Raw genomic sequence first — 72,089 nt, 5'->3', positions numbered from 1 at the left:
CGGACAACCTCGACGCTTTGCAATTCGCCTACCGGAGCAACAGGTCAATGGCAGATGCCATATCTCTGGCCCTACATTCCTCCTTAGAACACCTGGAGAATAAAGACGCATACGTAAGGCTCCTTTTCATTGACTACAGCTCTGCCTTTAATACCATCATTCCAAATAAACTGATTCCTAAGCTCCGGAACCTGGGCCTTAGCAGTCAGATCTGCAGCTGGATCTTCAACTTCCTCACAGACGGGACCCAGGCTGTAAAAATAGGGGATAAACTCTCCTCTACAATCACTCTGAGCACCGGTGCACCACAAGGCTGTGTACTCAGCCCCCTGCTGTACTCACTGTACACCCATGATTGTGTAGCCAAGTTTCCATCAAACTCAATATATAAGTTTGCTGATGACACAACAATTGTAGGCCGTATCTTGGGTTATGATGAGTTTGAGTACAGAGAGGAAATTAAGAACCTGGTGGCATGGTGCAAAGACAATAACCTATCCCTCAACGTCAGCAAGACGAAGGAATTGGTTGTTGACTTCAGAAGGAGTAGCGGGCCGCACGACCCAAATTACATCAGTGATGCGCAAGTGGAACAGGTCAAAGGCTTTAAGTTCCTTGGGGTCAATATCACAAATGACCTGACTTGGTCCAACCAAGCAGAGTTCACTGCCAAGAAGGCCCACCAGTGCCTTTACTTCCTGAGAAAACTAAAGAAATTTGGCCTGACCCCTAAAACCCTCACTAATTTTTATAGATGCACCGTAGAAAGCATTCTTCTAGGGTGCATCACAACCTGGTATGGAAGTTGTCCTGTCCAAGACAGAAAGAAGCTGCAGAAGATCGTGAACACGGCGCAGCACATTACACAAACCAATCTTCCGTCCTTGGACTCACTTTACACTGCACACTGTCGGAGCAGTGCTGCCAGGATAATCAAGGACACGACCCACCCAGCCAACACACTTTTCGTCCCTCTTTCCTCCGGGAGGAGGCTCAGGAGCTTGAAGACTCGTACAGCTTCTTTCCAACTGTGATAAGACTGCTGAACGGATCCTGACCAAGATCTGGGCCGTACCCTCCAAATATCTGGACCTGCCTCTCGGTTTTTTTGCACTACCTTACTTCCTATTTTTCTATTTTCTATTTATGATTTATAATTTAAATTTTTAATATTTACTAATTTTAACTATTTTTAATATCTTTAATATTTAATATTTGTAATCCAGGGAGTGTGAAGCGCAGAATCAAATATCGCTGTGATGATTGTACGTTCTAGTAGCAATTGTTTGGCGACAATAAAGTATGAAGTAAAGTATATCCATGTTTTTTTCTTACATCACTTTCCTCCTGCTCCTAATAATCTTGACCATTGCCATCAAATTATGTGGAAATGTAACAGTGTTTGAGTGGGGATTTTAAGGACTTAGCTCTTCCAGGCTTCAGCAAGGAGAGGCTTGTGTAAGAGCCTGTAGGTAGATTTTTCCCCTGGTTTATTTATTGTTTGCCTTCTTTATGTTTGCTCAGTTAGGACAGTAGGGATGCCAGGCAGGAGAGTGGAATGCTCCTCTAGCAGGATGTGGGAAGGCAGGGAGACCTCCAGTGTCCCTGACGACTACAACTGCGAGAAGTGCATCTAGCTTCAGCTTCTAACAATCCACGTTAAGGAGTTGGAGCTGGAACTGGATGCGCTCTGGAGCATTTGGGAGGCTGAGGAATTGATAGGACATACGTTTAGAGGTAGTTACACCCAAGGTACAGGACACAGGAGACTGGGTGACAGTCAGGAAGTGGAAAGGGGTTAAAGAGCCAGTGCAGAGTATCCCTGTGGCCATCCCCCTCAACAACAGGTTTATCACTTTGGATACTCTTGGGGGGATGGTGTTGACTTAACAGAGGAAAGTCACGGTGGTTAGGTCTCTGGCACAGAGTCTGCCTTTGTGACTCAGAAGGGAAGTGAGGAGTAGAGGCATCCTGCAGTGATTTGTTAGTTAGGAGAACAGACAGGAAGTTCTGTGGGTGAGGACGAGATTCCCAGATGGTATTTTGCCTCCTGGGCCTGGGACATCTTGGTTTGAGTCCTCAGCATTCTTAAGTGGGAGGGTGAGCAGCCAGAGGTCGTTGTCCATGTAGGTACCAATGACATGGGTAGGAAGAGTGATGAGGTTCTGCAAAGGGAATTCAGGGAGTTAGGTGCTGAGTTAAAGGACAGGACCTCCTGAGTTGTGATCTCAGGACTGCTACCTGTGCCATGTGCTAGTGAGGCCAGAAATAGAAGATCGTACAGTTTAACTCATGGCAAAAGAGTTGGTGTAGGAGGGAGGGCGTCAGGTTTTCGGATCATTTGGCTCTCTTGCAGGGAAAATGGGACCTGTACAGAAGAGATGGTTTGCACCTGAATTGGAAGGAGACTAATATTCCAGCGGGAATGTTTGCTAGTGCTGCACTGGATGTGGGGGGAGGTTTAAACTAGAGTTGGAGGGGGATGGGAACCAGAATGCCAGAACAGATAGTGGAGAGGTTCTGGAGATAGATATTGTTAAAAACTCAGACAAAGTCAGGAGTCAAAAGGTTGATCATGGTGTGACAAGGGTCCTGAGCTACATGTATTTCAATGCAAGTATCATTGGAAAGGCTGATGAGCTCAGGACATGGATCAACACCTGGAATTATGACATTATAGCTGTAGTGTCCTGGTTAAGATTTTTGCTGCTGTGCTGTAAGGTATGTTATTTTTGCAGTTTTTGTAAAAGCAGTGTATCCTGTTAGTAATAGTGTTTTGGCTTTGGCTAAAGATAAGGAGCAATGTTTTCCAACTTAGGAATGTTGTGTTAGCCAATGGTAACTTTCTTCCCAGTGGAAGATTTGGCAGAGGTGGGCATGAAGAGATTTCTGAAGGACAGTAGTCTAGTTTGGCGTCTTTTTGGCGGGAGCTGCTGAGCAAGGCACAAGGGAAGAAGCCGCAGAATGTCATTGAAAGGGGAGACCCAGTTGTAAGAAGTGTTTTGTGCCGATTAATGGCTTCAAGGAGGACGTGCCAATACTCCTGAGAGAACCAATCATTCAAGATGGTCTTTGGGGGAAGTCTGGACTGTGGCAGGTGCTTCTGCGCAAATCATGGATCCAGCGTGTGAGTAAAGCAATGCTCTCAACTAATCTAGAAATGAGCTCCAAAGTTTTTGTGCACATGTAGACTGGTTTAACTGTAATGGCCTTCCTAATTTTCTTTTCTTTTTCTGTAACTATTTGTTAAAGTTGAAAATTTGGTAAATATATTTCTTCTGTAATTTTATGGTGGAGTACGATCTGTTAATTTCCCGATGAACAGCAACTTTGCATGGAGAATCCACGACGATCTATGTTCCCAAATTCGAACATTGTTACTGTCCTGGTTGGTTGTACCCATGTGTTGTTTATGAGAGGCGGCCTCCTCACTGCTGAGTCAGCCGACGAGCCGAGTTTGTGTACGAGCCCCGGTGAGGGGGCTGCGTAGCCATCAGTGGGATTTAATTGCTGGAGGGGCAGGACTGGCAGCTCAATATTCCAGGGTTCTGTTGTTTTAGATGCGACAGAGCAGGAGGGATTAAAGGGGAAGGGGTCGTGTTACTGGTCAGGTAAAATGTCACTGCAGTGCTCAGTCAGGACAGACTGGAGAACTCGACTAGTGAGGCATTATGGATGGAACTGAGGAATAAGAAAGGTATGACCACATTAATTGGGCTATATCATAGACCATTAAACAGTTTACAGGATTTAGAGGAACAAATTTGTGGAGAGATCACAGACTGTTACAAAAGACATAAGGTTGTTACAGTAGGTGATTTTAAATTTTTGCATATTGACTGGGACTCCCATAAAGGACTAGGTGGGATAGAGTTTGTCAAATGTGTTCAGGAAAGTTTCCTTAACAGGTACATAGAAGTCCCAATGAGAGAATGTGCGATACTTGATCTGCTATTACAGAATGAGACAGGGCGGGTGATAAAAGTTTGTGTAGGTGAACACTTTGCATCCAGTGATCATGATGCCATTAGTTTCAAGGTGTAATTATGCAAAAGGATAGACCTGGTCCATGGATTGAGATTCTAAATTGGAGAAAGGCCAATTTTGATGGTATCAGAAAAGAACTTTTAAGAGTTTGAAGCTTGTATGTGCCTGGGATAAAAGGTAAAGATATCAGGTATAGGGAACCTTGGTTTTCAAGAGATATTAAGGCCCTGGTTAAGAATAAAAAGGCGGTGCATTGCAGGTATAGGCAGGTAGGAATAAAGGAGGTACTTGAGGAGTATAAGAAATGCAAGCGAATACGTAAGAAAGAAATCAGGAGGCTACAAGAAGGCATGATGTCCTCACCTCCCATTACAACCATATCATTTCCCTTTAGCATGTTAGGCGTGTCCTCCATCATGAAAACCGACACAAAATAGTCATTCAAAGCTCGGCTATTTCCTCATTACCCAATATCAATTCCTCTTTCTCATCCACTGCTCTATATAATTATGAAACTTTTACTATCCCTTTTTACATTTTGTGTTAGTTTATATTCATAATCTATCTTGCCTTTCTTTATTGCTCACTGAATGGTTCTTGTTGTTTTTTAAAGTTTTCCCAATCTTCCAGTTTCCCACTACTCTTGGCGACTTTGTATGCATGAGCTTTTAGTTTGATTCCTTCCTTTATTTCCTTCCTTAGTTATCCAAGGCTGGCTCTCCCCACCCTTGTTGTCCTTACTTTTAGTTGGAATATACTTTGTTGAGCACCGTGAAAAATCTCTTTGAAAGTCTTCCATGGTTCCTCAACTGTCCAACCATATAGCCTGTGTTTCCAGTCTACCCTGTCCATCTCCTGTTGTCTCCCTTGTTTAAACACAATACACTGCTTTTAGATCAAACTATTGCACCCTCCATTTGATGAGAAACTCAATCATCCCAAGTCCCTCTGCATCTCAGATTCCTGGTTTTTCTCCCCATTTAGAAAATAGTCCGCACATTGAGATGAAAAGTCCTTGATAGTGAGTCCATTGGTTATGGGAATAGTTCAAAGATGGGGCAAGTGAAGTTGAGTGAAGTTATTCCCCTTTGTTCTAGAGCCTGATGGTTGAGGGGCAGTAATTATCCTTGAACCTGGTGCTGCAAGTCCTGAGGCTCTCGTACCTTTTACCTGATGGGCAGTAGCAAGAAGAGAGCATGACCTGGGTCTGATGTGATGACATAATTACCTGAATTTTTTTTTACAACACTTTGTGTTCAGAGTTTGGAGTACAATAAACGAGTTGCTATGGTATTTCTTAAACTTAAAATGCATCACACCATTTTATTTGGGAAAACCCACATTGGTGACCCTGATCGATGAGGACAATTCCAGAGTTATTGAACATGTCGGCCAATGTAGTTGCTTTGAAACTGCCAGAGTTTTGGGAGCAAAATGCCGCTGCTTGGTTTGTACAGGCCGAGGCCCAATTTGCTTCATTCTTCACTCTTCATTCAGCAAATGCCTGATCAGGTTCACATAGCCCTCACTAATGAAGGACTGCAGTGAGCTTGCTAAAATGGCTGACAGTCTACACTCAGCTGGGCAGAGGTGCACCATTCCTCCTCTCTCCCCTGCCTCGATAAGCCCGGTCAGCAAGGCCCCCAATGTGAGGATGCCCACGGCTGCCAGATGACACCAGGCCTGTGATTTTACCACAGTGGTACGAACATTGGGAACTTTGGCAGTGCCAATGCTTTGGGACATCAGAGGTCTGTGAACACCATGGGTTCCAGCTACCAGATTGTCTACTGTTCACTACAGACACCCTTTCAGGACGACGTTTCCTGGGTGTCACAGGTGCTCAAGAGGGTGTGCTCCCAGCATCGCCTATTGATGAGAGGCAAAAGGCGACAGAACCTCGCTGCAGGCCACCAATGGCAGCAGGAATCCAGATTTACGGGACAGGATGGGTGACGCTCTGCTTTAGTGGGTGATGTTACACAGGGGACCTCATCCTGGCTAAAGTGGCTAGACCTCTGCTCAATGCAGATTTCCTGTGTGTCCAAGGACTGTCAATCAATCTGAAGAACTGACGGCTTGTGGATGTCAAGGTCTTTGGGTCATTACCCTGCTCCCCCCCGTAAGTTCCCCACAACGACTCTGTCAAGCGCAGGCACCACCACGTGAGTTTACTCGACTGCTGGGCGAATTCCCAGACCTCACCAAGCCCACATTCTCCACTACAGTCACGAAACATCGGGGTCGAGCACTACATTCCAGAACTGGCCCGCCAGCCCGTGCCTATGCACATAGACGGGACCCAGAGAAGCTGGCAACCGCAAGGGCAGAGTTTGCCAACGTGGAAAGACTTGGCATTGTACGCTGGTGGAATAGTTCCTGGGCTTCACCCCTCAATCCAATGGTGGCAAGACTTGCAGGGAAGAAGTCTAAATGGGAATGTAGAAATGAATCTTTAGTGACATGTTGCACTTCATGGTTTTGTACGCTTGAAGCATGTTGTCAACCAGCTGCACAGAGTTTGGTGCTCTGCAGATGCCAAGAAAATCTTCAACAACATCCTTGAATGCCTTCCATGCGACTTTCTCTGGTCCCACTATAAATCCTTTGAATTTCCTGTCATTAAAGACCTGCTTGTGAACCTACAAAAATGGCATCAGTTATTCTGACTTGAATTATGATTGAAATAACAAATATTGGTGATTTAAAATGGTGCCTGATAGAGAAATTTCATGGTGATTTTCATAATCAGCAGCTCAAAGTCCATAAGATGCACCCAAAAGTATCCAGGAAGCAAAATCTTTGTTGTCTAGTGCAGTTAGTTTCAGAGTTGAAAGGTAAAGTGGAGCCAAGTTTTAAACTCAGCTTCAGTGAGCAATTACTAGCACCTCAGGTACAAAGCAACTTTTTGGAGTAGAGAGACACAAAATTTGGAAAATGCTGGAATCTGGAGGCAAACAAATGAGCAGCTGGAAGAACTCAGTGGACTGAGCGGCATTTGTGGAGGGAAGCAAACACTCGGCTCAAGACTGTTCCTCAAGAGGCTGAGTGTGCCGAAATAGAGGTGACATTTGCTACTTGCATGGGGGGAAAGAGAGGTTGTAACGATGTGACTTCTGGTGGCTTGGTGGATGGAATTCATAGATGCAAATGCCAATTTGGGATGAATGGCACCTCTGATGTATCACTTTTGGGTGAGACATTACGCTGACATCCTTTTCAGTTGCACAGGGGATGAGAAAAATATCACGAAAGAGCAGGGCTGATTTCCTTAATGCTAATATTTATCCCTGAGCCATGATCACGATAAACAGCTTTTTCTAGTTATTGTACATTTTGGGGCTTGACAGATAGTTGCAGGAATGATGTTTCTCCTGGCTGGGGTGTCTAGAAACCAGGTGCCTTGAAATAGGTCGCCTATTCAGCACAGGGTCAAGGAGGGGTTAGTGGTGAATCTATGGAATTGTTTGCCTGAGGAAGCTGTGGAGACTCAGCTATTCAATATTGTGAGATCGAGTTTTAGATATTAAGGGATATGGGATTTATACAGGAAAGTAGGGTGAGGAACAAAATCAACCGTGTGAAGTCAGTATACTGCGTTTTGGACTGAAACCAGACTCTGGAGCATATGTGCTGGCATTGATCTCTCAGACCACCAACTCCCACTGGCCCTTCATTTCATCACATGAATTTATTTGTCTCTGGTGCGTGTTTGACCTCTCTCCATGAGTCTGCCTTTTCCACCAGGATCTCAAGTTCAGCTTGCAGTGAAATGCCATTGGTGGAAAGGTACATCATTCACAACCACTGACATTGAGCTGGGTTTCACCTTAACAGGCTGGTCTGATGAAATAGCATAACTAGATAAAGGTTTTTTTAGCACGCTTTGAATTCAGTTTTTTGGGTGGTCAATAAATGAGTTGCTACGGCTTTTCAGAAAAATAAAACGCCTCGGGTTTTTTATTTGCAAAACCTACATTGGTAACCCTGATGCTCTAGGACAATTTCAGAATTATTGGACATGTCGGCCATTGCAGTTGCTTTGAAATTGCCGGAGTTTTGAGAGCAAAATGCCATCGATTGGTTCATGCAAGCGGAGGCTCAGTTCACTCTGTGAGAAGTCACTGCGACAACACCAAATATTTCTATGTAGTAGTGTCACTTGTCAACTTCACGGCTGCACGAGTGGTGCGTCTGCTAGAACATGAGCCTGAGCATGATAAATACTGATCACTGAAAACTCATCTTTTACAGTCTTTCGTACTATTGGAGTCTGAGTGTGCCAAACAGTCGCTCTCTTTGTCTGGCCTCAGCGATGGTAAACCTTCAGAGCTAATGTCTCTCCTGTGAAATCACCATCCTTGTTTTATTTTTAAAGAATTCTTCATGCAGCAAATGCCCGATTAAGTTTGCATAGCCCTCACTCAAGCACCATTAAGGACTATAAGGAGCTTGCTAATAGTCTACACTCAGCCTGGCAGTGGTGCATCATTCCTCCTCTTTTCCCTGCCTCTACCTCAATAAGCCCGGTCAGCAGGATCCCCAACATAAGGACACCTGTGCCTGCAAAACAGCTGAGGCCGGGCCTGTGCTTTTACCACACTGGCTTTGGTAGGAACGCTAGGAAGTGCTGACTACCTTACAGCTTCGACAGTGCCAGCGCATCGGGACATCAGAGGTCGCTGAACAACGTGGGTTCCAGCTGCCAGGGACGCCTACTGTTCACTACAGACACCCTTTCAGGACGACGTTTCCTGGGTGTCACAGGTGCTCAAGAGGGTGTGCTCCCAGCATCGCCTATTGATGAGAGGCAAAAGGCGACAGAACCTCGCTGCAGGCCGCCAATGGCAGCAGGAGTCCAGACTTATGGGACAGGATGGGTGACGCTTTGCTTTAGTGGGTGATGTTACACAGGGGACCTCATCCTGGCTAAAGTGGCTAGACCTCTGCTCGATGCAGATTTCCTGTGTGCCCGAGGACTGTCAGTCGATCTGAAGAACTGACGGCTTGTGGATGTCAAGGTCTTTGGGTCATTACCCTGCTCCCTCCCGTAAGTTCCCCACAACGACTCTGTCAAGCGCAGGCACCACCACGTGAGTTTACTCGACTGCTGGGCGAATTCCCAGACCTCACCAAGCCCACATTCTCCACTACAGTCACGAAACATCGGGGTCGAGCACTACATTCCACAACTGGCCCGCCAGCCCGTGCCTACGCAAATAGACGGGACCCAGAAAAGCTGGCAACTGCAAGGGCAGAGTTTGCCAACGTGGAAAGACTTGGCATTGTACGCTGGTGGAGTAGTTCCTGGGCTTCACCCCTCAATCCGATGGTGGTTGCCACCCATGTGGCGATTACCAATGCCTTAACAAGGTCACCACCCCCGATCGTTACCCAGTCCCACACATCCAAGACTTTTTGGCATGTTTAGCTGGAAAATTAATGTTTTCCAAAGTTGATTTAGTTAGGGGTTACCATCAGGTACCTGTGTGCTCAGAGGACATTCCCAAAACAGCTGTGATAACCCTATTTGGCCTCTTTGAGTTTCAGTGTATGCCATTTGTGCTGAAAAATGCAGCACAGACATGCCAACGGCTAATGGACTCTGCATTAAGAGAATTAGATTTCCTTTTTGGATGGCATACTTGTCGCCTGTGCATCCAAATCCGAACAAGTATCTCTTCTCTGCATACTTTTCAAGCGCTTAAGCCAAAATGGGTTCATTATTAACCCTGATAAGTGCTAGCTTTGGTTGTCAACCATTGATGTCTCGGCCATCGCTGTTTTATTTGTGAAAACCTACATTAGGAGCTTAACTGACATTGTACACTGTTTCTTACCATTTCTCTTATTCCACTTTCTGAATTCATCAAAGAGAATCATAATGTCTCATGGTAAAAGGATTTTCGTGAACTGCACATTGTTGGGATGTGGGACAAAAGTGGAGTACCCAGAGAAAATGGACGTGGTCACGGAGAGGGCACACAGACAATGCTGGAGGTTAAGACTGAGCTGGGGTTCTGGAGCTGGTGGAAACTTAGTCCCAGCTTTGATTTGTTTCAAGGATAGACATGTGTTTTAATCCTGTATTGATTGTTTCAGAAATAGTTTCTTCATGGAGCTTCAGTGACTTGATGACTTAAAACGTGTCTGCCTCTCTTTCTAATGCCAAATTAACCATTTCACCATATGCTGTCAAGTAAGTGTGCATATCTGAAACCCATACTTCAGTACCAATTCTTAGACACTTGTTTTCTCCGTCACAGACAATTACATTTACAAGTGCGCTGTGGTATCACACTATCCAGCCATACATATCTTCCATTTGATAGCTTTCAGGTGTTCCTCTGAGTCATGACTTCACTGCCAGATCTCCCTCTAGTTACATCATCAAGTTCGCCGATGGTACTACAGTGGTTGTCCTTGTCAGGAACAATGATGAGCCAGCATACGGAGAGGAGGTAGGGAGCCTTGTCAAATGGTGTGAGAACGACAACCTGAGTCTCAACATGGACAAGACAAAAGAGATGATTGTGGATTTCTGGAAAGCACAAGTCCACCACTCTCAATTGCACATCAATGGTTCTGCCGTCAAGAGAGTGAAGAGCACAGAGTTCCTTGGTGTCTACATAACGGACAATCTAATCTGGAGCCACAACACCTCTTCATCAGTCAAGAAGGCACAGCAGCATCTCCGCTTTCTGAGGAGTTTGAAGCATGCAAGGCTCCCCGCCCCCATCCTAACAACGTTCTACGAGAACACCAGTGAGAGGGTCCTGTCTGGCTGCATCATTGTGTGGTGTGGAAGCTGCAGAACATCAGACCACAAGAACCTGCAGCAGACAGTAAAAACTACCAAGAGAATCACCGGGTCTGCCTCACCACTATCTGTGACATTTACCAGGAGTGTTGTATATGAAGGGCCCAAAGCATCCCACAATCTCTTTGACCCACTGGCATCAGGAAGGAGGTACAGGAGCACCAGGACAAGAACTGTCAGAACGAGTAACAGCTTTTTTCCCCGGGCTGCAAGGTTAATGAATACCCTCTCACCACCAAGGCCTCTTAACATGCATTTTATATTATATTCTATCAAGTTATTTGTGGTGCTATGTATTGTGACTGCACAGTTTTATTTGGTTGTACAGTATATATGTACAGACAGGTGACAATAAACTTTTGAACTTGAACTTGATTTTCGAAAGAACAAAGGTTTAGGAGCAGGAATATTAACTCTCTGTTTATCATTATCTGAGGTAGGAGTCAGATTATCAATGGCAGTTCATAAATTCAGTTTTTGTTTATTGTCATTTAGTAATGCATGCATTAAAAAATGATACAATGTTCCTCCAGAATGATATCACAAGAAAACACAGGACAAACCAAGACTAAAACTGACAAAACCACATAATTATAACATACAGTTACAACAGTGCAAAGCAATACCATAATTTGATAAAGAGCAGACCATGGGCACGGTAAAAAAAAATCTCAAAGTCTCGATAGCCTCATCATCTCACACAGGCGGCAGAAGGGAGGAACTCTCAATGCCATGAACCTCCAAGCGCCACCAACTTGCCGATGCAGCACCATTGGAAGCACCTGAACGCAGCACACTCTGAGTCTGTCCAAAAACTTCCAGCCTCCGGCCAGCCCTCCGACACAGCCTCTCCGAGCGCCATCCTCTGCCAAGCGCTTTGACCCTGCCCCGGCCGCCGAGCAACAAGCAAAGCCGAGGACTTGGGGCCTTCTCCTCCAGAGGTTCTGGACCATACAGTAGCAGCAGCAGTGAAGCAGGCATTTCAGAAGTTTCACCAGATGTTCCTCCGTGCTCTCATGTCCGTCTCCATCAAATCAGGATTGTGCATGGCACCCTACTTGACAAATAACAGACATCACCACCGGAGTGGCCGCTGCGAGCTGCGTCGTGCCACCATCTTCCCATCACCATCAGGACACAAATACAAGAGAAAGTAATTAATCAACTGACTTCCTGACTTAAGCTTAATATCAGACAATTATGTGTTGATGAATTGCATCCAAGTAACTTAGTGCAGTTCAAAAATACTTGTAAATCCAAAAGCACTTGTGTCAGCTGATACTGTAAGTCATTTGATGAACCCAAATGAATTCTTAAAATTGTCAGAATTTTTAAGTAACTTTTTTAAACAAATGATAAATCTTGGATTACTGTATGACTTGACAGGGCAGATATGCAAGTGGTTTCTGGAACTAGGAGTTATAATCTCAAAATAAGAGGTCAGCCATTCAAGGCGGAGAGAAGAAATGTCTTCACCCAGACAGTGGTTAGTCTTTGGAGTTCTCTACCTCCATATCACAGAACAGTGCACAGATTATGAATATCTGAATTTTATGGATTTGAAAAGGTTTTTGCAAACATCCACAGGGAGTGCCTCTGGCGAGCTCTCAGATCATACGGGATCCCTTCCGAAATTGTCCCGCTTCTCCAGAGTTGCTACGCTAACTTCACCTGCAATCTGATCTATGAAGTCAAGACAGGAGTCAGCAAGGTTGTGTGATGTCGGTGATATTATTCAAGCTGGTGATTGACTGGGTTATGAGGCAAACAATGATGGATGATTAGAGAGGCATTAGGACTCTATTCTCTACTTTAGAAGACCTTGACTTTGCGGACGACCTCGCATTACTATCACGTACATACCAGCACACGCAAGAAAAACTCAGTGTCCATGTACCTTTAGAGGACAGGCTGGACTTAGAGTCAGCGAGGGAAAGATTCAGACCATGACCCTCAATGTAGAGTCTCCTCCTCCCGTTAAGGCACGTGCCGTCGACTTACCCAGCACTGACAGACTCACCTAACTGGGCAGCATCACTCAGCAGGACACTGGGACCAAGGACAGCATCCAGAGCAGAGTCAGCAAAGCTAGAAACATCTTCAGATCAATGAGCAACATATGGGGATCAACCAAGTACAGCATCCACAGCAAGGTGAAGCTGCACCAGAGCTGTGTTCTGTCCACACTCTTCTACGGGTCAGAATGCTGGCACATGACAGGGAATGACCTTGCCAAGCTGTCATCATTCCTCACCATGAGCCTCTGGAAGATCCTCCATATTTTCTGGCCAAGAAAAGTCTCCAACCACGCCCTACTTCAGTGTCACCAAGAGGACATGGCCACAATCACCATGAGGAAATATTGGAGATGGGTTGGGCACATGATGAGAAGAGAGGCCAACTCCATCATCAAGACAGCACTTCACTGGACCCCTGAAGGGCAGAGGAAACACGGGAGAGCAAAGACAACTTGGCACCGTACCATAGAGGCAGAAATGAGGACCCTGAACCACACCCGGGTCACAATAGAGAAGATGGCCAAGGACAGACAGAGATGGAGGAACTTCATTATTGCCCTAAACGCCAGTGGCATAATAGGCAGTAATTTAACTGCCTGGATTAGATGGTGAGAGCTATAAGAAGAAACTTGGACAAACTTGGAGCAGTAGATGCTGAAGGAAGACCTGGCAAAAGTTTATAAGACTATGAGCAATATAGATAAAGTAGATCGCCAGTCTCTTTTTCCCAGGATCAAAATGTCTAATACCAGAGGTATTAAAGTGAGAGGGATTAAGTTCAAAGGAGATGTGCTGGGCAAGTTTTTTTTACACAGAGAGTGGTGGGTGCCGGGAATGCGCTGCCTGGGGTGGTGGAAGAGGCAGACAGGCACATGAATATGCAGAGAATGGAAGAATAATATTGTATTGGCAGAAGGGAATAGTTTAGCTGAGTGTTTAATTACTAGTTTAATTCATTCAGCACACTATGAAGGGCCTGTTCCTGTGCTATACTGTTCTGTGTTCTGTGTTCAAGCATCCAAGTTCACAGGAAGGGTAAGTTAACCAACATCAGTGCTCTCCCCCAAGCTAACAAACCTAGTGCTGTGGCCCTGCTTATTCTCAGTCACGTCCAATGGCCAGGTTGTGTCAGTCTGTACCTAACGTCAGACTGAGGATAAGATTTAAGGGTGTGCTAAGAATCAGAATCTTTATCACTGATGCAGGACATAAAAATTGTTGTTTTACAGCAGAGAAAAGAAGAATAATAAGGTAGTGTTTATAGGTTCATGGACTATGCAGAAGTCTGATGGATGAGGGGAAGAAGCTGTTCGTGAATCATTGAGTGTGGATCTTCAGGGTCTTGTACCTCCTCCCTGAAGATAATAACAAGAAGAGACAACTCCCAGATGGTGAGGGTCCTTTGTGATGGATATTGCCTTCTTGAGGCACCCTGTCTTGAAGATGTTGTTGATGATGGGGAGGGCTGTGCTCATGGTGGAGCCTGGCTGGGCCTATAACCCTCGGTCAACTCTTGTAGAGCTTCCACACCAGTCTGTGACACAGCCACTCAGAATGCCCTCCACTGTGCATCTATAGAAATTTGTAAGAGTCTTTGGTGACATACCAAATCTCCTCAAACTCGTAACAAAGTAGAGCCACTGGTGTGCTTTCTCTATGATTGCAACAATGTGTTGGGCCTCGGATAGATTCTCTGATAGATCCAGGGATGTAAAGCTGCACACCCTTTCCACTGCCGACCCCTCAGTGTGGACTGGTCTGTGTACTTCCGACTTCCCTTCCTGAATCCACAATTAGTTCCTTGGTTTTGCTGATGTTGACTGTAAGTTTATTGTTGTGTCACCACTCAACCACCCAATCTTAAGCTTAATTATTAGCACTAAGGAAAATTATGGTGTAAATTGCCGAATTGTAATTGATAAACAAGTATGCTGACGTATGAGTTGTGGTTGTCTGGGTGCTCTGAAGCAGTGAAAAACAGTGAAGTTGGTCAGAGCTTCCTTGAAGAAATACAGCATCCCCACTGACTCTTGGGAATCTCTAGCCGTTGGGAGCTCAAAGTGAAGGAGGAGTATTCAGAACAGGGGCTGTGCATCAGAGGCACACAGAGACCCACAAAAGTGGGCCACCTCATGAACAGGCGTTCAGCTTTAAGCCAGTTATCATCGAAGAACCATTAAAATGTTTTTGTTTATTTAAAGAATTAACGTATTCTTAGATTAATCTTGAATGTAAAATATACATTTAATCTCTCAACTGGTGTTAAAATAAATTATTTTAGGTTATACAGAATAACCCCAGGGAGGTTGTAAATTTGAAATTTGATGTTGATCTGTTTTTCTAGGGAGACTAACATTTTGATAGCAAGGTTTCAAAGTTCAAAGTAAATTTATTATCAAGTACATATGTGTCACCACATACAACCTTGTAAATACAAAAATGAAGAAATAATAATAATAATAAGTAAATAAATAATAAATATCGAGAACATGAGATGAAGAGTCCTTGAACAGGAGTCCTTAGGTTGTGGGAACACTTCAGTGATGGGGCAAGTGAAGTTAAGTGAAGTTATCCGCTTTGGTTCAAGAGCCTGATGGTTGAAGGGTAATAATTGTTCCTAAACCAGGTGATGTGAGCCCGAAGGCTCCGGTACCTCCTTCCTGATGGCAGCAGCGAGGACAGAGCATGGCCTGGGTGGTGGGGATCCTTGATGATGGATGCTGCTTTCCTGCGACAGTGTTTCGTGTAGATGTGCTGAATGGTGGGGAGGGCTTTACCTGTGATGGACGGAGCCATATCCACTATTTTGTTGAAGGATTTTCCATTCAAGGGCATTGGTGTTTCCATACCAGGCTGTGACGCAGCCAGTCAATATACTCTCCACCACACATCTATAGAAATCAGTTAAAGCTTTAGATGTCATGCTGAATCTACACAGATTCCTAAGGAAGTAGCTTTAAGCATTTGAATGCCTTGCCTGCGAGGGGAGTTCCACATAGATTACCTATGCACAGATGAAACAATGGAGTTTTGTTTTACTTATCAAATTATCAAATGTTTGCATTTCATTTCCTCTTCCCTGACCAAAATGTAGATAATTCAAAATGGGCTCTGTACTGTCATCATAATGGAGTTGACACGGGCTGCAAAGTAGGTTTTATACTGGCTGCCAAATAGTGTTTGTACAGGCTGGGAAACATCCTGCCCAGGCAAGAAAGCTCACCAATGCCTCTACTTTCTGATGCGGCTGAAGAAATTGACCTAATAAAGTGGCTACTAAGTATTAATTATGCACAATTTTTTCAAGAAAGAACAAAATCAAAACAAATAAAGTTTGATTTTAGTGCAATGTGATGAATATTTGATGGTTCTGGGCTTGTGTTCACTAGAATTCAGAAGAATGATGAGTGACCTAATTGAAACCTATCGAATGGTGAAAAGCCTCGATAGAGTGGATGTGGAGAGTCTAAGACCAGAGGCCACAGCCTCAGAATAGAGGGGTGTCCATTTAGAACAGAGTTGAAGAGGAATTTCTTTAGCCAGAGGTTGGTGAATCTGTGGAATGCTTTGCCACAAGTAGCTGTGGAGGCCAAGTCTTTATGTATATTTAAGGCAGAGGTTGATAGATTCTCAATTGGTCAGAGCATGAAGGGATACACAGCGAAGGCAAGAGATTGGGGCTGAGAGGAAAGATGGACCAGCCATGATGAAATGGTGGAGCAGACTCAATGGGCCAAATGGCCCAATTCTGCTCCTATATCTTATGGTCTTATGGACCTATACGGCAGGGTCCTGAAGAGTGTTGAAGACCAGAGAGGCCAAGGGGTATCTTGGAGTTCCCTGAAAGTGGTGACACAGGTAAACAAGGTGGTGAAGAATGCATGTGGCATGTTTGTCTTTATTGGCCAAGGCAATGAGTACAAGAGTTGGACACACAGAATGTTGGTAAGGCTGCACTTGGAGTATTGTGTGTGATTCTGGTCACCACTCTGTTGGAGATGCGTGATTAAGCTAGAGAGGATGCAGAAGAAACTCACAAGTATGTTGCCTGGATTGGAAGGCTTGAGTTATAAGGACAGATTGGATGGGCTGGGTCTGTTTTCCCTGGCGTGTAAGAGGCTGAGTCATGATTTGATGGAGTTATATAAAACTGTGAGGAGCATAGATAAGGTAAATAGTCAGAATCTGTTTCCCATGGCAGGTGTGTCTGGAATTGAAATTGGTTTACCATTGTCACATGTACCGAAAATCTTTGCTTGCCTTTTGTTTATAGAGATCAGATCGTATCACAGTGCATTGAGGTAAAACAATAACAACATGCAGAATGAAGTGTAACAGCAACAGTGAAAATGGAGCGCAAGTAGACAATAAGGTGGACATGGGCTTAAGGTGGGGGAGAAGGTTAAAGTGGATCTGTGAGGTAAAGTATTCCCACAGACTAGTTGGTATGTGGATTGAGTTGCCAAAGAAGGTGGTGGAGGCGGGAACAGGAACATTTAAGAGGTATCTGGACAAGTACCTGAATGAGCAGGGCATAAAGGGATATTGAATTAATGAAGGCAAGTGGGAATAGCATGATGGTCAGCATAGATATGTCGGGCCAAATGGCCTGTTTCTATGCTGTACAAGCCTATGACACCAACTTCCTCCTTACAGCACTGTGGGAACATCTTCACCAGAAATATTGCAGCAATTCCCATGTCCCACAGATGAATAAACACAGGAAAAACATGAGTTTGTCCTGAGAATATCACACTGACTGCATGCATTCAGTGGTGTGGCTATTGCAGAACGTTCATTGACAGGGTGTATCCCATCTGCTGTGCTCTGAGAGCACCTTCATTTGTAAGCTTGAATCTCTTGTATACCAGCTATAGGGCGAGGCCAAAAGATTCTCACCTTTGCCCTCTCCCTCCCTGCCAAAAAGCTCCTTCCTCAGCCCTATCAAACAAATCATCAATAGTTATCCAACATTCAGCATATATAAAACCAGAAAGTGCTGGAAACACTCAGCAGGTCAGGCAGCAGCTGTGATGAGAGAAGCAGTTAATGTTCCAGGCCAAAATGGGTGATCTCGTCATTACTGTTGTTTGTGAGCTGGAATGCTTTACATTAAGCACTTTCACAAGGATATGAAGTACATAAAGATTTCGTTCCAGCCTGTAACCTCAACAAGGCGGGGTCCTGCTCTCATCCACAGATTTTGCCAGCCACATACCAACAGAAATTCAAAGCATAGGGGAAACTAAAGAAAGAAAGCAACAGGCACTCTAGTCACCTGCGTTCTGTGTTCGCGATGTGGCCTCCTCGTCACTGGGGAAGTCAAACCCAGATTAGGTATTCATTTTGCAGAGGACCTGTGTTCAGTGCACACGAGTGACTCGCAGCTCCCCCATTGCCTGCCACTGTAACTGTCCATCCGTTCCCTACTCTGACCACGCAGTGGCTTCTTGCACTGTTAAGATGAGGCCCAGCACAAGTTTGAGAAGCAGAAGCTCATCATTTGTCTGGCCATTTTGCTGCCCACCAGATTCAATCTTGGCTTCTCCAACTTTAGGTAACTTGCTTTTTCTTTCTGTCTGTATTAGAACCGTCCATTTGTGCCTGCCAGTCCTCTCTTCTCTTTCTTTTTTGTACTTCACAACATTCGAAACACATTGCACAATCAAAGGAACTTAACTGTTCATGTAGTGGCTGTGTTATTTCACCCTTTCATAGTAATTCCCTTCGTTCTACTCACTGAGACCAGGTAGAGTGTGGAGGTGTGGATCTGCTACATCACCAGGACTCCCAGACCCTTCTCAACACCCTGGGAAAAGCGTCCTACAAAACAGTTGCCTGTTTTCTAGGGGTTGCTGTGCTGTCCAGTATTCTCTGCAGAGCCTCAATCTGCACACTGTGGACGTTGAATCATTTCAGAGTTTTGATAAAATTGGCTTAAGATGCGGTATGGAAACAGCACTGCGATGGACTGGAAGGCTCCACAACGGGTAGTTAAAACTGCCCAAAGCATCACCAGTATATACTGCCATTAAGGACATATATACATAAAGAAGTCCAAAAAAGGCCAGCAATATCACAAGGGATCCCGCCCACCCTGCTCATGGACTGTTTGTCCCACTCCCATCAGGGAAGAGGCTCCGTAGTATCCACACCAGGAGCACTAGTCCCCAAAACAGCTGCTTTCCCCAAGCTGTCAGGCTGATCAACACCTCCACCCAGTAACTCACTCCTCCACATCCCCCACCACCTTTACTTTATCGCTTTCTGTCAGAGTCACCTGATGTAAAGAATCTCCTGTACCTAGCATAACTTTATGTATATTCAATCACTCTAGGTATATAAGCTAACCTTAATTATTTATATTTATTGTGTGCTTTCTTCATTGTATTCTTTATGCTTCTTGTGTTTTTTTTATGTTATGCTGCATGGGATCTGGAGTAACAATCATTTCGTTCTCCTTTACACTCGTATACTGATGAATGACAATAAACAATCTCGAGACTTGAATCTTGACTCCACATCATTCAAAGGCTTTAAGTGGCCTCAACTTTGCCTTCATGGAAACACAAACGTATTATTCAGTGCTGTGTCAAATAATATTTCTGGAATTGGAGGCAGTCCAGAAGAGATTCACCTGTGTGGAAATTGCACATTCTCCATGTGACCATGTGGGTTTCTCCTAAGAGCTCCAGATCCCCGCCCCCCACCCCCACCGGTTCCCAATGATTTTGGGTTGGTGGGTTAATTGGCCACTGTAATTTGCCCTGAGTGTGCGTGTGAGGGGTAGAATCTGATGGGAGTTGGTGGGAATATGGGGAGAAGTAACATGGGATCAGTGTAAATAGGTGGTTATGGTCAGTATGGACCCTGTGGGGCAAAGAGCCTGTTTCTGTGCTGTACGACTTTGTTATGTCTGCAGAATGTTTTTTGACAAACAGGTCACTTCCATCAAGGAACATACAGTACTCTCAGGACACAGAGAATTTGTGTCTTCTCTACTGGCATTGGGGTTTTCTGATGGGCTACCTCTGTGTCCATCAGGAAGAAGATATTCTCCATCATGGTTGTCAGGCTTGTGGCGGTAATGTCAGGCTGGGTGCCAACCACCATAAAACAAGACGGAGAAGAAGAAGAAAGTTGTCAGGCTCTGAGCCCAAGAGAGCATCCATGCAGTCTGACTGGAAAGTAAAGAGACAAATGAATAAATATGCCTGTTTTCGGCTAGTTGACAGTTTATCAGTTGCATAGGTGCCCGTAAGAGTTGGCACCCGAATGATGAAATTGCTCAAATTTCAGCTGGAGATTTCATTGGGATGTGTCACTTGCCAGAAAAAGGAAGCATTGAAAAACAGTACCATTTACCTGAAGACAGATATTGAAAATCACAATCCTCTGACAACACATTAAAACAGCACAAATGCTTCTCCGTGCAGAGAGCATCAGAGGTCAGGATCGCACCCTGGTTTGCTAGCTGTGCTGCTGTGCCCATCCCAAAGTGGTTTCTGCGACGGCCTCTTTTCACCAGTGTCCCTCACCAATTTTTGCAGACGCAACATAGTAAGCATCCTATCAGGGTGCATCATGGTTTGGTGTGCCAACTCATAAGCACAAGAGATTCTGCAGATGTTTGAAATCCAGAGTAACACAGACAAAATGCTTGAGGAGCTCAGCAGGTCAGGCAGATTCTATGCAAATGAATAAACAGTCGACATTTCAGGCCGAGACCTTTCATCAGGACTGGAGAAGCGTCTCAGCCCGAAACGTTGACTGTTTATGCACTTCCATGGCTGCTGCCTGACCTGCTGAACTCCTCAGTCATTTTGTGTGTTGTTTTGGCACAGCAAGTGCTCTGCCCAGAACTGCAAGAAATTACAGAGAGTTGTGGACACAGCCAGTCCATCACACAAATCAGCTTCTCCTCCATAGACATTGTCTACACTTCCTACTGCCTCACTAATACAGCCAACAAAATACTTTATACTTTATTGTCGCCAAACAATTGATACCAGAATGTACAATCATCACAGCGATATTTGATTCTGCGCTTCCCGCTCCCTGGATTACAAATCAATAGTAAGTATTAAAAATTTAAATTATAAATCATTAATTGAAAATAGAAAAATGGAAAGTAAGGTAGTGCAAAAAAACCGAGAGGCAGGTCCGGATATTTGGAGGGTACGGCCCAGATCCGGGTCAGGATCCATTCAGCAGTCTTATCACAGTTGGAAAGAAGCTGTTCCCAAATCTGGCCATACGAGTCTTCAAGCTCCTGAGCCTTCTCCCGGAGGGAAGAGGGATGAAAAGTGTGTTGGCTGGGTGGGTCGTGTCCTTGATTATCCTGGCAGCACTGTTCCGACAGCGTGCTGTGTAAAGTGAGTCCAAGGACGGAAGATTGGTTTGTGTAATGTGCTGGGCTGTGTTCACGATCTTCTGCAGCTTCTTCCGGTCTTGGACAGGACAACTTCCATATCAGGTTGTGATGCACCCTAGAAGAATGTTTTCTACAGTGCATCTATAAAAATTAGTGGCTGATGTGAGGAGAACCCTGTGCAGCCATAAATCGGGGGACTGCTTTGTCAAACACCTCTACTTCATTTGCCAAGAGCAGAACCTCCCAGTAGCCCAACATTTTAATTCCGATTCCCATTCCAACAAGTCAGTCCATGGCCTCCTCCTGTGCCGCGATGAAGCCACATTTAGGGTGGAGAAGCAACACCTTATACAGTATTCCCGTTTGAGTGTGCTCCCAGTTGATGGCAAAAAATATCAATTTCTCCTTCCAGTTAAAAAAAAATTCCCTCCCCCTGCCCTCTTTTGCTATTTCTCACTCTGACCTCTTACCCCTTCTCCCCCTGGTGCCCCTCACCCTCCCCTTTCTCCTAGTCCGCTCTCATACCCTATCTGATTTTTCCTCTCCAGCCCTTTACCTTTCCTACCCATCTGGCTTCACCTATCACCTTCTAGATGGTCCTTCTTCCCCTCCTCCTACCTTTGCATTCTGGCATCTTCCTCTTTCTTTTCCAGTCTTGAAGAAAGTTCTCAGCCCTAAAGATCGACTGTTTATTCATTTCCATGGATGCTGCCTGACTTGCTGAGTTCCTCCAGAATTTTGTGTGCTGCTTTGCATTGCTACTGCTCTTTTCACATTCTTTCCAGGGCACCTCAAAGCACTTCACAGCCGATCAAGTACTCTTGAAGTGTGGTTTAAAACTCTGGCAGCCAGATTGCCCACATCAAGCTCCCTCAAGACAGCAATAAAATAACAACCAGGTTATCTGCTTTTGATTTGAATGATAACATTGGTCAGGACATCATCTGTTCTTCAAAATAATGCTATAGGATCATTTATGTTTGCCAAGAGTGTCCGCAAGGTCTCAACTGAGCATCTCAACAAATGAGTGTACCTCCAACACTGCAGTACTCCCTCAGTATGTGATGAGGTGGCAGCCTGTATTTGTTCTCAAGTCTCTGCAGTGGGACGTGAACTCAAAATCAAGAATATGGAAGCAATTTTATGAGATTTCTTAATAGTGTAGCAAGCACCTCATCACATTGAACTTTATTGGAACACTAAATGCACAATCACATTCCATCAGAAAAGGTGTGGTGCTGTTGGAGAACATTTCTAAGCCAACACCTACTTAGGTTCCAAGTTCCAAGTCAGCGATTTCAACTTGAGGCTCATAACATGCTGCCCATTTTTTTAAAATGGCCGTACCAATGACGATGCCAATTCATCATTGGTCAGGAAATACCACATTCCTCACATCCACAAGCTATTCATATTACAGGTGATGGCTAGATGCCCCAGAAGGGACATTACTGCCTGCCTTATCAAGTTAGTGCTTTTTACAGCAAGCCAAGGAAATCTGCCAAGCTCATTCACACAAATGACAGCATTGTGCATCTGCCCACTGCTGTGTCCAGTTCTATCACTGCGGAGGAACAGACAGGTTTTCAGAGCTATCTTGCTTTGCAACTTTGTTGACACCAAGCTCTATGGAAGTAGCACTCCAGAGATAATAGGATTTGCTCACCATCTGCAAGGATGTTACTTTCATCTTTCTAACCTGTATTTAACACACTCTCAAAGCAAAAATGATTTTGAACAAGGGAACATGCCTACATAGACTAGGAAAGGAGTTTTGAAGAAATTATTTCAGCAGGCATCATTGTATAATTACAAAGTACAGCACATTGGCTGTGAAATATTCATTACTGTATTTTAGGAAAAAAGAATGGGTAAGCATGCTTCAAGGAATTAAAATCTTCTGGGTCTGTTTTTAAAACCACAATGTTAGGGTCAAGGTTACCATCTTCCAGGAGTGAGAAGAATACAAAAGTACATAGAGTGCTTCCAACTATAAAACCCTGAAGGTTGCAAAAGGAAGGAGAGGTTGAGGGAGAGAAAAAGCAAGCAGAGCAAAAGGCACGTGTGATTAATCAATACAGTGCAGATGAAGTATTTAACATGATATTAGTAAGTGCAGTTCAAGACATCACAATGGGATCTTAAAAATATCTGAAATGTTCATGAGGTGGTGGCACTGAGGAAGATACAGCCTTGCTCAACTCTGAAGCTATTGTAAAATGGCTGCCTGCCAAGTAAGCAAGACTGCACTTCTTGTTTAAAAAAAAAGTTTAAAATATTGATTTCTTTCTTAGCAGGTTGAAATATTCACACACATTCTGGCAACGCCAAAAGCTATTCTTTAACTTGCTTAAAAAGCTCTTGTTTGTTTTCCACTAGATGGTCAAGCAATGGAAACCATCAAAACAAGGCTACACATTATGATTTTTCTTTAGTGCCTTAGTCTTAATCTTGCAGAGTAATTTTATGCAGTCATAAATACTTAAGATTGCCCAAAATACTTCAGGTTTTTATGAAATTTCTAAGAATATAGTGTTATCTTCAATTGCTTTACACAACAGGCAATCTGAAAACATGGACAATCACCCCCACATCAACTTTACTTTATTGTCGCCAAACAATTGATACGAGAGCATACAATCATCACAGCGATACTTGATTCTGCGCTTTGCGCTCCCTGGAGTACAAATCAATAGTAAATATTAAAAACTGAAATTATAAGTCATAAATAGAAAATAGAAAAGGGTAAGTAAGGTAGTGCAAAAAAACTGAGAGGCAGGTCCGGATATTTGGAGGGTACGGGCCAGATCCGGGTCAGGATCCGTTCAGCAGTTTTATCACAGTTGGAAAGAAGCTGTTCCCAAATCTGGCCGTACAAGTCTTCAAGCTCCTGAGCCTTCTCCCGGAGGGAAGAGGGATAAAAAGTGTGTTGGCTGGGTGGGTCGTGTCCTTGATTATCCTGGCAGCACTGCTCCGACAGCGTGCGGTGTAAAGTGAGTCCAAGGACGGAAGATTGGCTTGTGTGATGTGCTGCGCCGTGTTCACGATCTTCTGCAGTTTCTTCCGGTCTTGGACAGGACAACTTCCATACCAGGTTGTGATGCACCCTAGAAGAAAGCTTTCTACGGTGCATCTATAAAAATTAGTGAGGGTTTTAGGGGACAGACCAAATTTCTTTAGTTTTCTCAGGAAGTAAAGGCGCTGGTGGGCCTTCTTGGCAGTGGACTCTGCTTGGTTGGACCAAGTCAGGTCATTTGTGATATTGACCCCGAGGAACTTAAAGCTTTTGACCTGTTCCACTTGCGCACCACCGATGTAAATGGGGTTGTGCGATCAGCTACTCCTTCTGAAGTCAACAACCAATTCCTTCGTCTTGCTGACGTTGAGGGATAGGTTATTGTTTTCACACCATGCCACCAGGTTCTTAATTTCCTCTCTGTACTCAAACTCATCATTACCCGAGATACGGCCTACAATTGTTGTGTCATCAGCAAACTTATATATTGAGTTTGATGGAAACTTGGCTACACAATCATGGGTGTACAGTGAGTACAGCAGAGGGCTGAGTACACAGCCTTGTGGGGCACCGGTACTCAGAGTGATTGTAGAGGAGAACGTGTCCCCTATTTTCACAGCCTGGGTCCTGTCTGTGAGGAAGTTGAAGATCCAGCTGCAGATTTGAGTGCTAAGGCTCAGGTTCTGGAGCTTAGGAATCAGTTTATTTGGAATGATGATATTAAAGGCAGAGCTGTAGTCAATGAAAAGGAGCCTTACGTATGCGTCTTTATTCTCCAGGTGTTCTAAGGAGGAATGTGGGGCCAGAGAGGTGGCATCTGCCATTGACCTTTCCCATCCCAATCATTCTCTCTTCTCCCAATGGGCAGAAGACACAAAAGCTCGAGAACACATACCTCCAGGCTCAAGAACAACTTCTAGCACCCCCCCCCCCGTTATCAGACCACTAAGATGATAAACTCTTGATGATCTCCTAATTCACTTTGTTGTGGCTCTTACACCTTATCGTCCACTTTCTCTGTAATTGTCACACTATGTTCTGCATTCTGTCCTTCTGTTTTATGACCTCAATGTACTTGCGAGTGACATAATCTGACTGCGTGGAATGCAAAACAAAGGCCTTGCACTGTATTCCAGTACATGAGGCAATTCCAGTTCTAAGTAAAGGACTGCGTGCACTGAATTACCATGTTGCTATTTGCATCTATTTAATTTCAGCCATTTGCTAGATAAGAAGGAGGAGAAAGATGACAAGCTTCCCATTTGGAAGAAAATTAGCTTCAAGGCCCACTTCTAAGATTGCAAGTAGACTTGCAAATTTGCAAGAAGCCTGGTCATGCGTGCACTAGCATCCTGCATAGCATCGTGCATCTTATCTGTCGTTCCGGCTGTATTGCACAGCATATGGTATCATTGGCTAGAAGTTCATTTGGAAGAGGTGAACGGTGATAACTTTTTTTGTTACATCTCTTATTTCACAAAGATAAGATCACTTTCACTGAGATAAAAGTTTATCCACATATGGAATAAACTGCCAGAGGAAGTGTTTAAGGCAAGTACATTAACAACATTTAAAAGGTACCTGGATAGGAAAGGTTCAGAGGGATGTGGGCCAAACACAGGCAAATGGGACTGGCTAAGATAGGAAGTTTGTTATCATGGACTAGTTGGGCCAAAGGGCCTGTTTCCATTCTGTATGTCTCCATTAGAGACATATGAGACTGCAAATGCTGGAATCTGAAAAACAAACTGTTGGAAGAACCACAGGCCGGGCAGCAACTATGGAGGAAAATCGTCAGTCAATGTTACAGGTCAAAACCCTTCATCTAGACTAAAAAAAGATTTGTTTTATTTTTTTTGATGTTGTTAGATAAGGGAAACAATTAAGGGAAATAGGGGAAAACAGTATGTTTTAGTTGAAATGCAATCTCGGGATCCTTGATGTTGACTGGAGGAGCCTTTGTTTAACATCTCCTCCAAAATATGGCTTCTTTGACAGAACTCCACTTCTTCAATAATACCTTGCATGCCAGCAAAGGTAGCCCGCACAACCTGCTACCTTTCAAACAGCTTGGTTAGAGAACCAAGCTGCCACTGGTAAGTAAAGCAATCAATCCTCTGCCATCTGAACTACAGCGTTAAAGAACTCCAATTACCACGGTGCCATTTCTATTTCATTGTTCAACCTCTCACGATAAATGAAAACTACAGCATGCTGTCAGGTCAGCAGAAAAAATCAATGGCTGCACTCTACCATCACTGCCGGACTTGTAGGTATCCTGGACAAGGAACACCTACAAGGGCAGGAATTATCATTACAGCCACTAGCTTCCCAGCAAACTGCCATTTCCAAAATCTCTCTTCTGGAAAGTACTATAGGGCTATTAAAATAAAAACTTCATGCCATCTGAAAATGTTCTTTCTCCAGGTAGGTCATCTGATCAACTATTCTAGTTACTCCTCCTCTATCCCCTCTATCTATTACAATGCACTGTAAATACTTAAAACCACTTTTAATACTGCTGTTTACTTTGTGCTTATGCACATTTTATTCCATATCTGTAGTTTGAACTTTCTTTTTAAATAATTCTTTATTCTGTATAATTGTTGACTGTTGTCATTTTTTGGTTGAATGCCACTCCAACACACCACAGAAATTTCCCAATATGGCAAATAAGGTTGATCCTTGTTCCTCAGGGCTATCACTAGTGTTACAGTTGAGCATCGAATATTTGTGCTTTCGATATGTACATGCCTCCATCACTGTATGTTGCTTTCACTGATTTGTTGTATTTGTGGTGCACAATGCTAAAAAGGCTTCTGGGACACAATTGGGAATGGAGAGGCACAGCCTGTAACAAACCAGTGGTGTTAACAAACCGGACTACCATGAGGAACACCCCTGCTGGACATGCCTGTTACAGCCGGACTGTACAGCCTACCGAAGAGTGGCTGTCCAAACAGCCTAATTGCTCATTTACAGTGGGACAGAGAACATATAATTTGGTTCCAACAGTCTGTGCTTGGCTGACAAACCAAGGCGGCAGTGTGTGGACCCAGTTTGTAATCTAAGTTGATCTTATCCAGCTGTACCTATGCCTGATTTGGGCCCATTGCCATTGCCATTGTCATCAGCAATGTAGGTGTGGATCTGTCTTCTTGGGGAATGTGTCTGGCAACTTGTGTGGTTTTCACTGCAGGATGTATTGTACTGACAGAAAGACTGAGGTGACATTTTTATATGAAACAAAATTATTTGCAAACTTTGGAAAACTGAATTAATGAGGCTAATTCTTGTCGCTCCTTCTGGGTAGTGATGGAAGGTGACAGTGAGTACAAGATAGTGGTGTGGCAAATTCTCACCACTGAGACAATAAACCACTGACCATTAGCTCTATTTCTCTCTCCACAGCTGCATGACTTGCTGAGGATTTCTAACCATTTCTATTAAGATAAGAAAATTAGGGTTCTTGGACATGAATATAAGAAACTAGGCTGAGGAGCATGCGGCACTGGACCTGCCCATTAGTGATGGAAAATAATGGTCAGGGAAGATCATATGAATGCCTTTTACAGGGATATAGGCTGGTTATGATTACTCAGCTTATGAATACCTACATACAAATAAACTCCCTCAATATTATTAAATTCAAATATTACTGTACATACACACATTTGCTCCTGCTCGTTTCCTCCTTCTCTCTCCAGTTTTAGTAATTCTTCTTTCTTTACAGTGTAACACGCTGTAAGGTTTCACTGCTAATGTAATGGCTTCTCTGTAATGTTCCACTGCTGAGGTAATGGTTTCTCTGCAGCAGCAATGTTTGGGTTATGACTAGAGATAACGGGGTCTGTTAGCCAATGAGGTGTTGTTCTTTCTTGTGTGGCTGGGAGCCGGGAATTCATGATCTTTTGCCGGGGAGAGATGAGGAGAGAAGACGCAAATGCAGAGAGCTGGTAGACCGCTGGAGGAGTGGACTTGGAGCGAGGGTCCGAAGGTTAGCGACAGTCCGATGATCGGAGGAGGTGACAGTGGACGAATGGCCTTATCAGTGAGCTCCAACGTTGCACATTAGAATGTTTCATGAGAATGGGCCCTTTTTCTTTTTGTTGTTTCTTTACTAACCATAAAGGCAAATTAAGAATTATACAAGGGGTGATTGATACGTTCATGGTCCAAGGTAGAAGGAGTCAATTTTGGAAAACCTAGCACATTTATTTTTTCAACATAGTCCCCTCTCACATTTACACACTCAGTCAGGCATTCATGGAGCATACGGATCCCTTCTTTGTAGGAGTCAGCGTCTTGAATCTCCAGAAAGTGGTCCACAGCAGGGGGTGATTGATAAGTTCATGGCCTAAGGTAGAAGGAGATGAGTTATACAGCTCTCGTTACATGCATGTGCAGTTCAACTCTTTGAGTGATTATGCAGAAAGTTTGAAGTTAATAACTTATCTCCTTCTACCTTAGGCCACGAACTTATCAATCACCCCTCGTAAAGCTGAATCATTTAATCTCATATTGTGTACTGTTTGTTATTTCGTGGTACTGATTTGTAACAGGGGACACATCACGCAGCATCCACCCAAATGAAATTTCTTAAGTTTGGCTAGGCTGGGGCTATCAACCCCTATATTAAGCTGCCAGCCAAACTGAGAGTTGCAACAGTCTTATGTGTTGTTGTTGCCATCCATTACAATTCTGTGGAGGGGTGATTACCATATCAGGTGACTTCTGTGTATTTTTCAACTTATGGACAAAATTGACTTATAGATGTCTGCAAAAATGGAACCTATTCTTTATCCAGGTGGCCTGTTCTCACTTGCACATCCTCAGACCACTGGAAAACGACATAAGGTTGGAAATCACTGGATTTCTTTTTGAATCAGCTTTGAGACCTACAGGAAACTCCGTGAAGCTGCTACAGAGCACACAAATTTTGCCAGTGAAACCATTCAGAGCCCCAGCAGCCTGGGCCCTATTGAGGTGACTACACTTCAAAAATACTTCGTTGACTTCAAAGTGCTTTGGGAAATTCAGAAAAGGATGTGAAAGGCACTGTAGCAGTGCATGTGTTTTCTTCATAAGTCATAGCTTGATGATGTTATTGGTGCCACAACACCATGCTAACGCTCAGCTGAAGGACAGTCCTGTGCTCTCTGCTGCTTGATAACTCAGTACAGGTGCCAGGGATGGGGCTCGAATGGCTAAGACAAAAGGACTCAGTAATTTTTAACACTTCCCCCTCACTTTGAACTATTTGTAGGCCAGGAGGCCCAGGAGAGCCTCAGCGAGGACCCTTTTGGAGTCCTTTGGCATCCTAGTCATTGGTATCCCGTGCTGTCTCCAGGGGATTGTTGGACCTGTCCTCCTCTGATGTTGCATATACTCAGCAACAAGGGGATCACCCCATCACGAGAAGGCAAAGCTTGAGTCCCTCCCCACTCCAGATGTGATCAGGTCACCTATTGCCGTGAAACCGGTTGAGGAACAGATATTGAAGAGATCGCTGGGGAGAGACTGCCCTTCCTTAAAATAGCGCCATGAATTTCTGTTGATCTCTGATAACGAGGCCGGCCCACAATTGAATGTCTCATTGAAAATATGGCAACTCTGACAATGAGACATTGCCTCAGCTCAGTGGAGTATCAGGCAGGAATCAGCATGGTGGGAACTTGAACCATGGCAATCCTCACGTGAATTAGGTAGCAAGATGTGGCTGGGATGTGACAAGATGTTATTACTGCATGAAAACAAGTTGCTTTGACATACCCTGTAGTTTGGCAAACACCCACCCCAAGATAAACCAGTCTTGGTAGTTAGGCTGGGGGCATTTAGCTGATGTAAAATGTGGTCGAGGAGTAGGATGACATTCCTTCAGTAATTAGTTCAAAACCAGCTTGTGCAGTTCTGTTGAATTGCTAATAGGTGCTGAAGAAATTGGGAGAGGCTTATTTACATAGAAACAGTCAAATCAACCAGATCAGACTGGATAATATCTTCACAGAAAATGCAGGTTTACTTTGAGTACAGACCTGTTAAGGTGGTTGGACTACATTGCTGTCTGAGGTTTGTTCCCATAGCAAACTTTGAAGAAGTATTTGCCACAGACTCGCTTGATTTTTCAAAAATGGAAAGAATTTGCGAAATTGGCCATGAATGCCTGATCAGGAATCAATATATCAGCAATGCATAAGTGTTGTATTTCAGTGGAATTCACACGCTATCAATTCTATATCATACTATTCTGTGTTGCAAAACTGAGGCACTCCGATAAAAAAGAAACATAAAAGATACTGGATTTTCATGGAAACTTAGATGACTGAAATGTTCTTCTGAAGTGTCTCCTGATATCCCTCTGTTGCCTGACTAAAACCTGGTTTCACGTGCCCCTGTATGCTTGGCCCTTAATCACTATTGTCCTGCTCAGCTGGCAGGACCCCGTGATCAGATGAAGCAGGAACTTGTACATGTTGGCCTAACAGATATATTGCCTGTGCAACCATGCCATTCACTCAAGGTCATGTGATTCAATTCCAGTTCACTGAATTCTGACATTGGTCAGTTTCTGGTAGTATCATGTTTGGATGGCTCAGTTCTGAAATATCAAAGTCCGTATATGCCACCATATACAACCCTGAGATACATTTTCTTGCAAGCATTCACAGTAAATACAAGAAACACAATAGAATCAATGAAAAACTACACACAAAGACAAATAACCAATGTGCAAAAGACAACAAACTGCAATACAAAAAATGCAAAATAATAATAATAAATAAGTAAGCAATAACTATCAAGAACATGAGATGATTAGCCCTTGAAAGTGAGTCCATAGTTTTTGGGAGCAGTCAGTGATGTGGTGAGTGAAGTTATCCACCCTGGTTCAAGAACCTGATAGTTGAGGGGTAATAACTGTTCCTAGCCTGGTGGAGTGAGTCCTGAGGCTCTTGAATCTCTTTCCTAATGGCAGCAGCGAGAAGAGAGGATAGCTTTGCACTCTCTTCTCAAGAAGAGGTGATGTGGGTCCTTGATGATGGATGCTGCTTTCCTGTGACTCCTTGTGGATGTGCTCAATGGTGGGGAGGGCTTTACCTGTGATGGTCTTGGCTGTATCCACTACCTTTTGAAGGCTTTTCTGTTCGAGGGCATTGGTGTTTCCATGGAGATGTTAAACTTAGGACCTGTCTACCTTTGTTATTGGAAATAAGAAATCACAATGAACAATTTGAAAAACAGCACAGTTCTCCCAGTGAACTTGGTCAATTTTTATCCTGAAACCAAGATCACTAAAACAGAGCCCGCTGTCATTCATGTCATCGTTGTTTGTGGGATCTTGCCATGCACAATTTGGCTGCAGTGTCTCTTTACATTAAAATAGTGACTGCTTTTAAAACAATTCACTGGCTGTAATACCAGCTGAGGTTGTGAAGGGGATTCATAAATCTGTGGATTGGAGGTTGGTGTCTAGGAATGAGAAATGTTATTAGCTTATGCCTAACACAAGAGAGCATAACTTTAAGGTGATTGGAGGAAAGCATGGGGGGAGGGGGATGATGGCAGAGGTAGATTTTTTTTTACATAGAGAGTGGTGGGTGCATGGAACGTGCTTCCAGGGGTGGTGGTAGAGACAGATACATTAGAGTCATTTAAGAGACTCTCAGATAAACACATAGGTGAAAGAAAGAAAAATGGAAAAACGGAGGCCTACGTGAGAGGGAGTGTAATCTTGGAGTAAGTTAGAGTCGGTACAACATTGTAGGCTGGAAGGGCTGTGTTGCTCTATGTTCTCGGTTCTAAATTCAGTCATGCCTGCGCCTGTAGAGGAAGTTCATAAGAGAAGAAAGGTCCTTTATAACTTGAATGGTCAGCTCATTCTAAGACGAGTCAACAAGTAAGTGAGATTAGACAAGTCACGCGAAAGCCTACGAAACTTTGATGAAAAGCAGCAAAAAACTTAATGACCTGATCTGGACTGTCAAGATCAAATTCTTTTCACTGAGAGCTGTAAACTGAACAGATTAGTATATGACAGGTTATTGAAGCAAGAGATGAGACTGCTGGGGCCTTGACCAATATCTTTGTGTTCTTTCTAGCTACAGGCAAGGTCCTGGAGGACTGACAAGTAGTTAATGTTGTCCCATTATTCAAGAAGAGAACCAGGGATAATCCTGGAAACTATAGACTGATTAGTTACTAGAGAGAGTTCTCAAAGATAGGATTTATGAACATTTGGAAAACCATGGCCTAATTAGGGAGAGCCGCATGGCTTTGTGCGGGACAGCCATGTCTTACTAACTTGATTTAATTTTTCTGACAAGGTGACGAGGGTGATTGATGAAGGTAGAGTGGTGGTTTTTTTCTACATGGATTTTATTAAAGCGTTTGACAAGGTCCCTCATGGGAGGCTCATCCAGAAGATTAAGATGCATGCGATCCATGGTGATTTGGTTGTTTGAGTTCAGAACTAGCTTACCCATAGGTTACCATAGCTTACCCATAGGGTGCGACAGCAGCCACACCCCGGACAACGGCTTCGACAAGCCGGCTAAACCAGGTGAGGGCAGCCGACGGGTCTCAAGCCCTCGGTGAGATAGGGAGTTGTCTATCCCAGCGTGTGAAGACAGACTCCGGCGGATTGAGCGGACGAGACCAATGGAAGGTCCAACGGTTAAGAAGGCGGTCTCTGCAAGCGTCGTGGAACGTGTAGAACACGACTAGACACAGAAGATGTCCTGGTCATCCACTGCGCCTAGTCCCATCTCCAGCCGTCTCGACTCTTGTCTTGCCACTGGATTCAGATGGGAATTGGGAAGAAAGAGTGAGGGTGATGCTGCACAGCTCTCTCTCACTTCAATCCAAATCATGCGCTAGTCTCGACACCATCAATTGGTGTTGAGATCTTCATCGACAACGATGGATGAACATGAATGAACCCATAGGTGGTCAAAGGGACTTATTCTGGCTGGAGGTCTGTGATCAGTGGTGTTTGACAGAGATCTGTACTGGGGCCTCTGCTGTTCATGATGTATTTAAATGACTTGGATGAAAATGTAAATAGATAGGTTAGTAAGTTGGCAGATGATACGAAGATTGGTGGAGTTGTGGATAGGGCAGAAGACTGGCAAAGAATACAACGGTATTCTTTACAGATCAGTTACAGATAGGGGCAGAGAAACGGTGGATGGAGTTTAACCCAACCAAATGCAAAGTGTTACACCTTGGTAGGTCAAATGAAAAGAGAGAGAACACTGTCAGAGAGAGAGGTTGATAGACCCTTGATTGGTCAGGGCATGAAGAGATATGGGGAGAAGATAGGAGATTGGGGCTGAGAGGAAAATTGGATCAGCTGTGATAAAATGGCAGAACAGACTTGATAGGCCAAATGGCCGAATTCCATTCCTATATCTTATGGTATTCTGGTTAAGGGGAAGACCTTGAATAGTATTGATGAATAGAAGGATCTTGAGGTCCAAGTTCATAATTCCCTGAAAGTGGTTGCACAGATTGATAGGGTGGTTAAGAAGGCTTATGACATGCTTGCCTTTATTAGTTGAGGCACTGAGTTCAAAAGTCAGGAAGTTATGTTCCAGCTTTATAAAACTTTGGTTAGTCTGCATCTGGGATACTGCATACAGTTCTGGTCAACCCATTATAGCAAGGATGTTGAGGCATTGAAGAGGGTGCAGAGAGATTTAACAGGATCCTGCCTGGTTTAGAGGGCATGAGATGCTGGATAAACTTGGGCTGTTTTTCCTGTAGTGCCAGAGGCTGAGGGGAGATCTGATCGAGGTTTATAAGATTATGAGAGGCATAGATAGAGTAGACAGACAGTATCTTTTTCCCAGGGTTGAAATGTCTAATACCAGGGGGCATGCACTTAAGTTGACTGGGGATGCAAGGGGCAAGTTTTTTATGCAGAGAGTGATGGGTGCCAGGAATGTGCTGCCTGGGATGGTGTTAGAGGCAGATACATGAGGGACTTTTAAGAGACTTTTAGATATGTTATGAGAATACACATAAAATTAAGATGTTTGCTGGCCTGGGCTAGCATCAGTGGCATCAGCAGTTGGTCTGCCACCTGCCCTCAGGGGAAGGAGAGATAAGGAACAATGGAGCAGCGTCTGGAGATGTGTAATGAAGGGATGTGGGAGGGAGAGCTGTCTGGAGCGGCTCCCCCCCTTTGAACCCTGAACTGTTTGAAGTGATGGACAGGCGATACCCCAGCAGGGGGATAAAAAGGGACAGGTTCGCTAAGACGGACACACACGCCACCCGAGGTAACGAGACCCTGGAAGCGGTGCGCCTCTCACGAGTGGTGAGAAGTACCGGACAACGCACAGGGTGGAAAGGTACGATCAGCGGGAACCCGGTGTGTGTCCGCCCTTGCCTGGGTGCCGGGTTCACTGCAGAGGATTGACCGCATCTGGAGGAGGGGTCACAGTCGGTGACCTCAGGTGACATCACCAAGGACCCGCCCAAAAGCTGTTTGTGAGCAATCTCGCTGGTCTGTGAGTGAAGCAGTGTTCTGAATGATGAGTTGTTCCTATTCTATGTCTCTCTTCCCCCACCTTGTCCATCGCCATGGCAACGATTACTGCGAACTGAACTACAAACTGGACTGAACTTTGAGTCATTTTGAAATTGGTCATTTACCCCTAGACAACGATAGAGCTTGATTGATGCTGTTATCTTAATTCTGTGCACATGTGTGGTTATCATTGTTGAATTGTTGCATTTATTATCCTTTCGATTACTGTGTTGCTTGTTTCTTTAATAAAACTTTCTTAGTTCTAGTACTCCAGACTCCAACTGAGTGATCCATTTCTGCTGGTTTGGCAACCCAGTTACGGGGTACGTAACAATAGGTACATGAATACTAGAAAAATAGAAGGATATAGACATTGTGAAGGCAGAAGGGATTAGTTTAATTGGCCATTTGATTTCTAATTTGCTTGGTTTGCCACAACATTGTGGGCCCAAGGGTCTGTTCATGTGCAGTACTTTACACTGTTGTATGTTAACAAAGAAATCCCGTACGTGACATTTCTGTAGGCGAAAACACCTTGTTACTGAGGGAAGTCAGACGAGAATGGCCAGACTAGTTCAGGCTGACAGGAAGGCAACAGTAACTGAAATGACCACATGGTACAGCTGTGGTGTGCAGAAGAGCATCTCTGAATGCAAAACACGTCTAACCTTGAAGTAGATAGAAACATAGAAACATAGAAAATAGGTGCAGGAGTAGGCCATTCAGCCCTTCGAGTCTGCACTGCCATTCAGTACGATCATGGCTGATCATCCAACTCAGAACACTGTACCTGCCTTCTCTCCATACCCCCTGATCCCTTTAGCCGCAAGGGCCATATCTAACTCCCTCTTAAATATACCCAATAAACTGGCCTCAACTGTTTCCTGTGGCAGAGAACTTCACAGATTCACCACTCTCTGTGTGAAGAAGTTTTTCCTCATCTCGGTCCTAAAAGGCTTCCCCTTTATCCTCAAACTGTGACCCCTTGTTCTGGACTTCCCCAACATCGGGAACAATTTTCTTGCAGCTAGCCTGTCCAATCCCTTTAGGATTTTATACGTTTCAATCAGATCCCCCCTCAATCTTCTAAATTCCAACAAATATAAGCCTAGTTCATCCAGTCTTTCATCATATGAAAGTCCTGCCATCCCAGGAATCAATCTGGTGAACCTTCTTTGTACTCCCTCTATGGCAAGGATGTCTTTCCTCAGATTAGGGGACCAAAACTTCACACAATACTCCAGGTGTGGTCTCACCAAGGCCTTGTACAACTGCAGTAGTACCTCCCTGCTCCTGTACTCGAATCCTCTTGCTATGAATGCCAGCATACCATTTGCCTTTTTCACCGCCTGCTGTACCTGCATGCCCACTTTCAATGACTGGTGTATAATGACACCCAGGTCTCGTTGCACTTCCTCTTTTCCTAATCAGCCACCATTCAGATAATAATCTGTTTTCCTGTTCTTGCCACCAAAGTGGATAACCTCACATTTATCCACATTAAATTGCATCTGCCATGAATTTGCCCACTCACCTAACCTATCCAAGTCACCCTGCATCCTCTTAGCATCCTCCTCACAGCTAACACTGCCGCCCAGCTTCGTGTCATCCGCAAACTTGGAGATGCTGCATTTAATTCCCTCGTCTAAGTCATTAATATATATTGTAAATAACTGGGGTCCCAGCACTGAGCCTTGCGGTACCCTACTAGTCACTGCCTGCCATTCTGAAAAGGTCCCGTTTATTCCCACTCTTTGCTTCCTGCCTGCCAACCAATTCTCTATCAACATCAATACCTTACCCCCAATACCGTGTGCTTTAAGTTTGCACACTAATCTCCTGTGTGGGACCTTGTCAAAAGCCTTTTGAAAATCCAAATATACCACATCCACTGGTTCTCCCCTATCCACACTACGAGTTACATCCTCAAGAAATTCTATGAGAGTCGTCAGACATGATTTTCCTTTCACAAATCCATGCTGACTTTGTCCGATGATTTCACTGCTTTCCAAATGTGCTGTTATCACATCTTTGATAACTGACTCTAGCATTATCCCCACCATCGATGTTAGGCTAACCGGTCTATAATTCCCCGGTTTCTCTCTCCCTCCTTTTTTAAAAAGTGGGGTTACATTAGCCACCCTCCAATCCTCAGGAACTAGTCCAGAATCTAAAGAGTTTTAGATGGGCTACAACAGCAAAAAACCACAAACATAGACCCAGTGGTCTCTTGATTAGGTTATAGGAGGTACCAAATAATTGGTTACTGAGTATTAATTATACATTTTTTAAGAAAGAGCACAATCGAAGCAAATAAATGTCAATTTTAGTGCAATGTGATGAGTGTTTGATGGCTCTGGGCCTGTATTCACTAGAATTCAGAAAAATGAGGGGTGACCTCAGTGAAACCTATCAAATAATGAAAGGCCTTGATAGAGTGCATGCGGAGAGGATTTTTCCTATAGTGGAAAAGTCTAAGACCAGAGGCCACAGCCTCAGAATAGAGGGGCGTCCATTTAGAATGGAGATGAGGAGGAATTTAGCCACAGCCAGCTATGGAGGTCAAAGTCTTTATGTATAATTAAGGCAGAGGTTGATAGATACTTGATTGATCAGGACATGAAGGGATACAGCGGGGAAGGCAAGAGATCGGGGCTGAGAGGAAAACTGGATCAGCCATGATGAAACGACAGAGCGGACTCGATGGGCTCAAGGACTTAACAGTGCCCCTATATCTTATGGTCTTATGACCTTATGGTGATCAAAGTGGTTATAGTTTTGCTAAGTTGTAGTGGTTAGAGTTGTAACGACACACACAAAAAATGCTGGGGGAACACAGCAGGCCAGGCAGCGTCTGGAGGAAGAGGTACAGTCGACGTTTCAGGCCGGGACCCTTCGTCAGCATTTTTTGTGTGTTTTGCTAATATTTCCAGCATCTGCAGATTTCCTTGTGTCTGCTTGGTTAGAGTTGTGTTAGTTGGTTTAAGAACCGAATGGTTTAAGTTGAGTGTGGCGTGTGGCCAAGTGGTTAAGGTGTCAGTCTAGTGATCTGAAGGTCGTAGTTCGAGCCTCAGCTGAGGCAACATGTTGTGTCCTTGAGCAAGGCACTTAACCACACATTGCTCTGTGATGACACCGGTGCCAATCTCTATGGGTCCTAGTGCCCTTCCCTTGGACAACATCGGTGGCGTGGCGAGGGGAGACTTGCAGCATGGGCAACTGCCGGTCTTCCATACAACCTTGCCCAGGCCTCAGTCAACACTGAAAATTGATGGACAGCCGAAGAAGAGGTTTATGTTGAAGACGATGAAGATTTTTTTGGTTTGTCTGAAGAACTGCCAACTGCAGTTCACCACACTGTAGAGACCCTTTCTTTAACATCAAGTATTGATGTTGAGGTTCAACATGTATAGAGTGTCCAGCAATGCACCACACAAGAAAGCCTTCTGTCATTCGTATCTGTGCTGATTCTTTGTAAGTCTTGTTTGCTCTTTTCCCATAGCCTTCCAATTTTTTCTCTTCAAAACTTTTAAGTTTCCTTTTGAAAGTTACTTTCAAATCACTTTCTGCACTTTTCAAGCAGTGCATTCAAAATCCTGTTGATTCCCTGTGAAAATAAAATCTAATTTCTAACAATACTGTGTCCTTTTGCCAAGTAAGTTAAATCTCTGATTATTGACCATCTGACCAGTGGAAGGTGCTACCCCCTGTTTATCCATCTGAATCATTTTTCATTTTGAACACTATTAAACCTTTCTGTCTCTGATGCAAAGAGCATACAATCAGTCCTAACATGATGATAGTCTATCTGGCATTCTGTTCACTCATTCAGCATCTCATACATTAGCTCTTTCTCTCTCCACAGATGCTGCCTGACCTGGTGAGTGTTTCCAGTATTTTCTGTTTTTATATTAGATCTCCAGCATTTTGCTTCTGGAGCAGTGATTTCTGATTGTCACTGAGTTTGTTGCAACAAAACCATGGAGAAAGTACAGAACATAAATTCTGCGGCAATCATGCACGGTTACTACATATATTATGCACAACGTGTGTCACCCTACAGGAAGAATTGTTGGACATTTGCATGTTCAAATGTCTTCAAAATATCTTCAAAAGAAAATCTTCAAAACTTCATTCTTTATCCCTCTGCAGATAGTTCCTTCCTGGTTTTTGGGTTGGCGTGATGTAACGGAGACTATGTAATCAGGAGGCCCTTGATGGAAACCTCACTTACCTGATCTAACAAACCTGATTTTGATATAAAATAGGGCACCACGGTAGTATAGCGGCCAGCACAACGCTATTGCAGTTTGGGGTGTCGGAGTTCAGAGTTCAATTACGGCACCATCTGTAGAGTCTGTACGTCCTCCTCATGGAATGTGTGGCTTTTCCCAGGGTGCTCCAGTTTCATTTCACAGTCCAAAGACGTACTGGGTAAGCTAACTGTTCATTGTAAATTGTCCCGTGATTAGGTTAGCATCAATTGGGTTTGCTGGGGGTTGTTGTGGTGGCATGGCTCAAAGGTCTGGAAGGGCCTTCCCTGTGCTCCATCACTAAATAAAATGCTGGAAACACTCGTCAGGTCAGGCAGCATCTGCAGAAGGTTAGTGCTTCAGGTTGGCACCCTTCTTTAGAAGTTAGAAATAGAGGAAATGTAAAGTTTTCAGTAACAGAGAAGGTGGTCGAACACAGGGAATGTCTCTGAAAAGGTGAGACCAGATGGGTTAATGGGAGAAGTTAGAAGCACAATATGTTCGTTTGTCAGTATTGTGTGTTGCCAATGGCAAGGCTGCGGGGCATCAATTCGATGATTCATAGTGCAAGTGTCTCTCTGATTTTATGGTCACCCCAAATGCTCATTTTGCAGGTTTTGTTGCTGTAGCCCATCCACTTCACGTTTCAATGTGTTTGCATTCAGAGATACTCTTCTGCACACCTCTGTTGTAGCCGTTGCTTGAGTTACTGTCACCTTCCTGTCAGCTTGAACCAGTCTGGCCATTCTCCTCTGACCTCTCTCATTAATATGGCATTTTCACCCACAGAACTGCTGCTCACTGGATGTTTTTTTGTTTTTCACACCATTCTCTGTAAAGTCTAGAGACTGTTGTGCATGAAAATCCCAGGGGATCAGCAGCTTCTGAGATTCTCAAACCACATCATCTGGCACCAACCATCATTCCATGATTAAAGTCATTTAGATCATATTTCTTCCCCATTGTAATATTTGGTCTGAACAAAAACGGAACCTGTTGACCACGTGTGCATGCTCTTATTCATTGAGCTACTAGCACATGATTGGCTGATTAGATATTTGTATTAACAAGCAGGTGTGCAGGTGTACCCAATAACATGGCCACTGAGTGTATTTAATAGTCTTACATCAGCAGGGTAGCAGCTGCCCTTGTGCAATGCAGTTATGGTAGTGGAGGATTTCAAGTTCCCCAGTATTAACCAGAATCACTTTAGTGGTAAAGGTGTAGCGGGGAGAAATTTTTAAAATGTATCCAGTACTTTTTGAGCCAGTATATAAATGGTTCTGCTAGAGATGGGGTATTACTGGATCTCATTCATTCTGAGGGAATGAATTTGGGAGCTGGACAAGTAGCTAAGGTCCCTGTGGGTGATAGCAATCATAGAAAACTAGTGTTACGTACCCCGTAACTGGGTTGCCAAACCAGCAGAAGTGGACTACTTAGTTGGAGTCTGGATTACTGGAACTAAGAAAGTTTTATTAAAGAAATAAGTAACACAGTACTCTAATAGTAAGGATATAAATGCAACAGGTTAGCAATGATAAAACACACATGTTCACAGAACTAGGATAATAGGATCAATCAAGCTCTATCGCAGTCTAGGGGTAAAATGATCAGTCTCAAGTGACGCAGAGTTCAGTTCAGTTTAGTTCAGTTCACAGTAATCGCTGTTGTGCCTTTGGGGAGAGAGAGAGAGAGAGCGCGAATGATGACATTCAAATCGGATTCAAACAGACCTTTGATATTCCTCGCAGTTAGCTTTCGGGCGAGCCCTTTGTAATGTCTTCTGAGGTCACCGACTGTGACCCCTCCATTCCAAATATGATCATTCTTCTGTGGTGAGCCTGGCACCCAGGCAAGGGCGGACACACACATCAGGTTCCCGCCGATCGTACCTTTCCACCCTGTGTGTCTATGGTCGGTCCCGCGACTAGACCTCCAAAACTTCCACCAACTTGTGGGGGGGGGGCACAACGCACTTCCAGGGTCTCGTTATCTTGTGGTGTCGTGGTGTGTCGCTTGCCTTAGCGAACCTGTTCCTTTTATCCCTCTGCTGGGGTATCGCCTGTCCATCAAACTTCAAACAGTTCAGGTTCAAAGCAACCGGTCTGACAATACTCGGAACTGTGTCTCTTTTCGTTAATCTCTCTCGTCTCTCATATTAGCATTTTGAATGTTTCTCTCTTTGTCTCTCTTATCAGCATCAATCTTCTGATAACTTGGTCTTTTATACAATAGAAACATAGAAAATAGGTGCAGGAGTAGGCCATTCAGCCCTTCGAGCCTGCACCGCCATTCAGTACGATCATGGCTGATCATCCAACTCAGAACCCTGTACCTGCCTTCTCTCCATACCCCCTGATCCCTTTAGCCACAAGGGCCTTATCTAACGCCTTCTTAAATATAGCCAATGAACTGGCCTCAACTGTTTTCTGTGGCAGAGAATTCCACAGATTCACCACTCTCTGTGTGAAGAAGTTTTTCCTCATCTCGGTCCTAAAAGGCTTCCCCTTTATCCTTAAACTGTGACCCCTCGTTCTGGACTTCCCCAACATCGGGAACAATCTTCTTGCATCTAGCCTGTCCAATCCCTTTAGAATTTTATACGTTTCAATAAGATCCTCCCTCAATTTTCTAAATTCCACAGAGTATAAGCCTAGTCGATCCAGTCTTTCATCATATGAAAGTCCTGCCATCCCAGGAATCAATCTGGTGAACCTTCTTTGTACTCCCTCTATGGCAAGAATGTCTTTCCTCAGATTAGGGGACCAAAACTGCACACAATACTCTAGGTGTGGTCTCACCAAGGCCTTGTACAACTGCAGTAGTACCGCCCTGCTCCTGTACTCGAATCCTCTTGCTATGAATGCCAGCATACCATTCGCCTTTTTCACCGCCTGCTGTACATGTATGCCCACTTTCAATGACTGGTGTATAATGACACCCAGGTCTCGTTGCACCTCCCCTTTTCCTAATCGGCCACTATTCAGATAATAATCTGTTTTCCTGTTTTTGCCACCAAAGTGGATAACCTCACATTTATCCACATTAAATTGCATCTGCCATGAATTTGCCCACTTGTCTAACCTATCCAAGTCACCCTGCATCCTCTTAGCATCCTCCTCACAGCTAACACTGCCGCCCAGCTTCGTGTCATCCGCAAACTTGGAGATGCTGCAGTTAATTCTCTCATCTAAGTCATTAATATATATTGTAAACAACTGGGGTCCCAGCACTGAGCCTTGCGGTACCCCACTAGTCACTGCCTGCCATTCTGAAAAGGTCCCGTTTATTCTCACTCTTTGCTTCCTGTCTGCCAACCAATTCTCTATCCACATCAATACCTTACCCCCAATACCGTGTGCTTTAAGTTTGCATGCTAATCTCCTGTGTGGTCAAAAGCCTTTTGAAAATCCAAATATACCACATCACTGGTTCTCCCCTATCCACTCTACTAGTTACATCCTCAAAAAATTCTATGAGATTCGTCAGACATGATTTTCCTTTCACAAGTCCGTACTGACTTTGTCCGATGATTTCACTGCTTTCCAAATATGCTGTTATCACATCTTTGATAACTGACTCTAGCAGTTTCCCCACCACCGACGTTAGGCTAACCGGTCTATAATTCCCTGGTTTCTCTCTCCCTCCTTTTTTAAAAAGTGGGTTTACATTAGCCACCCTCCAATCCTCAGGAACTAATCCAGGATCTAAAGAGTTTTGAAAAATTATCACTAATGCATCCACTATTTCTTGGGCTACTTCCTTAAGCACTCTAGGATGCAGACCATTTGGCCCTGGGGATTTATCTGCCTTTAAACCCTTCAATTTACCTAACACCACTTCCCTACTAACATGTATTTCCCTCAGTTCCTCCATCTCACTAGACCCTCGGTCCCCTACTATTTCCGGAAGATTATTTATGTCCTTCTTAGTGAAGACAGAATCAAAGTAGTTATTCAATTGGTCTGCCATGTCCTTGTTCCCCATGATCAATTTACCTGTTTAAGAGACCTACATTTGTCTTAACCAATCTTTTTCTTTTCACATATCTATAAAAGCTTTTACAGTCAGTTTTTATGTTCCCTGCCAGTTTTCTCTCATAATCTTTTTTCCCTGTCCTAATTAAGCCTTTTGTCCTCCTCTGCTGGATTCTGAATTTCCCCCAGTCCTCAGGTGTGCCACTTTTTCTGGATAATTTGTATGTTTCTTCTTTGGAATTGATACTATCCCTAATTTCCCTTGTCAGCCATGGGTGCACTACCTTCCCTGGTTTATTCTTTTGCCAAATTGTTGAACAATTGTTGTAGTTCATCCATGCGATCTTTAAATGCTTGCCATTGCATATCCACTGTCAACCCTTTAAGTATCATTTGCCAGTCTATCTTAGCTAATTCACGTCTCATACCTTCAAAGTTACCCTTCTTTAAGTTCAGAACCTTTGTTACTGAATTAACTATATCACTCTCCATCTTAATGAAGAATTCCATCATATTATGGTCACTCTTACCCAAGGGGCCTCGCACAACAAGATTGCTAACTAACCCTTCCTCATTGCTCAATACCCAGTCTAGAATGGCCTGCTGTCTAGTTGGTTCCTTGACATGTTGGTTCAGAAAACTGTCCCACATACATTCCAAGAAATCCTCTTCCTCAGCACCCTTACCAATTTGGTTCACCCAATCTATATGTAGATTGAAGTCACCCATTATAACTGCTGTTCCTTTATTGCACGCATTTCTGATTTCCTGTTTAATGCCATCCCCGACCTCACTACTACTGTTAGGTGGCCTGTACACAATTCCCACCAGCGTTTTCCGCCCCTTAGTGTTATGCAGCTCTACCCATATCGATTCCACATCCTCCCGGCTAATGTCCTTCCTTTCTATTGCGTTAATCTCCTCTCTAACCAGCAACGCCACCCCATCTCCTTTTCTTTCATGTCTATCCCTCCTGAATATTGAATATCTCTGAATGTTGAGCTTCCATCCTTGGTCACCCTGGAGCCATGTCTCTGTGATCCCAACTATATCATAATCATTAATAACAATCTGCACACACACACAACATTCAATTTATCCACCTTGTTACGAATGCTCCTTGCATTGACACACAAAGCCTTCAGGCTGACTTTTACAACACTCTTAGCCCTTATACAATTATGTTGAAAAGTGGCCCTTTTTGATTTTTGCCCTGGATTTGCCGGCCTGCCACTTTTACTTTTCACTTTACTACTTTTTGCTTCTACCCTCATTTTACACCCCTCTGTCTCTCTGCACTTGTTCCCATCCCCCTGCCACATTAGTTTAAATCCTCCTGAACAACAGTAGCAAACGCTTCCCCTAGGACAGTGGTTCCAGTCCAGCCCAGGTGCAGACCGTCCTGTTTGTACCGGTCCCACCTCCTCCAGAACTGGTTCCAATGCCCCCGAAATTTGAATCCCTCCCCCCTGCACCATTTTTCAAGCCACGTGTTCATCTGAAATATCCTCCTATTTCTACTCTGACTAGCACGTGGCACTGGTAGTAATCCAGGGATTATTACGTTTGTGGTCCTACTTTTTAGTTTATCTCCTAACTCCCTAAATTCACCTTGTAGGACCTCATCCCATTTTTTACCTATATCGTTGGTACCTATGTGCACCACGACCACTGGCTGTTCACTCTCCCACTCCAGAATGTCCTGCAGCCACTCAGAGACATCCTTCACCCTTGCACCAGGGAGGCAACATACCCTCCTGGAGTCTCATTTGCGCCGCAGAAACGCCTATCTATTCCCCTTACAATCGAATCCCTTATCACTATTGCTCTCCCACTCCTTTTCCTTCCCTCCTGTGCCACAGAGCCACCCATGGTGCCATGAACTCGGCTGCTGCTGCCTTCCCCTGATGAGACATCTCCCCCAACAGTATCCAAAACAGTATATCTGTTTAGGAGGGAGATGACCTCAGGGGACTCCTGCACTACCTGCCTACTGCTACGCTGTCTAGTGGCCACCCATTCCCTTTCTGCCTGTGTAGCCTTTACCTGCGGTGTGGCCAACTCACTGAATGTGCTATTCATGACTTTCTCAGCGTCGCGGATGCTCCAGTATGAATCCAATCGCAGCTCCAGCCGCTCAATGCAGACTGCCAGAAGCTGCAGCTGGACACATTTCCTGCACACATAGTCATCAGGGACACTGGAAGTATCCCTGATTTCCCACATGCTGCAGGATGAACACTCTAAGTCTCCAGGCAGTTCTGGAAAGAGATCAGGATGGTCTGAAAATTAAGGCTCTAAATTGGGAGAATGATTTCGATATACGACAGAATCTGGCAAAAGTAGACTGGGACAGCTACTTGCTGGTAAACCTACCACCCACAAAAGTGAAATAGTGAGAGATCAGGGCCAACATGAAAGTGTGAATGGTACTGAGAGCAATTCCAGAGAATCCTGGCTGACAACAGGTAGTGAAAACTGAATAAAGTTTAAAAAAAGAAGCATTTGTCAGATATAGAGAGGTGAAAACAGGCAAAGCCCTTCGGGGATCAGGAAAGTGTCGGAAGTTCTTAAAGAAAAAAATTTGGAGGGTAGAAGAGGAGGTTTTAAATATCTCTGTAGACAAGATTCAAGAAAATCCTCGGGCATTTTATCAGTAAATTAAGAACTAAGGGGTAACCAGTGTTAGGGTATGGCCCCCACTCAGAACCAATGGGACAATCTGTGCATGGAGCCGATGGATGTGGGTGTGGTCTTAAATGACCAAGGAGAGAGGCATTTTAGTTACAGTACATATCTCAGGGAGCGGGTGGGGATGGTCTGGAGATTGTTAGCATTAAAATGGGGGAATTATTGAGCATGAAGTTGGATAAATCCTCAGGCCTGTTGACTTTATTCCAGGTTGCTATTGTAGGTAATTGAGGAGATTCCTGAGACCCAAATGGAGATAAATCTTCATTGACCACAGCTGAGACACCAGATAACTGAAGGACCACAAATTTAGTAGCTTTATTCACAAAGGGCAGCAGGGATGCTAGTTAATTACCAGATCTGTGAGTCTTACATCAGTGGAATATTAAATCTTGTTTCAGGATGACCTGGGCCTGATTTTATCCTATGGATTTCATGTGATTCTCATGAAACAACTTAAACCCTTATAGAGCTGATCTTTCTGCCTCAGAACAGGATGATCAAGTTTTCTGAAATGTGCAATTGAATGCAATTAAGTTAAGTTCATTCTGTGAAGTAAAAATGCAATTCAACCAGTTTTATGCATTGCAAAAAAATCTCATCTGACCTGTTTGTGTAGAAGTAAATTCTCAATATTTTCAGAGCCTGGCAGTTAGCACATTCAGCCCCATTTGCTGAAGTACACATTGACCAAATTACTTTATGCATGTCAGTGGTCACCCTGTAGAACCATTTGAGAATAATTTGCCTTTTTAATGACTGTTAAGCTATTTGAATGAAAATATAAACTTCCTTTAAAGCATCCAGATTTGTGAAGCCTTCCTCTGTACCTGTTCACAGGGCAGAAATTCAAGGCTGAATGGCTGTGCTAAAGTTCAAAATGGATTTCTATTTTGATCTTGTTCAAAGTGTATGCTTTTCCATGAAATTCGTCCTCTGGTAAAGAAACCCAAAACAAGTCACAGGCTTATAAGGAAGTTTTTATTTATTCATTTTTCAGGATTGGGGCATCATTATTTGTCCATTCTGAATTGCCCTTGGGAAGGTGGAGGATTTGGACTCTGCAATAATGAGGAAGCAATTATACTGTATATTTCTGAGTTGGCATTATGTGCCTGCTGCTCTGTTGGTGGTACAGGTCACCAGTTTGGGAAATGTTATTGGACTAACCTGGGAGATTACAAGTCCTGCTACCGTCAGGGATCTGTGGATATGGATTCCAAGGTGCCTCACATTACTTCTTCATGTCCTGCTATTTATTGTCTATTGCTTTTCCCTGTTTATCCTTCCCAGAAAGATTATTTAGACTGAATTCCATTTGTCATTTTTTACCCAGCCAACCTGTCCAGAAACATCTTCTTGTGGCCTCGAACTTTTTTCCACGTTATCAACAACACTTACAACTTTGGCAAATATATTATTGTTCAGAATCAGAATCAGGTTGAATACCACTAACATATGTTGTGAAATTTGTTGCTTTGCAGAAGCAGTACAGTGCAATACATAAAAAAGCCATAAATTGCAAGAAATACTAAAAACAAATTAAATAAGTAGTGCTAATGAAATATAGCTGCTGATGTGCCTTCTTTGTAACTGCGTAAGTATGTTGGGCCCAGGATAGATCTTCAGAGATGTTGACACCCAGGCACTTGAAGCAGCTCACCCTTTCCCCTAGTTTGTATCATGCACTGGGGTGCTCTCTTCAGTTACCTGATGAGGTAACCGTAGCCTTTGGCCAGGAGCAGATGTCATCAGGTGGTGCCAACCTTCATAGAGTGCTTCGTCCCTTAACCACTACACTCTCCAGTTGTCGGGTCAGCAGTGGTGGGCAGGTCACTGCCCATCTGCTCCTGACTTCCAGCTCAACTCCTCTCACCTGCTCCATATCCAGCAAGAGGCTCTTTCTGCTTCCTCCCCCACCCCACAAGCTGCTTGGTTCTTGCTCTTTTCATCAAGGTCCAGCGCAGACAGCAACCTCCCTGCTGACCTTGTTGGGAACCTTCTACAGCCAATCTCCACGGGGAATAGCCACATCTGCCGTCCATTGTCCCTGCACTCCTGGACTAAGGACTGGTACTTCAGGACTTTCTTGTCATGAGCCCCTTCACATCCTTCCTCCCATGGTACTGTGAGCTCCACCAGGGTGATTTTCTTGTCTTTGGTGGATGACAGTATGATGTCTGGTTAAAGTGTGATTTGTACCACCTCTGGGAACTGCAGCTTCCTCCCCACATCGACCCTCATCTCCCATGATTTTGGACGTTTGCAGCAGATTGGATTTAGACCTCTTTGATATGACTGGCATGGCCCTCTCTTGATGAAAATGGCTGCCCTGTTTGCCTCTCTGCCAGCTGGTCTCTTTTTACACCTCTCCCGCTCCAATGTGTCAGCAGGGGACAGCAGGACATCGCCGTGGTGCCACCTGTACTGTCCTTGTGTTAAAGCTGTTTTGCATCCAGACAGTATGTGTGCCAGTGAACCCCACTGACCACAAAGCTTGTAGTTAGGGTCCTCTCTCAGCCCCCATGTGTACAGCTGTGATGGTGTAGGGAGAGTGTCATACATGGACCGCAGGAGGAAGGAAATGCGGAAGGGCTCCAGTCTCCAAAGCTCTGCCCAGTGATCTTGAGGTTGGGGAGATCCCATTTTGTGCAGGCTCCCTGAGACCCCTAACTCCACTGCCTTCGATGCCCACCTTTCGTCCTCGTGGTTCCGTACCTCTGCCTGGACCATGTCACACCTATCCCTTACTCACCCTTTCCCCTATATTTAAACCCACATATTTATCTAAACCACAATAAAACAAGGGCCCCAATACAGAGCAGCACAGAAGTCCAGTACATTCAGTCCTCCAGTCACTAACATTCCACTCGACAATGTCCCTGTCTGTTCCACCAGTGCTTCATCCAACTCGTCATCTTCCTTTTCATCCCAGCAACTTGCCCATCACCACTTGACCAGCTTGTAGTTCCCTGTTTGCTACCTTTCTCCCTTTGTAAACTAGGGTACCACATCAGTCTCCCTCACCACACCTGCAGCCAAAGAGCACTGGAAATCGGTAGATCAAGTCTGTGCTATCTCCACCCTTGCCTCTTTATAAGTTTGTTAATCATGAATGAAATGTATCCCTGGCTCTTTAAAGATGGTGAACTCCAGTACTGTCTCTGTGCTGATTATTTCCAAACCTTCAGACAATGTCAACGTTGCCTCATCCCCACTTCCATGAACACAGGTACCAAGTACACATTCAAAACTATGCAGATTTTCCAGCTACACATCCAGGGTATATTGGCACCTGCGTGAATGACTGGGTGCCTTCAAAAACATGCCAGGCAAACCTAAACCAAAAAGCCAAGGATGAACCAGGAGATTCACAGTCTTTTGAGGGCTAGATCTGTGGCATTCAAGGCTGGTGATCAAGAACTTAGCAAGAAGTCCAGGTACAACCTATGGAAGGTTTGCTCAAGAGTGAGAAAACAATTCTGATTGAAGTTGGAGATGGAATCAGATGCACAATGGCTCTTGCAGGGTTTCCAGGCCAAACCTACAAGGCAAAACCTAACATCATTAGTGGCTGTGATGCTTCACTCCTAGATGAGTTAAACACTTTTTATGCATTCTTTGAAAGGAAGAATAAAACTACACCTGTGCAAATCCCTGCAGCATCTGGTGACCCTGTAATTTCTGTCTCAGAGGCTGGCATCAGAATATCTTTCATGAGGGTGAACCCTCGCAAGGTGCCAGGCCCTGGTGGTGTACCTGTGAGGGCACTGAACATCTGTGCCAACCAACTGGCGGGAGCATTCAAGGGCATCTTCAATCTCTCACTGTTGCAGTTGGAGATTCTCACCTGCTCCAAAAGAGCGAAAATCATACCAGTGCCCAAGAGCAGAGTGAGCTGCCTCAACGACCATCACCCAGTTGCGCTCACTTCTGCTGTCTGCTGTGATGAAGTGCTTTGAGAGGTTGAACGTGACTAGAATCAACTCCTGCCTAAGCAAGGACCTGGACCTACTGCAATTTACCTATTGCCACAACAGGTCTACAGCAGATGCAACCTCACTGGCTCTCCACGCGGCCTTGGATCGCCTGGACAATAGCAATACTTGTGCCAGGATGCTGTTTATTGATTACAGCTCAGTGTTCAGCACAATCAGCACCCTCAGTACTAATCAACAATCCCCAAAACCTGGGACTCTGTACCTCCCTCTGCAACTGGATCCTAGACTTCTTCACCGGAAGACCACAGTCTGTATGCATTGGAAATAACATCTCCTCGTCACTGACAATCAACACTGGTGCACCTCAAGGATGTGTGCTTAGCCCACTGCTCTACTCTCTCTACACCCATGACTGTGTGGCTAGGCACAGCTCAAATGCCATCTATAAACTTGCCATAGACACAACTGTTGGCAGAATTTCAGATGGTGACGCCTGTGTAACTCCAAAACATAAAACTAATTCAAAGAAAAACATGGAGAGTAATGGAGTCATAGAGTCATAGAAAAGTACAGCACGGAAACAGGCCCCTTGGCCCATCTAGTCCATGCTGAACCATTTAAATTGCCTATTCCCATCAACCCCACACCCGGACCATAGCCCTCCATATCTCTATCATCCATGTACCTATAAAAACCTCTCTTAAATGTTGAAACTGAACTCTCCTGTACTCAAAACTTTTATTTAAGGCCAATGTGCCAAAAGCTTTCTTTACAACTTTATCAAACTGTGCCGACAGTTTCAACGAATTATGGACCTATATTCCCAGATCACTTTGTTCTACCGCACACCTCAGTGCCCTACCACTCACAGTGTAAGACCTTCCCTGGCTGGTCCTACTGAAGTGCAACACCTTGCACTTGTCTGCATTGAATTGCATTTGCCATTTTTCAGCTCATTTTTCCAGCTGTCCAGATCCCACTGCAAACTTTGATCGTCTTCCTCACTGTCCACTACATCCCCAATCTTGGTGTCATCTGCAAATTTGCTGACCTAGTTAACCACTTTATCAATTTATTACCTCATCTTGAATGTTCAGTATACATCAACCAGTTATCCACTGTGTAATCATATGCATCTATCTTTTCAATGTAGAAACATAGAAACATAGAAAACCTCTATTTTTACCTCTCCAGGGGTTTCTTAAAAGACCCTATCGTATCTGCCGCCACCACTGTTGTTGGCAGCCCATTCCACGCGCTCAGCACTCTCTGCGTAAAAAACTTACCCCTGACATCTCCTCTGTACCTACTTCCAAGCACCTTAAAACTGTGCCCTCTCATGCTAGCCATTTCAGCCCTGGGAAAAAGCCTCTGACTATCCACACAATTAATACCTCATGATGTACCCAGTCATTTCTGCTCCTTTTTTAATATACGATAACACTCACTGTTTATCAACCCATGAATTTCATCCATTTTCTGCCTTTTTTCTAACTTGATTGTCTTTGTCTCACTATTTTACTTTATTTGCTCTCCTTTTGCACTACTTATTTAAGTTAATTTTTTAAATATATATTTATTGTTGTAAACTATGTTTTTCTTTTTTAGATATGTATTGCACTGTACTGCTGCCGCAAAACAACAAATTTCATAACACACGCTAGTGATATTAATTCTGATTCTGATTCTGATTCAGGCTACCATTTGCTCACCAGTATGATCCAATCTTTCCTTTTGTATATTTACAAAACATCTCAGGGATTTTCTCAACTTTACCTGCCAAAAGTTTTGCATGCAATTTTTCTCTTCTGAATTCCCTTTTTGATTCTCCCCTCCCCCATTGACGTCAGTATCATAGCTGCTCCTTGAAGATGAATGTAAACTATTAAATCAGAATTTTATTTGACTTTTCCTCACAGGCACCATTTTCTAATAGAGCTATGTTATAAAAAGCATTGATTTTGTACTTGAAAGTAAGGTCATCGCATTTGAAGCCACTGCTCTATGTTTGCTTCAGTTATGTAGAAATTTGTCTATTTCTGTTTGTTACTTTTTGTGGAACACTAGAGTTAAGACACTTGGCCCAAATCTGGGCTTCATCCAAACCAGCATCATTCGCTTTAAGAGAATTGAATTTTAAGCTGCTTATCTCACTGACAGTGGTGCTGTGTAACACTGGCAATGAGTTGGGAGTAGGTGGTAGCACTGGTGCCTGCTCTACCTATCGCCATGTGGGTTTCCCCTGGGTGTTTTGGTTCCCTCTCGTGTCATCCAGGCTGATAGGTTAATTGGCCACTGCAAATTGCCTCTGGTGTGTGGGTGAATGGTAGATTTGGGGAGTTGGTAGATCAGAGGGAGAGTGGGATTAATGTAGAGTTAGTGTAAATAGGTGGCTGATGATCAGTGTGACCTTTTTCCATGCACTGTATATGAGGGCAGTGCTGCGGTGGGAAACCAGAAGGAGGTCGAGTTGATCATGGCAAGTGTCGTGGAGTTGGCAGGAATACTGCTGCTGCTGCTTCTCCGACTGCGACTTGAAATGGTTATTCCCGTTTTCCTAGTGGCTGTGCTTGGTCTGATTTAGATAGTTGCTTGGGATACATGAAAATCTCGACTTCCAAGTTTTTGCAGGCAACATTTTAGTGCTGCAAAGTTGTTTCTTTTTGGCCATCTTCTTCCTATTAACAGTTGCAATGACAAGTACTACTTGAATGATACTTTTTCCCTCTGAACTGTTGGAATAGAAGGCATTAAATATTTGGTGTGGGTGGCAAAATAAATCAGTTGAGTTATCATGATTGGAAAATAGATTCTTGGTAAGCAATGAATGGTGACTGATTTTAATTATAACTTTGGTATGTGACCACTAAGAATTTGGCCTTGCCTTCAAATATGCTGGTGGCAGAACTACATTCCACACTTCTAAAAGAAAGGCTCTTCCTGACAAACGTGCCATGCAACTTGAGACAGGTTTTCAGTCTATAAAACACCATGCACACTTGTAAATCTTAACTTTGTAGCTTTGAACTGACCTGAACAAGCACCTCTAGAGAAAGCCAAAATGCTGTCCACAAAGCAGACTGAACACATCATCGGCAGCCGAGCAAGCTACAGCCGTTCTTCCAGCTCTGAATCTACTAGGACCACAGTTTCAAGTATGAAGGCTGTGGAGCGAGTTAGTTCCCCATCTTACCAAACTGTCATCAGCACTTCCACTACTTCCACTCAGGATATCGACCCGCTTATCCAAGCAATTCGCCGAGAAGAAAAAGAACAGATTAAGACACTCAACAATCGTTTTGCTGGCTTCATTAACAAGGTAATAAATAATTAAAGTCTTTTACAGAAATATGGCTGAAAATAATAATAATACTAACTTTATTTATATAGCACCTTTCATACATTAAAATGCAGGTTCAAAGATTGTAAAAATAAATCAATGCAGTCATAAAAACCAGAGACAAAATTAAAATTCATAAGAAAAACATTATATCGAATAAAATGTAATCAAATATTCCAAATTATATAAATGTAATCAACATCAGCAGGTATTAAGTAATCCTATAATAGGCCAATTAAAATGTAGGCTTTTAGAAGTGTTTTGAAACACTCCACAGAACTAAACTGGCAATACCTCAGTCAGTAGAGTATTCGAGATTTTTGGTGCATAAGAGCAAACGGCTGCATAACCTGTTCTTATATGTCTTTATGCTTGGCCCTAGGAACATTAAGCAAGCTAGTATTTGTGGATCTAAGATTACAATTGGGGATGTAAGGGGATAAACACTCCAAAATATACAGAGGAGCTAGTTTATTCAGAGCGATTAACAGTATTTTAAAATTGATCCTAAAGGACACAGACAGCCAGGTGTAATGATGCCAAAACCGACAATGAACTTTCTTTTAGAGAAATGGCTACTTTCGGGTGAAAGGATTTTACTGCTTTGAATCCGTTAGGAATGTGGAATTGTTTCTTTCTTCTAATGTTATCAGAGCTTTGCTTTCTGATTGTTTTGGTATTCTCCAACAACCCCCCACCTCTCCCCACTTGTCCCTTGAATCCTTCCAGGTTCGTTACCTTGAGCAACAAAACAAAGTTTTGGAGACCAAATGGTCTCTCTTGCAGCAGCAGGGAGGCTACAGTTCCAACAATGAGGATATGTACAAGGCATACATCAATGCCCTGACCCGACAGCTGGAAACCTTTAACCAAGACAAGTTACGATTGGACAGTGAGTTGGAACAGATGCACAAGACGGTGACTGGTCTCAAAATCCAGTATGTATCAAATATCAAGTTATCTTTAAGTGTCTGCTCTCATTACGTGAAAGATGTAAACCATGGAATCAAAACAGTTTGCAGCATTGAAAGAGGTCACCCAGCCGTCGTAGTTGTATTTGCTCTTTGATAAGCAATCCCAGTTTCTCTCTTCACTACCCATATCACCTACTTTCACTGTTTTCCCACTCTTTCTTAAACAGAGAGAAATGCCTCTTACTAACGTTTTCCCCTGATTCACCCAACTCCCTGAAAGGTATCTCTAGCTACAGTCTTATCTCCTTAAGAAGCAGAATATGATTAGGGATGGTCAGCATGGATTTGTCAAGGGCAGGTTGTGCCTTATGAGCCTGATTGAATACTTTGAGGATGTAACAAAACACATTGATGAAGGTAGAGCAGTAGATGTAGTGTATATGGATCTCAGTAAGGCATTTGATAAGGTTCCCCATGCCAGGCTCCTTCAGAAAGTAAGGAGGCATGGGATCCAAGGGGACATTGCTTTGTGGATCAAGAATTGGCTTGCCCACAGAAGGCAAAGTGTGGTTGTGGATGGGTCATATTCTGTATGGAGGATGGTGACCAATGGTGTTCTGCAGGGATCTGTTCTGGGACCCCTCCTCTTTGTGATTTTTATAAATGACCTGGATGAAGAAGTAGAAGGGTGTGTTAGTAAGTTTGCTGATGACACAAAGTTGGGGGTGTTGTGGACAGTCTGGAGGAGAGTCAAAGGTTACAGCGGGACATTGATAGGATGCAGAACTGGGCTGAGAAGTGGCAGATGGAGTTCAACCCAGGTAAGTGTGAAGTGGTTCATTTTTGAAGATCAAATTTGAAGGCAGAATATAATGTTAAGGGTGTGGAGGATCAGAGAGATCTTGGGGTCCATGTCCTAGGACACTCAAAGCTGCTGTGCAGGTTGACAGTGTTGTTAAGAAGGCGTATGGTGTGTTGACATTCATCAATCGTGGGATTGAATTCAACAGCCATGAGTTAATGTTACAATTATATAAGACCTTGGTCAGACTCTACTTGGAGTACTGTGTTCAGTTCTGGTCACCTCACTACAGGAAGGATGCAGATACTATAGAAGGAGTGCAGAGGAGATTTACAAGGATGTTTCCTGGATTGGAGAGCATACCTTATGAAAATAGGTTGAGTGAACTTGGCCTTTTCTCCTTGGATGAATAGAGGATGAGAGGTGACCTGATAGAGGTGTATAAGAAGATGAGAGACATTGATCAGGTGGATAGCCAGAGGCTTTTTCCCCAGGGTTGAAATGGTTAACATGAGGGGGCATAGTTTTAAGGTGTTTGGAAGCAGGTACAGAGGGGATGTCTGGGATAAGTTTTTCACACAGAGAGTGGTGGGTGCGTGGAATGTACTGCCAGCAGTGGTGGTGGAAGCCAATACAACAGGGTCTTTTAAGAGACTCTTAGGTACATGGAGCTTAGGAAAATAGAGGGCTATGTGGTAGGGATATTCTGGGCAGCTTCTAGAGTAGGTTACATGGTCAGCACAACATTGTGGGCTGAAGGGCCTGTAATGTGCTGTAGATGTCTATGTTCCTTCCCAAGCCCAATGGTCCAGTAGTCAACTGTGTTATTTCTATAAAGTTCAAGGTTCAGAAACATGATGTGCCCACATTACTCTCTGATCAGCTCAGCTCAGTTGGTGCATGCTCTTTTTTAAGCAACAGATGCAGTTTGATGTTTGTATTGTGATGAAAGGGGTTTCTAAGTGCTTCTTAGCAAGCTGTGCAACATACTGTAAGCTCAATATGCTATTGCAATGGTTTGGAAGTCATCTCTGCGTTATCAGTTTTGGTTTCAAACTTGCTACAGTATAAATGCAACCTGGTGGAAAATTCAGATTTAGAAAGCTGTTGCTTGTCATGTTAATAAATGACCAATCGTCCATTCATACTCTTGCTCCTGTGTGTAGATAGAAATGGGGCTATTATTATAATTCAGAATTGCTGTTAAAAATTTGGCAGTGGTAACTGCAGTGTGCTGACAGACACAAAAGTGCATCAGATTATTTTAAATTATGGTTTATTCTACTTCTTTAAAACATAATTTTGGCTACAAAATAGTTTCTGGAAGAAAAGGTACACTTCATTTAAAGGGAAATATGAAAATATCCTTCCTGCTTCGGCAATAACATAATATACAGGAGGAATATGAAGGTGAGGTGTAGCAAGAAAAGATGTTTCACAACACACAAGTACTTTCAGTATGTACACTCCCTGCTCCCATTGTTCTCTGGAAGAAAGTATCTGTTGTGAATTTTCTACCTCCCTTATGACTGCACTTGGCAGACTAAATACGTCCGGGTTTTATTCAATGTTCTTTTTCACATGTTTCTATATTTAAACTAGGACCCTTTATGGGGGGATGGACAATATTGAGAGAGCTGCTGCATAATGTACAATGCAGGCTAGTTGGAGAAAACATTACAGATATTGTGTTCTCAGGGTTCTTACACAACAAGCTGATATGCCCAGAACCCCCTTAACTGATGACTAGAGCATTGGTAATAGCTGTTAAAGAAGCATATTAAAAGCTCCTCCATGTTAGCACACATGCAGGTATGTAAAATGGTGTAGATCACTCGTCTGAGTGCTACTGGTACCATGTAACCCAGTACTACCTGTCGCACGGTCGGGTGGTCGGCGACTAAACCGGCTCCCCCACCAGGCTTGCCTGGTGAGGAGTGTGGCTAGACACCTGCAGGATGACAAACAAGACCCGTTAAAGGGCGGATGAACCCTCTCGTAGGGTCAACGGCCATTGAGCAAACACGTGCCGTGAAGCTCGGAAAGGGCATCCCTTGCATCGAATCTTGGTCTAGCCATTCACTGCAACAGAACTTCCCCCAGCCGTCTTGGACCCCACCATGCTGCTGGATCCGGGAGGGGATGTCAAGAGGGTGGGTCTGGACCTGTGCAACCCCCTACTCACCTAAAATCCATTCATGCGCACGCTATTCCTTTCTGAGGAGTGGGGTATAAACCCCACTAACTGACTGAAAGGAACCATCATCATCCTATGGGATGGATAGCCAGAGAGAGAAGCTTTTATGAAAATAGTTTTTACTAGTTTAAAGAGAATTTTTTTATGTGTTTCCCAATATATTAACATAGAAACATAGAAACATAGAAAATAGGTGCAGGAGTAGGCCACTTGGTCCTTTGAGCCTGCACCGCCATTCAGTATGATCATGGCTGATCATCCAACTCAGAACCCTGTACCAGCCTTCCCTCCATACCCCCTGATCCCTTTAGCCACAAGGGCCATATCTAACTCCCTCTTAAATATAGCTAATGAACTGGCCTCAACTGTTTCCTGTGGCAGAGAATTCCACACATTCACCACTCTCTGTGTGAAGAAGTTTTTCCTCATCTCGGTCCTAAAAGGCTTCCCCTTTATCCTCAAACTGTGACCCCTCGTCCTGGACTTCCCCAACATCGGGAACAATCTTCCTGCATCTAGCCTGTCCAATCCCTTTAGGATTTTATACGTTTCAATAAGATCCTCCCTCAATTTTCTAAATTCCACAGAGTATAAGCCTAGTCGATCCAGTCTTTCATCATATGAAAGTCCTGCCATCCCAGGAATCAATCTGGTGAACCTTCTTTGTACTCCCTCTATGGCAAGAATGTCTTTTCTCAGATTAGGGGACCAAAACTGCACACAATGCTCCAGGTGTGGTCTCACCAAGGCCTTGTACAACTGCAGTAGTACCTCCCTGGCTCCTGTACTCGAATCCTCTCGCTATAAATGCCAGCATGCCATTCGCCTTTTTCTCATTCCCAATTGTCTGATCCACAAAGGAAATAATAATTTAATGTAGGTACTCTTCACTGAGGCCTAGTTGAGGGCATTTCTTGCCTTTGACTCATGGATTTAAACATCACACTGGGAGTTTCAGCATATCTAACCTGAGGTCTTGCTTCACTTTTAATGGGATGCCTTTTAGATGGGATGCTAAATTGAATCAGTTTTAAAGGAATGTTACAGGATAATACCCACCAGTGAATATGAAACCTCAGGCACAAGAAAATCTGCAGATGCTGGAAATCCAGAGCAACACATTCAAAATGCTAGAGGAACTGAGCAGGCCAGGCAACATCTATGGAAAAGAGAACATAGTTGACATTTCAAGCCAAAACCCTTCATCAGAAACCCCAGGATACGGTTTAGCAGGAGACAGTACCAAGTCCTGTCTCAAGTACTAGTATCACAACAGCTCAAGACACTGCTGCCCCCAAAATCCATCTTTCTGTTTCGATATTATCTCTTAGAAGTTGGCAATGAGAAACCTGTCAAACAGCTAATGCTACATCAGCCTTCTGCAAATGCTTGATAGTTTAATAACACTTATGTCATCTCTGACTCTAAATTGTCTTGACTAGGGCTCCAAAAAGGTCTTGCTTTCCTCATATATTCGCACATTTTTAAGATCTATGGTTTACATTTATATACACTCGATTACCACTTTATTAGGTACACCTGTACACCTGCCCTTTAATGCAAACATCTAATCAGCCAATCATGCAGCAGCAACTCAACGCATAAAAGCATGCAGACACGGTCAAAGATTCATTTGCTGCTCAGACCAAACATCGGAATGGGGAAGAAATGCGATCTAAGTGACTTTGACCGTGGAATTCTTGTTGGTACAAGACGGGGTGGTTTGACTATCTCAGACACTGCTGATCTCTTGGAATTTTCAAATAGAGCAATCCCTAGAGTTTACAGAGAATGGTGCAAAAAAACTGGAAAACATCCAGTGGGGAGCAGTTCTGTGGGTGAAAATGTTTTATTGATGAGAGAGGACAGGGGAGAACGGCCAGACTGGTTCAAGCTGACGGGATGGCGACGGTAACTCAAATAAACATGCATTATAACAGTGGTGTGCAAAAGAGCATACGTTGAGCCAAAGTGGATGGGCTACAGCAGCAGAAGCCTACAAACGTACACTCAGTGGCCACTTTATTAGATACAGGACATAACAAATAAAATGGCCAACGAGTGTATTTCTTCATAGCATAGAAGGAGACAATTCAGCACATTAAGTCTATGTAGTTCACAGAGCATCCCTGCGACCTCCGTTCATTTATTTACACCCCTACAAACTATTCTCCAGCATATGCACAATAACAGCCCCAATTATCCTGCTTCCCACATACACAAAGGGTAAAGCACAGTAGCCACTGCTTTCAAAACTAATATCCTAGTTCATAAGAGGGTAATCTGATTGTTTGGGTTCCTTTTGTTGTCTATTGTACAGACCTTGGGCTGCTTTTGGCATTCCCATAACCCTGTTCGTTCTTCTGTAACGAAGAAACAGGCAATGGATTAATACTGCTTTAGGATATTATTAACTTTCTCACTGAAACATTCTAAAGATATGTCGCATTTTGCTATCATAAAAATTGAAATCATGTATATCCCAAGCTATCCTTTCTTCTATCTCACACTACTGAATCGTGGTAGCTCAAGTTCCCATGGCAAGGCAGAAACTTGTAAAAGAGTGTGTCTCAAATACATGTTATTGTAGGATTGATGTTAGCACATTTTCCGGGAAATAAAATTCCTTTTACTTTTGTAAAAGGTATGAAGATGAGATGAATAATCGTGCAGGGATGGAGAATGATTTTGTCACTTTGAAGAAGGTATGTTCTTCAATGATTGTCTTCATACAATGAAAAATAATCTTTACACTCCTGTGCTAAAATTGAATATGTCCTTGTTCAGAGGGTCGATGATTCATATCTGACAAAACATCAGCTTGCGGATTCACTCGATGGACTTATCAGTGAGCTCGACTTCCTGAAACAGGTCTATGAAGAGGTAACATTATAGAGTTTTTACTGGCATTATATAACAATAAAATAGTGATAATATAACGATATAATAACAGTTATCCAAACATATATAGGCTTTTTTTGTCAAATCACTCAATAACCAATCAAAAACATTTGCTTCAGTTTTCAAATACTTTCCAAATACTTTCACTGAGGCCTTCTTTACATGGCACAGTCTATTTTTCTCTTGCACATTGCTTCCTTTCATGGAATGGATCTGGATTCTCAATCTCCCATAATTTTCCACTTTTTTCTGTTTTCGTTCCTGAGGGGATTTTCAGCTTGGTGCTAGCTCAAGTAAGAGGTCATCCTCCATGTGTCCTAGGAATGAGATTCACCTAGCTTTCTTTTGGTACAGAAGGCCTCTTCAGACTTAATCTAATATTGAAAGGTCAGCACTTACACTGAGGGGGTCAGCGAATAGGCCTAGTGAGGAAACATTGACCCAAATAAATAAATAATGAGATCAGTCCAATTAAATGTAAAGGCCCGTCTACTTAGATACATGTTGGCCACAGCAACCGGGCATTATAGTTATTTTGTTTATTTTCAAGTGCCTAATGAATTTATTTTTCTTTCAATGATACCTAAGGAAATCCACGAACTGCATTCACAAATCAAGGATGTTGCTGTCACTGTTGAACTTAATAACTACCGTGAGCTGGACCTTCAGGAACTTGTTGCTAACATGAAGGAGCAATACGAACTGTTGGCATCTAAGGGTCGTAACGAGGTTCAGGCTGTGTACAAATCCAAGGTAAAGAAATACATCTCTTGTAATTTAAGAAGTTAATTGGGAAGCAGGTGAATTTATATAGTCTTGGGAGGTTAGCCCATCATTCACAAATAAATGCAGTTTATAAGGAAAGAAAGGGATGCATTATGGGCCCCTAGCTGGAAAATGTTCTGTTCCACTGCATTGGGATGTTTATAAAATGAGCTTAAAATTTGCAAAGAAAAATAGCTAAATACATCTGGTATGAAGTTAGTGGAGATGATTTTCCAAGCATAATCTCCAACCTTTTCTTAACTCCAATTTTGGATAACTGATATCCAAAGATCTTTGTGATGTTACCTCTCATGAGATTGGCCTTAACCTCCTCAATTATTGCGCTTATTTTATTTTATTTTCCAGTGGGTTCATTCTAAAGATGTGGACACTATTGATAAGGCTGTTGTATAGTATTTATTTCTAATTGCCTCCTGAGAAGGTGGTGAGAAAAAAAATCTTTACGTTGCTGCAGTCCTTGTGAGGATGGTACCTCCTCCTCAGGAGTTCTGTTGTATGAGGGATGTTAGGGTTTTGGTGCAGGGACCATGAAGGAGCAGTAATGAAATTCCTAGTTAGGAATGTGTGTGATTGGCAGGTGTACATGGAGGAGGTGGCATTCCTATGCTCCTGCTCCACTCCTTCATTAATTTGGTAGTTGCTGTTGATTGCAGCTCCATAACTGACAGGTCAAATCAACCGTCTGATTCCCTCTTGTCTCACAATTTTCCCTTCTCTGATATTGCTTCCATTTCAGTACAATCAACTCTCCCAGTCTGCTGGAAAGTATGATGATGAACTGCGTGTCCTCAAGAGTGACATTACAGACACGGTCAGGAGAATCACAAAAATCAATACTGAAGTAGAAACCCTTAAGAACCAGGTAATGACATCAACACTGATCACTACCAAACATTTTCTGCTACTTTTCTAATTGATTTTCCTCCCTCTTAATGCCAGACAGGGTAAATACCCTCTGGAACTGCCACCAGTCTATCATTCTTCTTGTTCACCAATAGTACTGGATTTGTATAAAATTAATCTCAAATCACTTATGCCTGTGCAGTCAATAGGCTTGCTCGACAGAGAGACACAAGAGACTGCAGATGCTGAAATCTGAAGCAACAGTCAATCTACTGGAAAAACTCACTGGGTTGAGCAACTCCTGGAAGCAGGAGAGAAAGGAATTCTCAACATTTCTGACGTCTGGCCTAATGCAGAGTTCTGACCCTAAATGTAGACAATTCCTTTCTGCCTATAGACACTGATCAATTCATTGTTCCTCCAGCAGATTGATTGTTTATTGACAGGGAATTATCCAATCATTTCCACTCCAGATGGGAATAGCATCAAATAGTATGTGCAGCCTTTAGCAAACACAAGTCATTCAAAGCCAGCTCTGCCTATTGGTGCACATTGTGTCAAAAGCAGTTTTGTCGACCCCTCGCCCTAAAAGGACATTGTGACCACTTTACTGACCGAAGCCCCAGAGGCCAAGTAAGGCAAGGCAAGGTAATCTGTCCCATGGTGCCACATTAATAACATTCTTAAGAACTAGAAAAATTTTGTTGCCAACCTCTAACCCAACTGGCATAATAAATTCTGGAGGATGATTCTGGACAATTTGAATCTCTGTGATTATACTTATGGTGGGATGTTGAGATCAGTTTCAGGTACAGTCTTGGCCAGGGAAGTAATTCAGTCCTCATTTTAAAGTTGAGTATTCTGTCCAATATTTGTCTATTTAGTAAATTAATTGAATTTCTATGATCTGGGAGCCTTCAGGTTCAATTCACTGGAAAGTTTATATTTTCAGTACGCATTTCTTAAGAGATTGGAGTAGACTTTGCTCTTATCTGGGCTACCTGTGAGCATGCCCATACATAATCCCAGATTCTACCCCGACCCAACACATACGAAGTATTAGAGGAACTCAGCAAGTTAGGTTCCAGCTAAGGAGGGGAATAAACAGTCGATGTTTCAGGCTGAGACCCTTCATCAGGACTTGAAAGGAAGTGAGCAGAATCTAAAATAAAAAAGTGAGGGGAGGGAGCGTAGTACAAGCTGGCAGGTGATAGATAGGACAAGGTGGGTAAGAAAGTAAGAAACTGGGAGGTGATAGGTAAAAAAGGTGAAGGGCTGAAAAAAAAGGAATCTGATAGGAGACGATTGTGGACCATGGAAGATGGGGAAGGAGGAGGGGATCCAGAGGGAGGTGATGGGCAGATGAGAAGAGAAATGGTGAGAGGGTAACTAGACTGGGGAATGGAAAAAGAGAGAAGGAAGGAGGGGAATCAAAATCACTGGAAGCTGGGGAGAAAGGTGTTCATGCCATCAGGTTGGAGGCTACCCAGACGGAATATGACGGAACTTGAGTTTGACCTCATCATGATAGTAGAGGGTACCATGGGCAGACGTCAGAATGAGAATGGGAAGTCAAATTGAAATGTTAGCCAACAGGAGATCCTGCCTTTTGTGGCGGATAGAGTGAAGGTGCTCAACAAAGCGGTCCTCCAAACTGCACTGGTCTCACCAATGCAGAGGAGGCCTCACTAGGAGCAGCAGATACAGAAGATGACCGCGACAGACTCACAGTTGAATTGTGGCCTCACCTGCAAAGACCGTTTGGGGCCCTGAGTGGTGGTGAAGGGGGAGGTGTAGGGGCAGTTGTAGCATGTGTCGTGCCTACAGGGGTAAGTGACAGGAGGGAGATCAGTGGGGAGGGCCAAGTGGACGAGAGTCATGTAGAGAGTGATCCTAAGTGGTAGGATTCTGTTGGAGATGGTGGAGGCTATAGAGAACGATGTGCTGGATACGGAGTGGATCCCCTCCCATGAGAGGTCTGCCTCATTCTCTCCTCATCAGTGCAACTCAACATCATTGATTCCTTACTGGTCTAAGCATGGAAGCTGACAACTTCAGTACTAAACAGAGATAGTGACTAGCAGTCGAACAGTTTCCATGGTAACTCCGATGGTCAACTAACTGCAGCCTTTTGTGCACAAAGAGATCATATGTCATATTTATTGAAGGGCCAGATCATGGACCACAGGAGAGATCAGGTTCATCCTGCCCTTACCACTCGCCAAACATTGCACCTACCCTCTGTCCACTAGAAAAAGCAGGATCTCCTGGTAACCATTCTACTTCCCATTCCTATTCTGACATGTCAGTCCATGGTCTCCTCTACTGCTGCAATGAGGCCACACTCAGGTTGGAGAAACAACACCTTATATTCAGTCCTTGGTGAAGAAGTTTGAGAGGTCAGCTTCCACCACTGACAGTTTATATGAAGCATTTCAATAACAATGAGGGATCAGATATTTGAACCTTCACATTCCGTTTCAAACAGTAATATCCTATTTGGTCCATTGACCCTTTGAGCTGGTGGGGAAGTGTGGGGATTTATTTTAAGTCAAAAGGTTTATTAAAACATGATATACTTTGCCTTTTTGGCTAACAAGCTAAACATTTTATGATCAAGAACATTTTTTCTAACATTTGCATTTTAAAACAAAAATCTATTTAGCGGGTTGTGTTAGAAACAGCAATCACTGAAGCTGAAGAACGAGGAGAGCTAAGTTTGAGAAGCGTCAAGGCTAAGATTGCTGAAAAAGATAATGAAATATTCAAGGCCAAGCAGGAAGCAGCCAAGAAAATGCATGAATACCAGGAACTAATGAACGTCAAAATTGCTCTGGATTTTGAAATTCAAACCTACAGGAAAATGCTGGAGGGAGAGGAGACCAGGTACAAGATATTTATATTCAGTGGGAGGGGGTGTGGTTCTGCAAAACCTAGTTGACTAACAATAACAAAGCTTGTTGAAATTGCTCCCTTGTTAGAAACTATATAACCAACACAGTGTGTTTATAAATAATATATTTATGATTTAGTTTAATGCAGTACAAAGACAAAATGCCTTGCCTTTATATGTAGACAACTGACTCACAAAGGAAGTTGCCCAGAAAGACAGACAGCAGCAATATCTATGGCAAGGAATTTCCACTTTCCTATTGACAGCTGCAGAGAAGTATCATAGTGGTGAAATGCCTGGATGCAGTAGTGTTGTTAAGTTGGAGAACAGTTGAAATCATTTAAAAATTCTTGTGGGTAACAAGTCAGGAGGTAAAAATGAAACAATTCGTAAACTCACATTGTAAATGTTTTACATGCATAAAATAAAGGTTTGAACAGATACATAAGATAGAAGAAAAGAAGAGCTGTTATTGGTTTTAATACAAATCATATTTAATTATTTTTTAAAAAGGTAGAATTTTGAAGTAACTGAGGCACAAGATAGGTGGAGGAACAGGTAGTGTTGAGAAAGCAGGGAGTCTGCATAAGGATTGGAGAGACTAGTAAAATTGGCAAAGTGGCAGATGGAATATAATGTATTCCAGAAGTGTATGGTCATGCACTTTGGTAGAAGGAATAAAGGCATAGACTATTTTCTAAATGGGGAGCGAATTCATAAATCAGAGGTGCAAAGGGACTTGTAAGTACCAGTGCAGAATTCCCTAAATGTTAACTTGCAGATTGAGTTGGTAGTACGGAAGGCAAATGTAATGTTGGCGTTCATTTTGAGAGGACTAGAATATAAAGGGAAAGATATAATGTTGAGGCTTTTTAAGGCATTGGGAAGACCACATTTGAAATATTGTGAGCTGTTTTGGGCATCGTTTCGAAGAAAGAATGTGCTGGCATTGGAGAAGGTCCAGGGGAGGTTTACGAAAATTATCCTGGGAATGAAAGGGTTAATGTATGAGGAGCACTTGATGGCTGTAGGCCTGTATTCACTAGAGTTTAGAAGAGTGAGGGGTGATCTCATTGAAACCATCTGAATATCGAAAGGCCTAGACAGAGTGAACGTGGAGAGGATGTTTCCAATAGTGGTTAGGTCTATGACCAAAGGGCACAGCCTTGGATTGTAAGAATGTCCTTTTAGAACAGAGATAAGGAGGAATTGCTTTAGTCAGATGGTGCTGAGTCTGTGGAATTCGTTGCCACAGATGGTTGTGGAGGCCATGTCATTGGGTATATTTAAAGCAGAGGGTGATAGGTTCTTAATTAGCAGGGGTGCAAAGGTTATGGGGAGAAGGCAGGAGAATGAGGTTGAGAGGGAAAATAAATCAGCCATGATGGAATGACAGAGTAGGTGTGATGGGTTAGTTGGTCTTATGGAATGACCATCCACACAAATAGTTATAATTAAATTTAATTACCAGGAAGGTCATTAAACAGTAATTATGGACTTCTGTGCCATCAAAAACTCATTTGTATTTCATTCAACAAGATATAAGATTTTCATGCTTTTGTTACAACTGTTTTAATCATTTTAATCTGAAAATGACATTTGGAAAATAGTGACCTCTGTGGAAAAAGCAGGAATCACTGGCAGCAACAGAAGGAAAAGCAGTAGATGTAGTGTATATGGATTTCAGCAAGGCATTTGATAAGGTACCCCATGCAAGGCTTATTGAGAAAGTAAGGAGGCATGGGATCCAAGGGGACATTGCTTTGTGGATCCAGAACTGGCTTTCCCACAGAAGGCAAAGAGTGGTTGTAGACGGGTCATATTCTGCATGGAGGTTGGCCACCAGTGGTGTGCCTCAGGGATCTGTTCTGGGACCCTTTCTCTTCATGATTTTTATAAATGACCTGGATGAGGAAGTGGAGGGATGGGTTAGTAAATTTGCTGATGACACAAAGGTTGGGGGTGTTGTGGATAGTGTGGAGGGCTGTCAGAGGTCACAGTGGGACATTGATAGGATGCAAAACCGGGCTGAGTGGTGGCAGATGGAGTTCAACCCAGATAAGTGTGAGGTGGTTCATTTTGGTAGGTCAAATATAATGGCAGAATGTCGTATTAATGGTGAGACTCTTGGCAGTTTGTAGAATCAGAGGGATCTTGGGGTCCGAGTCCATAGGACACTAAAAGCTGCTGTGCAGGTTGACTCTGTGGTTAAGAAAGCATACGGTGCATTGGCCTTCATCAATTGTAGGACTGAGTTTAGGAGCTGAGAGGTAATGTTACAGCTATATAGGACCCTGGTCAGACCCCACTTGGAGTACTGTGCTCAATTCTGGTCGCCTCACTACAGGAAGGATGTGGAAACCATTGAAAGGGTGCAGAGGAGATTTACAAGGATATTGCCTGGATTGGGGAGCATGCCTTATGAGAATAGGTTGATTGAACTCGGCCTTTATTCATTGGAGTGATAGAGGATGAGAGGTGACCTGATAGAGGTGTACAAGATGATGAGAGGCATTGATCGTGTGGTTAGTCAGAGGCCTTTTCCCAGGGCTGAAATGGCTAGCATGAGAGGGCACAGTTTTGAGGTGCTTGGAAGTAGGTACAGAGGAGACGTCAGGGGTAAGTTTTTTACACGGAGAGTGGTGAGTGTGTGGATTGGGCTGCCGGTGACGGTGGTGGAGGCGGATACGATAGGGTCTTTTAAGAGACTCCTGGACAGGTACATAGAGCTCAGAAAAATAGAGGGCTATGGGTAACCCTTTGGGCCGAAGAGCCTGTATCGTGCTGTAGGCTTTCTATGTTTCTATTTTTCTAACTTCTAAATTTCTGCATTTTAGTGTGAATGAGGAGTCTAGAAATTGTAGTTATTTTCCTTGGGTAACACAATGAATGCGATAGTTTCATTGTCAGTAAAATGGCAAAATCGATGCCTTTTAATAATGTAAATTCTGATACTTTATGGAGCTGTTTTGTAAATTATTTCAGAAAATGATGGTTGTCCATTTGCTGTGATTGACAGATTTTTGGATTCTTAAGGGATACAGGAATGGCATAGGGTGACGAGTTGAGTAGAGGATGATCTTCTTGAATAACCGAGCAGACAGGAGGAGCTGTGTTGCTCGCTCTTTTTTATGCTCCTTGTGATTTTGTGTTCTACTCTTCTGAACCAGTAGACTGGAGTTCAGAGAAATTACTACTTCTTGTCAAAGATTCTTCTTGCCAAACAGACTTCAAGCATGTTATTTAAACCGATGAGTTAATAGGATACATTGAGAATAACAGTAGAAATGTGAAAGTAGGGTTTGCAAAGCAGATATTTGTTGAGCTGAAGTTTAGAACATTAATTTTGGTTGTGGGTATTCTTTGAGACTATGTTGCTTCTTAAACATTGTACAGTGTTTTTCAAGCTCTACTTACATCATAAACTTTTGTTTACAGGATTGGTCAGAAACCAAAGGCAATTCTTCATCTTAACACCACACCAATGGTATCAGGTAAGTTGTTCTGCTTTGTAGTAAAATTCAGCTCATACTCAAGCCAAACCCAACATAGGATTGAGCCATAAGGAAGAACTCATTCAACGTCATGAACTCATTGTCCCCAAGACTTGGCGGTGGCAAGGTAAAGAAACAACACACATTTGCCCCTCCTGAGCTCTTTTTCATCATGCTTGGTGGTTCTCTGGGTACAGAAAGGATGTCATTAAGCTGGAAACGATGCAAAAAACATTCATAAAGGTGTTAACAGAGCTGGAGAGCTTGATTTATAAGGTGAGACTGGATAATTATTTCAATGGTAAAAGATTGCAACATGCTGCTGTGCAGAAGGACTTGGGAGTGCTTCTGCATGAATCACAGAAGGTTGGTTTGCAGGTGCAGCAGGCTATCAAGAAGACGAATGGAGTATCGACCTTCATTGCTAGAGGGCTTTAATTTAAGAGCAGGGAGGTTATGCTGCAACTGTACAGGGTACTGGTGAGGCTGCACCTGGAGTACTGCGTGCAGTTCTGGTCTCCTTACTTGATAGATAGATAGATAGATAGATAGATAGATAGATATATTTTATTAATCCCGAGGGAAATTTGGTTTCGTTACAGCCGCACCAACCAAGAATAGAGCGTTAAGTATAGCAATATAAAAAACCCCAACAATCAAACACCAAAATGCAAACTATGCCAGATGGAAAATAAGTCCAGGACCAGTCTATTGGCTCTTGAGCTCTTGTCTATTGAGGAAGGATATACTGGCTTTGGAGGCAGTGCAGTGGAGGTTCACCAGGTTGATTCCAGAAATGAGAAGGTTAGACTATGAGGAGAGATTGAGTCGCCTGGGACTGTACTTGCTGGAATTTAGAAGAATGAGAGGAGATCTTATAGAAACATGAAATTATGAAAAGGATAGATAAGATAGAGGTAGGAAAGTTGTTTCCATTGGTAGGTGAGACTAAAACTAGGGGACATAGTCTCAAGATTCAGGGGAGTAGATTTAGGACGGAGATGAGGATGAACTGTTTTTCCCAGAGAGTGGTGAATCTGTGGAATTCACTTGCCCAATGAAGCAGTGGAGGCTACCTCAGTAAGTATATTTAAGACAAGGTTGGATAGATTTCTGCATAGTAGGGGAACTAAGGGATATGGGGGAAAGGCAGGTATGTGGAGATGAGTCCATGGCCAGATCAGCCATGATCTTATTGAATGGCAGAGCAGGCTTAACGGGCCAGATGGTCTACTCCTGCTCCTATTTCTTATGTTCTTAATGTTCTTCTAAGTTGTAACTTTATTCCCTGTAGCATAGAAGGCCAAGGGGTGACCTTCCAGAGTTTCATAAAATCACAAAGAGCATAGATAAGGTGAATGGTCATAGCCTTTATCCCAAAGTAAGGGAGTCTAAAATTCAAGGGCAGAGGTTTAAGGTGAGGGTAATGACTTAAAAGGGATCCAAAGGGTGACCTTTTCCACACAGGTGGTGGGTGTATGGAAGGAGCTGCCAGAGGAAGTGAGAGAGGTGGAGAAAATTACAATGTTTAAAAAACAGACAGGAAACTCAAGAGGGGTATGGGCCAAATGTGGAGAAACGGGATCAGCTCAAGTATACAACTTGGTCAGCCTGAATGGGTTGGGCCTAAGGACCTGGGTTATGCTGTGTGTCTCTAAACCCTCAGTGGCTCCTGGTGTCTAACCACCGGGGACATGGCTGAGAGTCTGGGAGGCTATCTTATAAGTGTCAGACCAGGCCAAGAAAGTGAAAAGGGAATTCAGTTACATGAGGCAGAAGAGAAATTACACAAAAATAAAGCTATAATAGCTTTTGATTTCTCTGTGAACATTCATGAATTAACCTTTTCTACTTCATTTCCTCTAGACTTTGGAAGTTCCAGTTCATCATATTCCAGAAGTTATTCAACTGAGCACCAGGAAGTCGCAGGGAATATGCAAAATTTCTCCAGTGGCTCAACTGGAAGGAAAGCAGTCATGGTGAAAACAGTTCAGGCGGTTGAAAGAAAAACAAATTGAAAACAGCAAATGGTGACCAGTTTTAAACACAATGTACCAAATAAGAAGTAACAACACACATAAAGAAACTTCCTTTTAATTATAATAATCAAGACAACTCATTCTTCTCTCCATTTCATTAGTGTAAGTTACACATGTGGTCAGTATCTTCCTGGGCTAAAATTGTTAAATCAATTCCATTGCCATTTCATCCTGCAGGTCATTATGGTAATACTGGATATTAATAATCTTTGTCAGAATCAGAAAAATTAAAATGTTCCGAAATAATTGACCATCAAATTCTCTGAATAGAATATTAAATCGTAAAAAACTTACAGTGATTGTATCAAGGGAAGAATGAAAAGATAATTATATTTTCACTGGGCTATTCTTTGATCGAAATTCTTATGATTGCATCTGAGTGTCAATTAAATGTAAACACTGATGCTTCATGTTATATTAACTTGCAGCTTTGCTTCATATAATAAACTTCATTCCAATGACAAACTTCTGTTGAATGCATCACAAATGTACACAAGAAAAGCGTGTGATGCACTCACTCGGACCACTAGTTATTGTAGAACATCAAAGTCAAATATATTGTCCTACGCAGAAGTACATGTGTGCACAGGTGCAATGAAAAACTCACTTGTAGCAGTATCAGGAGCACACAGGACTAGAAACGCAACATTCTTAAGAAAATTCAGAATCACAATTTTCATGACTTACTTATATGATGTGAAATTTGTTGTTTTCTGACAGTAGCATAATGCAAAGACATAAAATTACTGCAAATTACAAAAAAATGTTAAGGGTGCATGGAGAAGATAAATTACAAAAAAGGTTATACAAGTAAAAAAAACACAATTAGAAAAAATAAGCTGTGAGCTTTTTTCTGACATATAGTCATAGTCATAGTCATACTTTATTGATCCCGGGGGAAATTGGTTTTCGTTACAGTTGCACCATAAATAATTAAATAGTAATAAAAACATAAATAGTTAAATAGTAATATGTAAATTATGCCAGGAAATAAGTCCAGGACCAGCCTACTGGTTCAGGGTGTCTGACCCTCCAAGGGAGGAGTTGTAAAGTTTGATGGCCACAGGCAGAAATGACTTTCTATGACGCTCTGTGTTGCATCTCGGTGGAATGAGTCTCTGGCTAAATGTACTCCTGTGCCCAACCAGTACATTATGTAGTGGATGGGAGACATTGTCCAAGATGGCATGCAACTTGGACAGCATCCTCTTTTCAGACACCACCGTCAGAGAGTCCAGTTCCATCCCCACAACATCTCTGGCCTTAGGAATGAGTTTGTTGATTCTGTTGGTGTTTGCTACCCTCAGCCTGTTGCCCCAGCACACAACAAAAAAACATGATCGCACTGGCCACCACAGACTCGTAGAACATCCTCAGCATCGTCCGGCAGATGTTAAAGGACCTCAGTGTTCTTTGACCAGTCCAGTTTATTGTCAATTCATACCCCCAGGTATTTGTAATCCTCCACCATGTCCACACTGATCCCCTGGATAGAAACGGGGGTCGCTGGTACCTTAGCTCTCCTCAGGTCTACCACCAGCTCCTTAATCTTTCTCACATTAAGCTGCAGATAATTCTGCTCACACCATGTGACAAAGTTTCCCACTGTAGCCCTGTACTCAGCCTCCTCTCCCTTACTGATGCATCCAACTATGGCAGGGTCATCAGAAAACTTCAAACCTCCAAGTTCAAATTTATTATCAAGATACACGCACTGTATGTCACCATATATAACCCTGAGATCCATTTTCTTGCAGACATTCAGAGTAAATACAAAGAAACACAATAGAATCAATGAAAAACTGCACCTAACAAGATGGACAAACAACCAATATGCAAAAGACATCAAACCATGCAAAAGCAAAAAGAAAAAAAATGACTTACATGGACATAATGGGTCAAATGTGCCATAAATTTCTATGATTCTATATCAAAGAAATTCATACATAGCTCAGCAGAGCCAAAAACTTTACGAATTCAGGAAATTTGCAATTGTATCCTTTTCTGAAGCCAATATACTATACATTTGTTGCCCAAACGAACTGAAGAGGTTTTGTGTTGTCGATATTTGTTTTGAGAATGAAAGGCGAGCTTAAAAGTCAAAGAAGAACCATTGGCTTTTGTGCCTACTAGCAGTAGTGTCCATCACCAGGGACCCCCACCATTCAGGCCACCTTCTCTTCTCACTACTACCATCAGGCAGAAGATACAGGAACCTTAGATCTCATGCCACTAGGTTCAGGAAGAGTTATTACCCTGCAACCAACAA

The 72,089-nt window shown here is 43.3% G+C and overlaps 1 protein-coding gene across 1 annotated transcript; it reads left to right on the top strand.

The window, feature by feature from the left end:
- Nucleotides 1-52,631: 52,631 nt before the first annotated feature.
- Nucleotides 52,632-70,300, top strand: LOC134340225 (keratin, type II cytoskeletal 8-like). Its single transcript, XM_063037205.1, has 9 exons — nucleotides 52,632-52,930; nucleotides 53,681-53,889; nucleotides 59,509-59,569; nucleotides 59,652-59,747; nucleotides 60,354-60,518; nucleotides 61,288-61,413; nucleotides 64,060-64,280; nucleotides 67,726-67,781; nucleotides 69,648-70,300. The coding sequence occupies exons 1-9, from the start codon at nucleotides 52,673-52,675 to the stop codon at nucleotides 69,797-69,799; spliced, it is 1,344 nt and encodes a 447-aa protein (XP_062893275.1). The 5' UTR covers nucleotides 52,632-52,672; the 3' UTR covers nucleotides 69,800-70,300.
- Nucleotides 70,301-72,089: the final 1,789 nt, after the last annotated feature.

Source organism: Mobula hypostoma, chromosome X1 (assembly GCF_963921235.1).
Source record: "Mobula hypostoma chromosome X1, sMobHyp1.1, whole genome shotgun sequence".
NCBI classification, from domain to species: domain Eukaryota; kingdom Metazoa; phylum Chordata; class Chondrichthyes; order Myliobatiformes; family Myliobatidae; genus Mobula; species Mobula hypostoma.
The sequence above is the reverse complement of the archived record's forward strand: the minus strand, read 5'-3'. Positions and strand labels throughout refer to the sequence as shown.

Bases quoted from the DNA above. Each gene is read 5' to 3' on its own strand.
- LOC134340225 (XM_063037205.1), top strand. From the start codon at position 52,673: ATGCTGTCCACAAAGCAGACTGAACACATCATCGGCAGCCGAGCAAGC. The intron at 61,414-64,059 runs GTAATGACATCA...AAATCTATTTAG, and splicing joins TAGAAACCCTTAAGAACCAG to CGGGTTGTGTTAGAAACAGC. The intron at 67,782-69,647 runs GTAAGTTGTTCT...CATTTCCTCTAG, and splicing joins CACCACACCAATGGTATCAG to ACTTTGGAAGTTCCAGTTCA.